The following is a 72,089-nucleotide window of genomic DNA, read 5'->3' as shown; positions in this document are numbered from 1 at the left end:
GCGAGGGTAGGGGGAATAGCGTGATGGTGATGGCATTAGTGCGAGTGGGTCAGGGTGACAGTACATGAGTATGTGTGAGGAGGACATGGTGACAGTGACTGAGCGAGTGTGAAGGGGTCAGGATGCCGGAGACTGAATTTGAGGGCGTCAGGGAGAATGAAGGAGAGATTCTGAGGGTTTCTGGGTAACACTGACGGAGTGAGTGTGAGGGTGTCATAGGTTATGGTGATGGAGTGAATGTGAGGAGGTAAGGAAGACAGTGACTGATGAGTGTGAGGAGGTCAGGGTGAGGGGGATGTAGTGAGTGTTAGAGTATCATGGTTACCCTAGCGGAGTGTGTGTGAGATGGGAAAAAGTGAGGACTGCGAATGCTGGAGCTCAGAGCTAAAATGTGTTGCTGGAAAAGCGCAGCAGGTCAGGCAGCATCCAAGGAGCACGAGAATCGACGTTTCGGGCATGAGCCCTTCTTCAGGATTCCATTTTCAGCTGTGTGTGAGATGGTCAGGGTGACAGTGACGGAGTGATTGTGAGGATGGCAAGGTTAGCACACTGACACCCCCTCATTAACTCCGTCACCTTCGTCCTCACCCCTCACACTTATTCCGTCACTATCTCACTGACACCTCACACTCACTACATCACTGTTACACAGACCTCCTCACACTCACTCCATCACCGTCTGCCTGACATCTCACACTTACTCCTTCACCGCCACCCTAACCCCCTCAAATTCACTCCACCAACATCACCCGGATCCCCACACAATCACTCGTACACCGTCATTCTGTCTCCGTCACCCTGGCCCCTTCACACTCACTCAGTAGTACAGTAAACATAACCCCATCAAACTCATTCTCCATTAACCTGACCACCTCACATTCATTCATCTCTGTCACCGTGCCCACTGCAAAATCTCTCCATCAGGGTCACCCTGAAGCCCTCACACTCACACAGTTACCGTCACTATTACGCCCTCACACTGACTTGGTCACTGTCACCCTGACCCCCTCACATTCACCATAAACCTGGCCCCGTCGCACTCACTCCATCACCATCACTCTGACCTCCTCACACTCATCCATCACTGTCTCCCTTAAGTCCTTATACTCACTCCATCACCATAACCTATGACACCCTCACACACACTCCAGCATCGTAACCCTGGCACTCTCACACTCACTCCGTCAGCACTACGCTGAAACCCTCACACTCACTCCAGCACCATCACCCTCACCCCGTCACACGCACTCCATCACTGTCAACCTGATAACCTCAAACTCACTCTGTCACTGTCACCCTGAACCCCTCACACTCACCCAGTTTCTATCGCTGTCACCCTCTTACGCTCACTTGGTCACCGGCAACCTAACCCTCCCACACTCACTGTGTCATCATCAACCTTACCCCATCACACTCATTCCATAACTATCAGCTAGAGCACTCAATGCAGTTTGTCACCACCACCCAGACCCCCACACACTCACTAAATCACCATCACCCCAATCCGTAATACAGATACCGTCACATTCATTCCACCACTGTCTCCCTGATATCCTCATAGTCAATCCGTCACTTCCACCTGGACCGCCACACGCATCCTCCATCATTGTCACCCTGGCGCCTTCACATTCACTCAGTTATTGACAACCGGACCCCCTCACACTCACTCAGTCACCGTCACTCTGTCCCCCTCACATTTCTCCATCACCATTTCCCTTACAGGGCCACAATGGTCACAACCACTGCATCAGTGTCAACCTGAACATACATACTCTGTCCTTATCATAGAACATAGAACAGTACCGCTCAGAACAGATCCTTCAGCCCACGATGTTGTGCCGACCACTGATCCTCTTGTATGTACCCTCAAATTTCTGTGACCATATGCATGTCCAGCAGTCTCTTAAATGTCCCCAATGACCTTGCTTCCACAACTGCTGCTGGCAACGCATCCCATGCTCTCACAACTCTCTGTGTAAAGAACCCGCCTCTGACACCCCCTCTATACTTTCCTTTAACCAGCTTAAAACTATGACACCCCGTGTATGAAATTTCTGCCTTAGGGAATAGTCTCTGGCTATCGAATCTACACATGCCTCTCATTATCTTGTATACCTCAATTAGGTCCCCTCTTCTCCTCCTTTTCTCCAATGAAAAAGGTCCGAGCTCAGTCAACCTCTATTCATAAGATAAGCTCTCCAGTCCAGGCAGCATCCTGGTAAAGCACCTCTGAACCCACTCCGAAGCATCCACATCTTTCTTATAATAGGGCTATCAGAACTGGACGCAGTATTCCAAGTGCAATCTAACCAAAATTTTATAGAGCTGCAAAAAGATCTCACGACTCTTAAACTCAATCCCCCTCTTAATGAAAGCCAAAACACCATATGCTTTCTTAACAACCCTGTCTACTTGGGTGGCCATTTTAAGGGATCTATGTACCTGCACCCCAAGATCCCTCTGTTCCTCCACACTGACAAGAATCTTATCCTTAATCCTGTACTCAGCTTTCAAATTCGACCTTCCAAAATGCATCACCTCGCATTTATCCAGGTTGAACTCCATCTGCCACCTCTCAGCCCATCTCTGAATCCTGTCAATGTCCCGCTGCAGTCTACAACAGCCCTGTATACTGTCAACGACACCTCCAACCTTTGTGTCATCTGCAAACTTGCTGACCCATTCTTCAATCCCCTCATCCAAGTCATTGATAAAAATTACAAACAATAGAGGCCCAAGGACAGAAGCACACACAGTCATGCTGAAGCACACACAATCACGGTCATCCTGAGCCCCTCACACTCTGTAAGTGCCCGTCACCATGAGCCACTCACACTCATTTTGTACCGCCAGCCTGAAATGCACACACCATCTGTCACTTGGTCACTGTCACCCTGACTACCTTACACTCGCTCTGTCACTGTCAGCCTGACCCCCTCACACTCACTCCGTCACCATCACTTTGACTCTTTCACAGCCACATACTCACTGTCACCCTAACCCGCTCATATTCACTCAGTCACAGTTTCCCTGACAGGGTCACAATCTCTCAGTCACCATCACCATGACTCCGTCACATTAACTGCATCGTTGTCACACTGACGCACAGATACTCACACAGTAACCGTCACTCTGTCCCACTCGCACGCACTCTATCACCGTTGTACTGACCCCCTCACACTTACTCTCTCACCGTCACCCAAAACCCCTCACACTGACTCTGCCATTGTCACACCGACTCCCTCACACTCACTCATTCACTGTCAACATAACCCCGTCACGGTCACTACATCACTTTCACTCTGATCCCCGCACACTCTCTCTGTCACCGTCAGTCTGACACCCTCACACTCATCCTGTCACTGTCACTCTAACTCCCTGATATCAGCTCTGTCATCGTCACCCTGACCCCATCAGAATCCTTCCCTCACCATCACCCTGATGCTCAATCTCACTCCATTGCCGTGACCATTACGTCCTTACACTCAAACCCCATTTGTCACCCTGACAACCTCCTATTCACACCGTCACGTCACAATGAACTGTCACACCGTCACCCTGTCTGTGTCACACATACTCCCTCCCTGTTCCCCTGACCATTCAACCTCAAACCCTCACTGTCACGCTGAACCCCAACACTCACAGTAAACCTGTCTACATCACACTGACTTCCTCGTCATCATTATTAAGCTATCCCACTTACCACGTCACTGTCACTCTGACACCTCATACTCAGTCTCCCAATATCACAATGACCGCTCACACATACCACATCATTGTCACTCCCACCCACTCACACTCTTTCCACCACTGTCACCCAGACCGAGCCACATTCACTTGGTCACGGTCATCCTGCTACCCACACTCACTCCATCACCATCACTCTGACTTCCTCAATACTCATTCCATCACCATAACCCTGACCCCCTCACACCCTCACTGTCACCCTGACCCCCTCACACTTATTCCGTCACTGTCGCCCTGAACCACTCACACTAACCTCATCACCATCACACTACCCCCACACACTCAGTCTCACCCTCAATTCCTGACGCTCACGTTGTAACCGTTCACACTGGCTCCATAAAACATAGTCAGTCACCGTCACTCTGATACCCTCACACTCACTCCACCTCTATCACGCTGAGCCCATCACACTCAGTCCGTCAGAGTAACCCTGATAGTCACAGTCACAAGCACCCTGACCCACTCACACTCACTCAGTCACTATCATTATGTGCCACCCACACTCACCCCGTCAACGTTTCCCTGATCCCCTTACACTCACTGGGTCACAATCAACCTGGCACCCTCACACTCCTTCACTCACTGTCACCCTGATCCGCACACACTAACTTCATCACCACCACACGACCTACCCTACACTCACTCCATCACTGCCACCTACATCTCCCTGGCACTCACTTTGTCACCGTCACAATGACCCCATCAAAATCACCGCCTGACGCACACCCTGATACCCTCGCACTCACTCCATCTCTATCACGCTGACCCCATCACACTTAGTGCATTACAATAACCCCGATTGTCACAGTCATAGGCATCCTGACACCCTCACACTCACTCAGTCACCGTCACCTGACATTCACTCCGTCACTGTCACCCTGACGCCCTCGCAATCACTCTGTCATCCTGATCCTTCACATACTCTCCATCACCATCACCCAAACCCAATCACACTCAGTCACCCCGCCATCCTGACCCCCTCACACTCAAAACCTCAATGCCATCCTGACCACCTCAACCTCACTCTGTCCGCTGACCATCTCAGACTCATTCCATCTCTGTCATCCTGGCCACTTCACTCACTCTGTCATCGTCACCCTGACCCCATCACATTCACTGTCTCCCAGACACCTTGAACCCCCTCACATTCAAACCCTCAAAATCATCCTGACCACCTCAGACTAACTCTGTCACTATGAACCTAACCCACTCGCATTCACTCTGTCAGCGACAACCTTACCCACTGCACGTAGTCAATCACCATCACACTGAACATCTCACACTCACTCTGTCACTATCACCCTGACCTTCACACACTTACTCCATCACTATCAATCTGAACCCCACACATTCACACATTCACTGTCTTTCTGAAACACTCACACTCCCTCTGTAACTGTCATGCTGTCCACCTCACACTCATTCCATTACTGTCACCCTACCCTCCTCACACTCATTCTGTCACCCCGATCCCCTCACACTCACTCTGGCATTTTCACCTTGACCTTCTCACATGCACTCCATAACCATCACACTGACCCTCTCACACTCATTCTGTCACCATGACCAACTCACACTCAATCCGTCACCCTGAAACCACTCATACTCACTCTTCTGTTGTCACCCTGACACTCTCACGCACGCTTTGTCACCATCACACTGATCCCCTCACACTCACTCCATCGCTCTCACCCTGACTCCCTAAATCCCACTCTGTCACTCTCGCCCTGCCCCCCTCAGTCTCACTCGATCACAGTAACGCTGGCACCCTCAAACTCTCTCCATCACTATCACCCTAACCCCTCACACACACTCCATCAACGGTACACTGATCCCCACACTCACTCTGTCACTGTCACACGCACACCCTAACTCTCAATCTGTCATCGTCACTTGATCCCATCACACTCATTCACTACCAACTTGAAACCCACACTCTCACTTGATCACTGACACTCTGACCTCCTCACACTCACTCCGTTACCATCACCCTGAACGCCTATCTCTCACTTGGTCTCCATTATCGAACCTGATCACAGTTACTCTGTCACTGTCATGCTCACTTGCTAACTCTCACTCGGTCCCCGTCACCCTGACCTCATCAGAATCCCACAATCACAATCACTTTAAGCCCATTCCACTCACTCCATCACCGTCAATCGGAATCGCCCACTATTACGGCATCACCTTGACTAGGTCACACACACACGCACTCTCCCTGACACCTTGAACCCTCAAAATCAATCCCTCAGTGTTACGCTGACTCCCTCAGACTGACTTCGTAAACGTCATTGTTATCCCGAAACAATCACTGTATCATTGTCACCCTGGCCCCTCACATACACACACACACACTCTCCCAGAATCAATCTGAACCGCTCTCACTCACTCCATCACCGTCACACTGACCCCTCACATTCATTCCATCACCTTTACTCTGAACCCATCACAATCACTCCGTCATCGTTATCCTGACCCGGTCGCACTCACTCCTTCATTGTTACCCTGACCCACTCACACTCACACTCTCACTGTCACCTGACACCCTCACACTCACTTCATCACTGACACACCAACCCCCTCACACTAACTCCATTACTGTCATACTCACAACCTGACAGTAAATCTGTCATCGTCACTCTGACACACACACATTCACTGCTTCACTATCAGCCTGACACCCGCATTATTACCCCCTACCACTCACTACATCACTGTCACCCTGATCCCTCAGACTCACTCTCCCGGTATCAACCTGAACCCCTCACACTCTCTCCATCACCGTCACCAGGAGCCCTCACAATCCCTCCATCACACGGACCATCATCATAGACACTCTTTCAATGTCACCCGGACCCCCTCACACTCACTCAGTCACCGTCACCATGACCGCCTCACATTCCCTCCCTCACTGTCACTCTGACCACCTCCCACGTACTCGATCACCATCACACTATCGCCCCACGCTCAGTCTGTCACTGTCACACTGAGTCCCTGACACTCACTCCGTCTTTGGCACGCTGAGCTTTTCACACTCACTCCCTCAGCGACACACTGAAACCCTCACACTCACTTAGTCAACGTCAGAGTGTCCCCCTCACGCTCACCCCGTCACTGTTTCCCTGAACCCCTCAAATTCATTCCGTCGCCATCACCCTGATAACTCACACTCACTCACTCGCAATCAACCTGACCCACTCACACTCCCTCCATCACCATCACACTATTACCCCTACACTCAGTCTGTCACTATCACCCTCACTCCCGATACTCACTTTGTCACAATTACACTGACCCCATCAGACTCACTCCCTCGCCGTCACCCTGACACCCTCATACTCACTCTGTCTCTGTCACATTGAGCCTATGACACACCGTATGAGAAAGTAACCCTGACTAGTCACAGTAACAGGCACCCTGACCTCCTCAAACTTAGTCACCATCATTGTGTCCCCCTCACACTCACTCCATCACTGTCACCCTGACCTCCTCACAATTTCTAATTAATCCTGACCCCCTCACACACACCTCATCACCGTCACCTCGACCCAATCACACTGAGTCCGCCCAGCCACCTTGACACCTTCCCACTCAAACCCTCCATGTCATCCTGACCACCTCAGATTTACTCTGTCCCCTTACCACCTCACGCACACTCCATCTCTGTCACACTGGCCACCTCACAATCACTGCATCACCCCGACCTCCTCACATGCACTCATTTCTGCCACCCTGACCCCCGAACACTAACTCAGTCACTGTCAACCTGACTCCCTCGCACTCACTCCTTTAGTGTCATTCTGACCCCTCACAAGTAGCCCATCAATATCTTCCTGACACCCTCACAGTCACTCAGTCGCCCTGACCCAGCCACACTCACTCCATCGCCATAACACTTACTCCAATAAAATCAGTCTGTCACTGGTCCAAGCATACCCTGACATGCACTCTGTCACTGTCAGCCTGAGCCAAGAACACTCAGTCCATTCCGTCACCGTTACCTCCTTACAGTCACTCTATCACTGTAACCTGACCACCTCACACTCAATCCGTTACTGTAACCCTGACTCCCTCACTCTCCCTCTGTAACTGTCACACATATCACCCGCACACTCACTCCGTTGCTGTCACTCTACCCTCCTCACATTCATTCTATCGTCCCTGTCCCCTCACACTCACTCTTACATTGTCACACTGACCCTCTAACACGCAATCTGTCACAATCGCCCTGACCCCGGCATTAACTGTGTTCCCTGACTCAATCACACTCACTCAGTAACCGTCATCCGGACTCCTTCACACTCACTCTGTCATCCTGACCCCCTCACACTCACAAACTCATGGGGACCGGACCCCTCGCACACACTCCATCACCGATACACCTTCCCCCTTACACTCACTCCTTTACTGTCACACTCACACCCTGACGCTCCATCTGTCATCGTCACTCTGACCCCTTCACACTCCCTCGTTCACCAACAGCCTGACACTCACACACTCACTCCATCAGCGTCATCCTGATCGCCTCACACTCGTTCCAACCCCTCCTTAGCTCTGTACAATTAGTCCATCACTGTAATGTATGATACCCTCACACTCACTCCATCACCATAACCTTGGCACCCTCATATTCACTCTGCAACTGTCATAATGACCCACTCACACTCACTCCATCACCGTCACCCTGAACGCATCACACACACACACACCCTCAATGTCACCTGACACTCTCACACTCACTCCATCGCAGATACTCAGACCCCATATTCTCACTCCGTCACTGTCACACCCTGACATGCAAACTGTCACTGTTACCATCAGCCTGACACCCGCACACTCAAACTGTCACTGAACCCCTGACCCCCTCACACTCAGGCCATTGCCCTCACCCTGATCTGATCACATTCACTCCATCACTGTTGCCTATACTCACTCAGTTGCCCTGTCCCGCTAACAATCACAGTCACAGTCATAAGCACTCTGACCCCTCACATTCACTGAGTCACAATCATCGTTTACTCCTCATATTCACCCCATCACCGTTTCCCTGATCTCCTCACATTCATTCCATCATCATCACCCTGATACCTCACACTCACTCGGACACAATCAACCTAACCCCCTCACATTCACTCACTCACTGTCACCCTGATCCCCTCACACACATTCCTTCGCTGTCACCCTGACCTCCTCGCAATCACTCCTTCATCCTGACGCCCTCACACTCACTCCATCACCATCACCCAGACCAATTACACTCAGTGCTCCCCGCTACCCTGTCCCTGTCACACTCAGACCCTCAATGTCATCCTGACCATCTCAAAATTACTCTGTCCCTGGGCCACCTCAGACTTCTCCATCTCTGTCACAATGATCCCCGCACATTCACTCCGTCACTGTCACCCTGACCTCATTACATTCACTTTGTCACCCAGACCCAAACACACTCAGTCCTCCCTTCCACCCTGACCCACTCACATTCAATCAATCACTGTCACCCTGACTCCATCACAGTCACTCCTTCAGCGACCCTCTTACCCCCTCACACGTAGTCAGTTACTGTCACCATGAAACCCTCACACTCTCTCTGTAACTATTCCGCTGTCCAGCCTCACAGCCACTACATTCTGTCACGTGATAGCCTCACATTCACTGTGCCACTGTCATCCTGACCCTCTCACACACACTCTGAAACCACCACCCTGACAACCTCACACTCACTCTGTCATTGTCACTCGACCCCCTCACATTCTCTCCGTCACCCTCATGAACTCACACTCACTCCGTCACCCTGAAACCCCTTACATTCACTCTGCTGTTATCACCCTGACCCTCCAACGCACATTTTGCCACGTCACACTGAAGCGCTTGCTCTCATTCCATCAGTGTCATAATGACGCCCTCAGTCTCACTTCATCACATTAACGCTGGCACCCTCAAACTGTGTCCATCACTGTCACCCTAACACCTCACACACATACTCCATCACCGACACACTGATCCCCTTCCACTCACTCTGTCACTGTTATACTAACCCGCTCACACTCAAACTTTCATCGTCATTCTGACCTCCTTATAGTCACTTCTTCACAACAAGGTTGACACCCGCACGCTCACTCCATCACCGACACCCTGACCCCGTTACACTCACTCAGTTACCATCACCTTGAACTGCCATCTCTCACTTGGTCACCATCATCTCACCTGATGAGCCTTACTCTGTTACTGTCACGCTAACCTGCTGACTCTCACTCTGTCCCCGTCACCGTGACCTCATCAGGCTCCCGCAATCACAGTCACCTTGAGCCCATCACACTCACTCCATCACCATCAATCTGAATCGCTCATTCTCACGCCATCACCCTGACTGTTTCACTCACTGTCACCCTGGATCATCAAAATCAATCCCTCAGTGTCACGCTGACTTCCTCACACTCACTCTCCCAGGATCACCCTGAAACCCTCATATTTCCTCTATCAGTATCACCCGCAGCCCTCACACTCACTCCATCACACTGACCATCCTCATAAACACCCCGTCACTGTCACCCAGATCCCCTCACACTCACAGTCATTGTCACTCTGAAACCCTCAAACTCACGCAGTCACAGGCAACCTGTGGATGAGCAGAGGGATCTTGGTGTCCATGTACACAGATCTCTGAAAGTTGCCACCCAGGTAAACAGTGCGGTGAGGAAGGCATATGGCGTACTGGCTTTTATTGGTAGAGGAATTGAGTTCCGGTGTCCTGAGGTCATGATGCAGTTGTATAAGACTCTGGTGCGGCCGCATCTGGAATATTGTGTGCAGTTTTGGTCGCCATACTATAGGAAGGATGTGGAGGCACTGGAACGGGTGCAGAGGAGGTTTACCAGGATGTTGCCTGGTATGGAAGGAAGATCGTATGAGGAAAGACTGAGACACTTGGGGCTGTTTTCATTCGAGAAAAGAAGGTTTAGGGGTGACTTGATTGAGGTGTACAAGATGATTAGGGGGTTAGATAGGGTTGACAGTGTGAACCTTTTCCCGCGTATGGAGTCGGGTATTACAAGGGGGCATAGCTTTAAATTAAGGCGGGGTAGATATAGGACTGAAGTTAGGGGTAGGTTCTTCACTCAGCGAGTTGTAAGTTCATGGAATGCCCTGCCAGCAGCAGTGGTGGACTCTCCCTCTTTATGGGCATTTAAACGGGCATTGGATAGGCATATGGAGGATAGTGGGTTAGTATAGGTTAGGTGGGCTTGGATCGGCGCAACATCGAAGGCCAAAGGGCCTGTACTGCGCTGTATTGTTCTATGTTCTATGTTCTATGTTCTATGTTCTAACCTGACCCCCTCATACTCACTCAGTCACTGTCGTTGTGTCTCCCTCACACTCATTCCCTCACTGTCACCCTGACCCTTTGCACTAATTCCATTTCCATCACACTATACCTCCACACACACTCAGTCACTGTCACCCTCAACTCCCTGACACTTACTTTGTCAATGTCACACTAACCCCATTAGACTCAGTCCGCCATTGTCAATATGACCATCTCACGCTCACACTGTCACCATCACCCTGAACCCTACACGCTCACTTTGTCACTGTCACACTGACCCCCTCACACTCACTCCAGCACTACCATCCTTACACCCTCAGTTTCACGCCATCACTTTCACGCTGAACCCCTCAGTCTCACTCCATCACAGTAAGACTAGCACCCTCAAACGCTCTCATCACTGTCACCCTGAACCCCTCACACTCACTCCATCATCATCACTGTCACCTTTCCTTCCTCACACTCACTTCATCACCGACACCCTGACACCCTACACTCAATTGCGTCACCGTTACACTGACACCTCACACTCACTGTGTCACAGGTAAACTTGACCCACTTACTCCCAATTAGTCACCTTCACCCTGAACCGCTCACTCTCCCTCTGTCACTGTTACCCTGATACCCCTCCACACTTCTCCATGACTGCAACACTGACCATTTACACTGACTCTGTCACTGTCACAGTGACCTCCTCACAGTCACTAGCTCACCATCACACTGACCCGCCTCACACGCACTCCATCACCCTCACCCTGACGTGATCACATATACTCGATCACTTCTACCCTGGCTTCCTCACACTTCGTCAATCACCTTGACGCCCTCACATCACTCCATCACCAGCACCCTGTCCCGCCGCTGATCACTTCATCATCCCTACCCTGCCCACCGTCGTACGCGCACAATCACCCTGACCCGCTCACACTCTTTCCCTCACCGTCACCCTGACCCCCTTAGAATCACACCATCGCCATAACCCTGAATTAATCACACTCACTCCATCACTGTCACGCTGACCTCGTCGCACTCATTCCATCACTATCAACCTGACCTTATCAGACTCCCTCCCTCACCATCCCCGTGACCCCATCACACTCACTCTGGAACGACCATCATGGCCCTCACACTCACTCTGTCGATGTCACCCTGGCCACTCACAGTCTTTCACTCCATCTCTCTAACTCTGGCCACCTCACACTTATTACACCAAAGTCACCCTGAACCCCTCACACTCATTCCATCGCTGTCAACATGGCCACCTGACGCTCACCCCATCATCGTCAGCCTAACACCCTCACATTCACTCTGGAACTATCACCCTGACCCCTTACACTCACTCTGGCAATGTCACCCTGGCCACCTCACGCTCACTCTGTTACTGTCACTCGGACCCACTCACAGGCACTTGGTCATTGTCACCCTGACCCCATCTTACACTCACTTTGGAACTATTAACCTGACCCCTCAGACTCACTCCATTGACGTCACCCTGGCCATATCACACTTACTCCATCTTTGTCATCCTTCCACATCCTTCCACATCCTTCAACCCGATTTCCTCATAACCACTCCGCCTTCGTCATCGGGATCTCCTCACTCACTCTATCACTGTCAGCCTAACCTGCCTCACTCACACACACTCGGTCACTTTCACCAAGACACTCTCAAACTCATTGCACCACTGTCACACTGACCACCTCAATCTCACTCCATCACCGTCACCATGACCCCCTCACACTCACTCCGCCACACTGACACCCTCACACTAACATCATCATAGTCACCTAGAACATGTCACAATAACTCCTTCTCTATCACCCTGGTCCCCACACACTGACACATTGACTCCCTCACATTCACTCCACCGATGTCACTCTGACTCACCAACATTTACTCTTTCACCATCATCCTGACACCCTGATATTCACTTTGTCACCCTGATATTCTCACACACGCTCCATAACCATCACCGGCACCCCTCACATTCTCTCTGTCACCCTGATCACCTCACACTCACTCTGTCATCCTGACCGCCTCCCACTTTCTCTGCTGTTGTCAGCCTGACCCTGTCACACTTACTCTGTTACCATCAACCTGACTCCCTTGTACACACTCTGGCTCTATTACCCTTACCCGCTTCACTCTTCACTCCATTGCCCACACCCTGATCTGATCACATTCACATCATCACTGCAACCCTGACCCCCTCACACTCACTCCGTTGCCATGATCCACTAACAATCACTCCACCCCCGTTATACTTACCGCCTTATAATCAGACTTTCACTGGTCCACGCACACACTGACACCCTCTCTGTCACTGTTTCCCTGACCCAATCACACTGAGTCCGTTCCATCACAAATTTCTCCTTACACTCACTCCATCAATGTAGCCTGATCCACTCACACTCACGCCATTACTGTCACAATGACCCCCTCGTTCTCACTCCATCACTGTCACCATGATTCCCTTACAATCACTCTGTAAACATCACACTGGGTCACTCACACTTTGTCCATCACGATCACCTTGAACCTTTCAGTCTCATTCCATCACAGTAAAGTTTGCACCCTCAATCTCTCTCCATCACCATCACTCTGACCACCTCACACTCACTCTATCACCATTGCCCTCACGCCATCACACTCACTCCATCACCATTACGCTGACGTCCTCAGTCTCACTACGTCACTGCCACCCTGAACCCATCAGTCTCACGTCATCACTTTAACACTGACACCCTTAAACTCTCTCCATCACCGACACTCTGACCCCGTCACACTCACTCCGTTACCATTATCCTGAACGCCTCTCTCTCACTCTGTCACCGTCATCTAAACTGATCACACTTCCTCAGTCACTTTCACCCTCACTCGCTGACTCTCACTCTGCCTCTATCACTCTGACCCCATCAGACTCAAACACATTCTGTAACTGGCAAGCTGATTCCCTCACACGCACTCCATCACCTTCATCCTGACCTCCTTACACTCAGTCTGTCACTCTCACCCTGTCCCCATCAGAATCCCTCCGTCACCCTGACCCCTAAGACTCACTGTATCCCCTCACCCTGACCCCTTGACACTCCATCCCTCACTTTCACCCCGACTACTTCACACTCACTCCAGCACTGCTACACTGTCCCATCCTAATCGCTCCAGCACTGTAACCCTGACCACCTGACCCTCACTTCGTCGCCATCACCCTGACACATCACATTCTCTCTGTCACACAAACCCAATCATATCCAGTCCGCCCCGCCATCCTGGCTCCCTCCCACTCAAACTCTCAAAGTCATCCTAAAGACCACAGACTCACTCTTTCACCCTGTCCACCTCACATTCGCTCCGTCACTGTTACCATGAACCCCTCAAACTCACTCAAATAGAAGAACCCTGACCACTCACACTCACTCCATCACCATCACCACGAACCCCACACATTTTGTCAATTTCTTCCTGAACCCTCACACTCACTCCATCACCGTCACCCTGACCCCTCACACTCACTCTGTCACCATCTTCCTGACCACCTCACACTCACTCCATCACTTTTCACCCTGACCTCGTCTCTCTCACTCATTGAATGTAACTCTGAACCTCTCAGACTCACTTCATCACTGCCACTTTGACCCCCTCACACTCACTCCGTCATAGTCTCGCTTACATTCGCGCTCACTTCATTGCACTGTCCAACTTACAACCGCCCTCACTCCCCTGCACGATCACACTCATTTCCTCACTCAATCCCCCACTATAATTATCACTACTGTGCCCCCTCGACAGCACCCCACATGATCTCCTACCGTCATGCTCCATCTCACGCTTGGTCTGTCAATGTTTCACTCACTCCCGTGCATATCCCCCATTGTCAAGCTCACTCACGTGTACACTTCCCCACCCTCACTCCCGCTCTCCCGCACACTTGCTTAGCACCAAAGTCATTCCTTTACACGCTGTCCTACATTCTCACTTACTCCCCTGCACATTGCTCCACATGAACACTCACTCTCGTGTACATGCACACAGAGTCTCAGTCACTCACCTGCACAATCCCTCCCTGCGTTCTCTCCAATCTTCTCTCTCACTCCAGCAAAAGGTCTCCAGCCATCATGCTCTCTTGCCTGCACATACCCCAACTATCACGTTCACTCCCCTGCATACTCCCCCATCGTCATGCGCACTTCTTTGCACACGCCTCCACCGTTATGCTCATATTTTTGCACATTCGTCCACCATCACTCTCTCTTCCCCACACATTCCCCAAGACAATGCTCAGTTCCCGATACAGTCCACCACCATCACCATCACTCCGCTGCACACTCCCACAACACCAAGCCAACTTCCCCACAACCTGCTTCACATCATACTAACTACACTGCACACTCACTATCAAACTCACCCCACCGCACTCTCCACACTGTCACGCTTACTACCCTGCAAACTGACCCACCGTCATGTTCATTCCCCAACACTCTCCCCCACCCTCACACTCTCACAACCCCAACGTAGCGGTCACGCCCACATGCCCCTACCATCGCACTCCTTACGCACACGCCCCCACCATCATGTTCACCGCCCACACCAACATGCTCATTCTCCCACAAGATCCCCTAGCTTCACACTCACTCTCCTGCAGTCTCATTCAATGTCATTCTTATTTGCCCTCACACTCCTGCACCGTCACACTTAGTCGATCGCACACTCTCCCACCTCACGCTCACTCTCCCACATACTTCCACGCAATAAAGTTCATTCTCCCACACACTGTCCCAGTGTCACAGTCCGTTATCACCACACTTACCCACCGTCACAGTCGCTCCCCTATACACTTTTACAGCATCACACAAACTCCACCACGCACTGTCCTACCATCACGCTCCCTCCCCTGGCATACACCCCACCGTCACACTCAAACCACTACACACTCACGCACCATCACACTGACTCCTGCACACACTCACTCACCCTCATACATTCTTGCCTACACACTCCATCACCATCATGCACACTCCCCCGCACACTCATCCACCATCACACCTCAGTTCTGTGCACTCCACTACCATCCAGCTCACTCCCGCACTTGATCTCCAGACGTCCCGCTCACTTCCCCACACACTCCCCCACAGTCCCTCTCACTCCCCCACATATACTGCAATGTCATGCTCACTCCCCGCACGCTTTCTATTGTTATTTTCATACTCCCCGCACCCTGCCCCAGTGTTGGGTTCACTCCACCGTGCACACCGAACCATCACGCTCTCTTCTCTGTGCACACTGCTCACTCCCCATCAGACTCTACCCAGTCACTCTCACCTCCCTGCACACACCCATCCCATCACACCTACTCCTCTGCATGCTCCCACACCGTCACACACAATCCCCTACACACGCACACCCACTGTCACAATCAATGTCCCAGACACTTTCCCACCGTCATGCTCAATCCCCCATTCGACTCACACCCCTGATCACTGCCCCACCGTTACGCTCACTCGCCGCCCACAAACACCCTGCACAACGTAAATCCCCAGGTACACTCCCCCACCATCACACTCACTGCCCTGCACACTGCTCTGCGTTTTGGTCATTCCCCCACAATCCACCACCATCACACTCACTTTCACGCACTCTCCCGAACCGTCACACTCACTCACCTGCACACTTCAGCATCATCACGCTCATTTCCCCACCCCCACACTTCTAAAACGTCACTCTCCCTCCCCTTGCATTCTCCCACCATCAGACCCCCGGCCTTGCACACTCTCCCACCGTCACTATCCCAAACATTCACGCACCTTCGTGCTCACTCCTCACGCACTTCCCACCCTGACGCTGACTCCCTGACACACTGCTCTATCGTCATTGCTTCTTTCCACACACTCCCTCACCATCACGCTCACTACCCCGCCCACACCAACACTGTCAGAGTCAATCCCTCTGAGTCAATCCTTCACACAATCCCCCACTATCGTACTCACACCCCCTTGCTTCCCGACTGTTATGGTCACTCCCCCGGGCACCCCCACCATTACTCTCACCCATATACACCCCCTCCATCAAACTCACTCTCCCATCATCGTGCCGACTCCCCACAAATGCCGCCAACATTTCATATATTCCCCAATGCATTATGCCACCGTCACACTCACTCGCCAAACACTGTCCCATCATCATGCTCACTCTCCATGCACACCCCCACTGTCACACTCATTCACTAGCATACACTCCCACAGTCACACTCACTCCCCCGAACACTCCTCCATTGTCATGCTTACTCATCTCACACGCTACCCCATCGTCACGTTCTCTGCCTCACATTCCCCCAATGTCGCACTCACTCAACAGGAGTCTCAAACAACGTCACACTCACTCCCTTGCATACCCCAATATCATCATGATCACTCCTGGCGGCATTTACCATGGTCACATTCACTCCCGCAATCTTTCCACCATCACATTCTCTCCCAAACATGACTGCACACTGTCATTCACCTCCCCGCACATTTGCCCCTTGTCACGCTCGCAATCACCCACAATCACCCTCACTGCCTTGCACACGTCCACACTTTTACACTCAATCCTACACACTGCCGCACTGTACACTCACTCTCACGCACTCCCCATCACCGTCACTGCCTCTTCCATGCACATTCCCAAAACCATCACGCTCATTCCTCCATCCTCTCCATCACTGTAATGCTCACCACCCGCACACTTCTCCAGCTTCACTCTCACTCCTCCGCATATACACCCGCCATCACACTCACTCACCCGCACACTCCCCGACCATCACGCTCACTCCCTCACATTTTGCCCCACCATTCTGCTCACTCCCTCGCCCTCTCTGCCATTGTCATGCATGCACCCATACACTTCCCCACTGTCAACTTACTCTGCTGCACTCTCACCCATGGACAGCCTCGCTCAGGTGTACAAATGCGAACGTCACTTTCACTCCACCTGCACTCCCACATCGTCATGCTTACTCCCCTGCAGGCTCCCATACTGTCAGACTCACACCATCACAAACTCCATTACCATTGCACTTACTCCCCATGTGTTTGCCCACCATCTCAATCACATCTCCCAAATCCCTCCACCATCATGCTCACTCCTCCATATACTCCCCCACTATCATGCTCGCTCCACCACACAATGCCTCACCGTCAAGCCTGCTCCCCACACATATGCCCACCATCACGCTCACTCACTCACACACTCTCCACCATCATGCTCACTCCCCTGAATGCTCCCCACAGTCACACAATCGGCCATGGTCACATTGACTCCCCTCCACACGTCCCCACCATCACACTCACTACCAAATATAAGCCCCCAGCAACACACACACGTCCTTACACACCGCCACACCGTAATGCTCAATACCCCGCAGATTGTCCTACCGTCACATCACTCCCCTGCACACTTCCCCACTGTCTCACTCACTCTTCCATGCACAGACCCGCCATCAGATCCATTCCTCTGCACTCTCTCCCACTGTCATACCATCTCCTCAACAAACTTGCTTCCATCACACTCATTCCCCAGAAACTCCATCACAGTCACACTCACTCCCCTGCTCAGTACTGTACCATCTTTGTCACTTCACTGCACACTCCCCCACCATCACATTCACTTCCCCTACCCTCTTCTCCACTGTCACCCTTTCTTCCCCGCATACGCCCAAACCATCATGTTCACACTCCTGCACGCTTCACCCAGTCAAGCTGACTCTCCAACAAGCTCTGTCACCGTCACGCTCACCCCCGCACTCACCGACCAACGTACTGCCTCCCCCACACTCTCCCCTCAACGTTACGCTCTCTTTCCTCCCACATGCCCACATTACCATGCACTCTCCCCCACGGAATTCCCCAACATTTTGCTCAATCCTCGTAAACTTCATGACTATAACGCCCACCATGCTACACACTCCCCACCAACACGCTTAATCCCCTGCACCCGCCCTCACTTTTGCACTCACTCCCCCTCACACTCTCTCACCATCACTTTTATTCCCCCTACACTCTCCTCCACTGTGACAAGCTCTACCCATCTCACGCCAACACGATAGCCCTCACTCATCTGCACTCTTCCCCACCATCATGCTACATCATCGTCACACTCACTCCCAACACACTCCCACACCATCACTATCCCTCCCCACATACTCATACCGCATCACGCGCTCTCCCCCGCAAACGCCCACACTATCATGTTCACTCCCCCTGCATATTTCCGCACCATTGCACTCAGTCTCCTGCACACTACCCCATGGTCCCTCACAATCTCCATGCACAGTCTCCTCCCGTCATCTTCACTCCTCGTAAACTCCAGCACTATTGTACGCTACTAGTGCACAGTCCACACCGTCACGAACATCCGCCTGAATTCTCCCTCACAATCACGCTCACTCACCCGCACACTCCCTACCCTGAACATTGGTCACATACCACTCCCTCGTTAATTCTCACGAAATGGCCTTTGATCACGTTCCCACTCAGAACAATGAGTATCTACAATGGGTTCCACACAGTCTCTGCCGTGTGAAGCAGCCTGTTGTCCAACTCCCAGCCTTCAGCCCCTTCCACAGCCGATGGTGTCTCCCCCACTATTACCTCCTTGAATTCTCTCGCATTTACTGTATCCCCGAGAAAGGACATTGGTCCCAAGCCCCAGGCTGATAAGTGAGCAACTGCCTGGCACGCCACATTCATCTTTTCTCCCCCAGAATCGGTCTGAATATCCACACCCATCTTCTGTTCCCCCTGCAACGGAATGTAAAGAGAGGATTCACGGAAGACAGAATTGGAGAGACGGAGATTAGGATGTAACGAGTGCAGAACGCAGAGAGCGCAGGAGAATGGGGAACGGAGGACAGTGAAATAGACTGTGTAAATGGAAGGCGGAGTGAGAGAAACAGAGGAACACTGTGAGCATCGGAGGGAAATATGGAGGGAGAAGGAAAAAGGCAGAGAGCTGACTTGTGCAGAAGGCCAGGTCAGACTAGGGAGGTACAGAGGTAAAAGCAAGGACAGAATGATTTAAACCCAACTGCTGGGTTCAGGCCCAATCCCTCCCCTTCCTGTAGAGATGGACTTGGGGCTGACTCTTTCTCCATCCAGCCCAGCTTCTTCAAATCAAAGGCAAACAACAATACCTTTCACTCTGCTGCTTGGCACTTTTTAATGAACTTTTTTTTACAATTTTAAGTGATGGAGGACAGTCAGTTGGATGTTGCGGTTTCCCATTGGTCATTACGTTGTGAGGAACATTCTAATGTGTCCATGTAAACCCACTGTGGGATAATGTTGGACAGACCAGAGCTACCCTCAGTCTGTTAACAGAGAGACAGACTCCTTCATCTCTGAAATTCTGAACTGATATGAGGAAATCCTGAATGGATTGATTAACGACTGAATTTGATTGATTGATGAATTTAGGTAAATGGATATTTCAGCACATTCTTCAGAAGCTGTCTGAACTTATTCTGTGTCACTGCATAAATCGCGGTGTTTGTGCAGCAACTGAGGAGCTGCAGCATGAAGCCCAATTCCCGCAGATAATGATGGAGATGTACAGGAGTATTCACAATTTCCTGAATCCGGACCCACATAGAATACATCATAAATATTGACCATAGCAGGATGAAATTGGTCGAGATCAAAAACAGTAAAATGATGGATTTAATTCTATTTTTCATTTCTGTATCCGACTGAGCGTCCCCATTGGTAGTAGCTCGGAATCTCCTGCGGGCTCTACTGGTCACTAAAATGTGTGTGGTTGTGAGACCATTGAGCAGCAGAATCAGGAGAAATGGTAGAGCCGGGGTTACAGTGTAGTGGATGGACTGGATTGTGACCCAGACATGGGAGGATTGAACACCATATTTTGCATCACAAAACCAGGGGCGGTTTATCAGCCGATACTGAGTTGTGAGCATAAAATACCAGAAAATGTTATTTAAACAACTCAGCACCATCACTGCTCCCAGCACCACAACCGCTGTTTTCTCACTGCAGTATTTGCTTTTCAGTTTCTGGCAGCAAATTGCCACACACCGATCAAAGGTGAAAGTGACGGTGAACCAGACAGAACAGTCAATGGATGCATTAACTAGGACGGCGTGGATATTACACACGGGAATGGACGTGAAAAAATAAAACAACTCTGCATAAACAATTGGAATCTTTCTCAGTATCAGGTCGAAGATAATGACCAGTAGATCTGCCGCTGCCATGGCCACCAGGTAACGTCTCACACATGGAGACAATCCACAATCTTTCTCATGTAGGACGTAGATTGTCAGTGCGTTAACTGTGAGGAAGGAAAACAAGCAGATTATCCATCAGCCTGTACGCAAGTTTACTAGTCTGGCTGAGGACCCAGTGAGATTATCAAATATGTAAAATTACTCAGAGAATTATTACTGAAATAATTGGAGCTGCAATAACGAATGGGAAATTCTGAATTACTGACAAAAATGTCACAAATCACAAGAAACCCTCCCTTCCCAAACACACAGAGACACGTCCGCAAGAACAGATGGTTCATGAGAAATTCCCACAAACTCGATAACTCGAGAGCAGGCAAAGGTCATTTCTTTCCAGTACCGAATACACAGGGTGAAAAATTTGCTAACCTGAGGATTCATTCCCAGTTCCTTGTAGACAAACGGAGTTTCGAAATTTCTGCTTTTCCGTCTAAGTTGTGGTCGATCCTGTATCGTGAAGAAATGTAAACACAGGGAAATGTACTCAACCCTTTCACTGCCTGAGGGACTTCAGAACACTGTCTCCTTCTCCTTGGAACGGGATCATTTCCCTCGGCATCTGACCGTTTGTGTAATTCACTGACGTCCGGCCGTTCACAAATAATATCAGGGATAGAATGTTCGGTGAAAGGCCGTTATAAAATATTGGGTACAGAATATTCCACGAAATCTTGCTCAGGTACTTCAGCACCATTCCCCATATTTTACTCCGCTAGATTGGTGACAGTATTGGAGATACCTGGTGCTCCCATGAGGAGATTGAACAGCTCATCAACTTCACAAATACATTCGAGCCAACCTCAAGTTCACCTGGGTCTTGTTGGACACCTAATCCCTTCCTAGACCTCTCCACCTCCATTTCTAGCGACCAATTAACAAAGGACATTTCCTACAAGCGCACTTACCTCCATAGAGACTACAGCTCCTTCTATCCTGCCTTTTGTAAAATCGCCATTCCTTATTCACAATTGCTCTCTATCCGTCCCAACTGCTCCCAGAAGGACCAATTCCACCTCAGAAAAAAACTGAGATAGCCTCCTTCTTCAAAGATTGCAATTTCCCTTCCCACATGTTTGTTGATGCCGTCCAGCGCATTTCTTGCACTTCCTGCATCTGCACCATCCAATCCCAGTGTTCCCAACGCAACAAGGACAGACAGCCTTCAGCTTCCACCCCACCAACGTTCGTATACATCGCATCATCCGTCGCCATTTACGCCAATTACAACCAGACGCCACAACTTGGAAGAAAGTTCCCTCCCTCCCCTGATCAGAGGCCATTCCCTCCGCGAATTCCTTGTCAGAATGACGCCTGCCACCAGCCCTCATCCCACTCCCGGCACGTTCCCCTGCCACGGCAAGACCTGCAAAATCTGCGCCTTCACCTCCCGACTGATATCCATCTCCGGCCACAAAGGATCCTTTTGCATCCGACAGAAACTTATCTGTGCCAACGACAATGTCATCTACAGTGTCCTTTGCACTCAATTTGGTCTTCTCTGCATCGGAGGTACTGGACACCATCTTGCAGATGATTTCAGACTACATCTCTGGGACACCCGCAGCAATCACCGCCACTGTCACATGTTGAACACTTCTACTCTGCCTTCCACTCCATCATGGACATGGCTTCTTTATCGAGAAACAATAACCAGCCGAAACCTTGAGGAAGACGCCTCATATTCCGCTGTGGGACACTGCAAATGAACAGGGTCAATGTCGATTTCATTAGTTTTCGCATTTCCTCTCGCGTTACATTATCACAATCCAAAGCCTCCAACTCGGCACCGCACACTTGACCTGTCCTTCATCTTTCCCTTTTTTCTGTTCGGCTCTCCTCTCTGACCTATCACCTTCTACCTCACCTTCACCTGTCTATCACATTCTTAGCTACCTTGCCCTCAGCCCCAACCTCTTTCCATTTGTCTCTCAGCCACCCAGCCCAGAAGCCTCATTCCTGTTGAAGGGCTGATGTTCGAAAAGTTGATTCCCCTGTTCCTCGAATGCTGCCTGACCTGTTGTGCTTTTCGAGCATTACATTCCCAGTTAGAAAACAGTCTGACACCATTCTATTCAAAGAATCAGGCCTGATGGGTAATGTTTCATGCAGCACTATCACCATTCCTGGGTATATCTTGTCCCACCGGCAGTACAGACCCAAATGTGATGGGAGTTCACTGGGTTAAAGTTAGGGAAGAGGTTACCCTGCAATTCCCCAACATTGATTCCAGGACCCCGGAAATCTCTTGCTAACAGGTCAAAGGTGGTCAAGGAAATCGCCTGAGGATGTATATATCCTACTCCCGTCCACCCCACCTCTCAGTGGTAAGTCAGTTCCCCTTGACTTTGAAAACAAATCAAAGGAAGCACTGCGGGTGAGAACGACACAGAACATACTCTGGGTCTGGGACTTCATGGCCAACACCAAGTGTGTCTCCAGAGGTCCATCACTGACTGAGCAGGGAGAGACATCAAATACACAAAAAACAGACTGGGGCAACTGATGGGGGAACCAAAATGAAGGAAACATTCTCACCAAACTCCTTTTTCCAGATGGATCTGTCTCTAACAGGATCTGTTGGAGCAGCCAGCACACAGTCCTGGTGGAGGGAATATCTCAGCTGCCTCATATTGAAGATCCTGCCCTCTGTGTTATGTGGCACTCCCGCCTGTGAAGTAGGACATACTTCGAAAGGACCAAGCAAATGGAAGCTGGTCCTCCATGAGACAACATGGTCTATCAGCAGCTGCAGCATCAATGGCCTTCCCTCCATCATAATGTCAGAAGTAAACTGAAGCAGGCTATTCTGCCCATCAAGAGTTTTAAACAGGAACACAATGAGGCCATTCAGCTATTCGAGCCTGTTGCTCAGTAATTGAAGCTGATCTTTTAATATCTCATTCCTGGTCCATTGGAAATTGCAGGGAACATTCATCCTTTCAAAACAGCCACACGGGAATATGGAAGAACTGGTTATTGAGCCGGGAGAAGGGATAAGTTAGGGATAAATGAGTCTTTATCAGTTTAGCACAAATTAACGACTGCAGTGACACAGTGACCAGTAGTGGGACCTCAACGATTTGCAACGTTTTGGAGAAATGCAACAGGTGTATTCTAACTTAGATAGTCAGAAAACTCAGTTATCAAGAGGAGGTAGAGAATCTCTAATTGGATAAGCAATGGACAGCGACTTGGCAGCTGGAATGTAACGTGGGTATATGTAATACTATGATATTTTTCAGCAAGAATAACAGTCTGTATATTAAATAAATGTAGGGAGATAACAGGACCTAGAGACATAGTGTGTACTGTTATGTTCAGTCTGACCTTTTCAGTCATGGGAAGTGTTGCTCCATCTCCCTGATGATCTGCTCCCTAATGTTCCCAGTGGCCCCACTGCTCTCGTTACACACGGAATATTTTGAAGTGGTTGGTTGGGGGCGGGGGCGTGGTGAGGGGTGCTGCGTTTTGAGCAGTGATCCATCTGGATGGCCTTTATTCAGAAGGCTATCATTTCTGGCAACGTGGAGACCTGAAGACGATAGTAATGGTTAACTGCTTCTGAATGAAGAGGCTGTGGTTCCTGCCAATACAGTAGATATTTACCAACATGATGTACTGTACATAGGCACACTGCAACATTAATGCAGTGAGAAACGGAGATCCATTCACAAAATGAGAATGAAAGGCATTATAAATCAGCTGAAATTGTTAGGTATAATACATTTTCAATCCATAACAGAGAAAATTAAATCAGAGGAGATATCTGTCAAGCACACGACACTGTGTCGATCAAGATCTGCATTGACCTTTAAACACAGATTAGAATGCTGGGAACGCACATCAGGCCAGGCAGTATGCGAAGAGCAAGATAATCGAAGTTTCGGGCATAAGCCCTGATCAGATTTCTGATGAAGGGATTATGCCAGAAACGTTGATTCTCCTTCTCCTTGGATACTGACTGGCCTGCTGTTCATTCCCAGCCGCACACTCTCGACTCTGATTTCCAGCATCTGAATCCTCACTTTCTCATAGGTCTCTGTACAACACTGGGGGCAAGGGAGACCGCAACACTGCAGTGATCTAAAAAGCTGGAAAAAATATCTGTCCAGCATGGGGAGCTAAGCAGACCACAGCAGTGCTTTGATCTATAGACCTGGAAAATTTATCTGTCCAGCACCAGAATCTATGCAGACCACAGCAGTGGATTTACCTGCACATGCGGACTCGATGTCTGTCCAACACAGAGAGCTGTGCAGACCAAACAGTTAAATTGCATCGAGGTCACCCTGAGTGAAGTAATTTAGGAGAGGTTGAGTTTAATTTTAGTTCGCTTTCTATAACTTTGAATGTTTTTTTGGATATACTCTTCGAAAGAATAGTGAGAATAGATTGTAAAGTCATGAAACAACCCCAATGGTAGCATACGGGCCACCGAAGGGTATGTCTATCTCTTTATGTTATTACCTCAAGGACAACATTGCAAGGAATCATAGAAAACTGCTCTGAGTCTTCAAAGACATTCTTTGAAGAAGGAAGCAACGTGGAATGTCATAAAGATGGTGACAGGGTCAGAATGTTCCAGGTTGAACACCTATGCTCCGCTCACACTTTGTGTCTTCCCTATTTATTCTATTTTCTGGAGAGTATTTTCTTGCCAAACTATTGTCTTTTTAACGTGACTCCTTTGGGAATAGAGGAAATGAGTCCCAGACCAGAGGATCGCGAGGAGAATCAAGGCTTCAAGATTTAAAGAACAGTGCTGCCTGGAGTGTCCAAGTGCGGTCTGGATATTGGGCCCGGGGCAGGCTGGAGACTATGTCTGGTGCAATTTGAAGACTGGGCCCCGGGGGTCTGGAGACTGGGCCAAGTGTGGCCTGGCGACTTGGCCCGGTGTCGCCTGTACAATAGGCCCGATGCAGTTTGGAGACTGGTCCTGGAATGTTCTGCAATCTGGCCCAGTGTGTCCCAGAGACTGGGTCTGCTTCGGCCTGGAGACTGGGCCTGCTGCGGTCTGGAGCCTTGGCCCGGTGTGTTATGGAGACTGGCCCTGGTATCGTCTGGAGTCTGGGCCCCGTGAGGCCTTGAGACTGGGCACGGTGCGGTCTGAAGACTGAGCCTGGTGTGGTCTGCCGACTGAAACTGGTATGGTCGACAGTCTCGAGACTAGATATTGTATAATGTCGCTAGTAGGACTTGGTCCAATGAAAGATCGTAGTGGGAAGTGGTAGTTGAAACTGAGGACATGGGGGAGCACTTATTTGATACTTATTTAATATACCTGATCAACGGATCCAGACACTCTAAACAGTCAACACAGGAATTCTTGGACATCATTAGAAATATACACATAGACAAGGAAGAAACTATGGTCTCATTCGATGTAACGGCACTGTTCACCTCTATCGACAAAACCCTAACCAGAGAAACAATAGCCAGCCTGCTGAACATACAAAACAGACAACAAGACTGGGAACAAAGACTGCATAATCCAACTACTTGACCTGTGCCTCGCAACACACTTCACATTCAACAACCAAATATATGAACAAATCAATGGCACATCCATTGGCTCACCCATCTCTGGACTTATGACAGAAAGGGAAATGCAAAGGTTAGAACAAACAATCTTAAACAAATTCAACACAAACTCTGAGTCAGATATGTTATGATACCTTTGTAATCATTAAAAACAAAGAAATAGAGAACACACACCGGATCATCAACGTCAGCCTCACAGGCATCCGATTCACTAGAGGGGAAGAAAAGGACAACCACCTCCCATTCCTAGACGTGATGATACAGAGAACACCTAACGGAGAATTCACCACAAAGGTATACAGGAAAGCCACACACACAGAGGCCAAGTCCTAAACTACGAAATCACCACCTGAACACACACAAAATAAATTCCATCAGGACACTGTTCAAAAGGGCCACAACACACTGCAGTACACCAGAACTGCAAAAAGAGGAAGAAGAACACCTATACAATGTATTCACCAAAAACGGATACCCCCGCAATTTCATCAACAGATGCCTAAGGAAAAGACAACGGAATGAGGATATGCCACAACCCAAAGAACGAGCCAAACTACCATACATCAAAGACATTTCCGAACTGACAGCCAGACTACTGCGACCACGAGGACTCAGAACAGCACACAAACCAATAGCCACTCTAAGACAACAATTCAACAGGACGAAGGACTCGATACCCAGCATGAGCAAAACCAATGAAGTGTACAAAATCCCACGCAAGGACTGCACAAAACACTACATGGGACAAACAGGAAGACAGCTAACGATCCGCATCCATGAACACCAACTAGCCACGAAACGACACGACCAGCTATCCTTAGTAGCCACACACTCAAATGACAAGCAACATGAGTTCGACTGGGACAACACTACTATTATAGGACAAGCCAAACAGAGAATAGCCATGGAATTCCAAAGAGGAATGGCACTCATCCACTGATTCAATCAATCAACACATCGACCTGGACCCAATATACCTGCCACTGCCATGGACAGCTGGAACTGACAACCGGAAGCGGCAGATTCAAATCGATATAAATGCCTGAGGAAACATCACAGAAGCGCTTCACAGGAGGTTCCCAAGCACTGATGATGTCACTTAGACAGGGGACGAAACGTCTGTAACACAAATTCCCAGCTCGGCGAACAGAACCACAACAATCCTCCTGAATAGACAATTATATCAAATCTGTTCGTTCTCCATTGTTTATACCTACAAGCGATATCTTCAAGAAAAATGTCTGAAAATTATAACTTCCCTTTCATATATGCATTCTCTTGAAGTTTACTATTACTTTCTAAATGACCAATACCACATTTGTTATAACAGATTTAAACAGATTCTCTCCTGTGCATGACAAGTTACTTGGTCTATACTTCCCCACTTATCCTCTTCTTCCCTTTTTGGATCGTGGAATACATTTCTAACCTTCCAAATTGCACAGGAGAAGTACTGTGTTGCTCAATGCAATCAATCTATTCATAAACAAATTACTCTGAAATTACATTGTGAAGTACATTTGGTCTGTCAGACTTATCACTAACCCGGTTATGTTTTCAAACACACCTCGTTACTGATATGCATGAGTTGAGTCTTTCGTTACACAAGTCTCATGGTCACTTTGTATTTCTCGGAGATGTTATGTATTCCTCCACGAAGACAGACACAATATTACGAGTTAGTTTCCCTGCAATTTCTCTTTTATCAGCAATAAATTATCCTATCCACATTTGTTCCACACTGCTTAACATTTCACGTGGCTTTAACTTTCCTTTCAAATATTGTCCGAAGCTTTGCATCAGTCTTTATGTTTCTATTTAGTTTGCATTCTTGATGTCTTTTTAATGTCCTTATCAATTTCTTGGTCCTCCTTTGTTCCAATGAATCCATGATGTCTGCTATTTTTCTGAACGACTTTCCCTTGATATAATACAATTTTTAACTTCGTCTGTTAATCATGGTTGAGTCACCTTACCCTTTTGCTTTATGCGCCTTGGAGGATATATGTATACTGTGCAACTTATAGTGTTTCCATAAATGAAGGGCGGCACGGTAGCTCAGTAGTTATCACTGCTGCCTCACAGCACCAGGGACCCGGGTACAATTCCCGCCTCGGGCAACTGTCTGTGTGGAGTTTGCACATTCTCCTCGTGTCTGCGTAGGTTTCCTCCAGGTGCTCCGGTTTCTTCCCACTGTCGAAATATGTGCAGGTTAGGTGATTGGTCATTCTAAATTGTCCATAGTGTTAAGTGTAGAGGAATGCGTCTGGGTGATTGTTGTGTACTTGTTGGGGCGAAGAGCCTGTTTCCACACTGTTGGGAATCTAATCAACGTCTTGCTTGTACCAGATGAATGCCTCCTTTATTCCTTGTTCAAAGCCTCAATGTGCCCTGACATATCCTGTGCCCTGCTCCTGTTAGCATTGCCCTTCACACTAAGGTGAAGATGTAATTCCTGAAATCTCACTGTATCGCTTTTTAATGACTCCCACTTTTCTGATGTTCTTTCACCTTCAACAGATTCCTCCAATCAACTCTTAAAGTTTTTGCCCAATTCCATTAGAACTGGCCTTGCCCCAATTTATTACGTAAACTTGTGGAGCAGACATTTCGTTTTTCAGGACTATTATCATACTAATAGAATTATGTTCCCAGGTCCCAAAATGCGTCAGCATTTACTATGGAGGAAGACATGGAAACTGGGGAACTTAAGGAAATAAATCAATGCAGTGATGTTTTGAAATGCTTCGTTACAGAAGAGGAAGTACCGGAATTTTGAAAATGCACAACGTTAGATAAACACCCAGGGCCTGTTCAAGCGTACGTTTTTCTACGAGGACCTTCGTGAGACCTAACAAGATGCCACATGGTAGCCTGGCTAATAAGGTTAGGTCACAGGGGATCAGGAAGAGCTTCGAAATGAAAGTAGGAGACAAATGGTGCAGGGAGAGATTTGTGGTGACCAGCGGTGTGACACAAGACCAGTGCTGGGGCCAATGTTGTTTGTTATTTTGAGAAATGTTTTGGATGAGAATATACACAGGATGGATGGTAAAAATTGTAGACGATACCAAATTGCTGGTTATTGCAAGGTTTATGAAGGTTTGTAGCTCAGGTTGAGGCTTAGGGTGTAGGTTTGTTCGCTGAGCTGTAGCTTTGATATCCAGACGTTTCATTACCTGGCTAGGTAACATCACCAGTGGCGACCTCCAAGTGAAGCGAAGCTGTTGTCTCTTGCTTTCTATTTGTATCTTTCTCCTGGATAGGGTTCCTAGGGTTTGTGGTGATGTCATTTCCTGTTCGTTTTCTGAGGGATTGATAGATGGCATCGAGATCTATGTGTTTGTTTATGGCGTTGTGGTTGGAGTGCCAGGCCTCTAGGAATTCTCTGGCATGTCTTTGCTTAGCCTTTCCCAGGATAGATGTGTTGCCCCCGTCGAAGTTTTGGTTTTGTCATCCGTGTGTAGGGCTACGAGGGAGAGAGGGTCGTGTCTTGTTGTGTCTTGTTCGTGTATCCTGGTGCCTCACTTTCTTCCTGTTTGTCCTACGTAGTGTTTGTGGCAGTCCTTGCATGGAATTTTGTAGATGACGTTGAGTTTGTCCATGGGTTGTACTGGGTCTTTTAAGTTTGTTAATTTTTGTTTGAGAGTGTTGGTGGGTTTGTGTGCTACTAGAATTCCGAGGATTGCTGGTTAAATGGCAGTGAAGAAGGTCATTTAAAGGGAAAATAAGATCATAATTAACTGCAGCAGTAGGCCGAAAATTGGCAGGCGGAGCTTCCTGCAGATAAATATGAGGTACTGACTTTATTAAGACAAATCAGAGCAGGACTTACACATGTGGACAGGTTGGTGTGAAGACAGTAGGTACGATTACCTTCATCAGTCAGAGCAGTGAATATAGTAATTTGGACATGATGCTGTTGCTGTTCAAGAGGACAGTAAGTTCACATTTGGAGTACTGTGCACAATTCGTGTTGCCCTGATATACGAAGAATGTTATAAACCGGAAAGGGTGCAAAATATTTCAATGATGAGAAAGAGACTGGAGGTCTTGAGGTATAATGGTAGCCTGCATAAAACAAAGAGAACAAAGAACAAAGAAAATTTACAGCCAGAACGCCCTTTGGCGCTCCAAGCCTGAGCCGATCCAAATCCAGTGTGTAAACCTGTCACCCAATTCCGAAGTATCTGTATCCCTCTGCTCCCCATGTACTCATCCATCTGTTCAGACGCTTCTGAAATGAATCTAACGTGCCTGCCTCTGCTGGCAACGCGTTCCGGACACCTGCCATCCTCTGTGTAAGGTATTTGCCGCGAGTCTCCCCCTTAAACTTTTCACCTCTCACCTTGAAAGCGTGACATCTCATTCCTGAATCCTTCACTCTGGAAAACGTTTATCTCGATCTACCCTGTCTATACCTTTTATGATTTTGTAGACCTCAATAAGGTCTCGCCTCAATCTCCTTTTTTCTAATGAAAACAATCCGAAGCTACTCAACCACTCTTCATAGGTAGCACCTTCCATACCAGACAACATCCTCATAAACCTTGCCTGCACCCTCTCCAAAGCCTTCACATCTTTTTGGTAATGTGGCGAAAAGAAAAGTACACAGTATTCCAAATGCGGCCGAACCAATGCCTCGTACAATTTTAACAGACTCAATAGCCCATCCGATGAAAGAAAGCATACTATATGCCTACTTGACCAATCCATCCACCTGTGAGCGACGTTCAGCGTACAATGGACTTGCACTCCCCTATCTCTCTACTCATTAACTTTTCACAATGCCATTCTGTTTACTGTATAATTCGTTCTAAAATTAGACTTTCCAAAATGCATCAACTCACAGTTTCCTGGATTAAACTCCATCTACCACTTCTCTGCCAACCCTCCAGTCTATCTATATTCTCCTGCATTCTTTGACAGTGTCCTACGTTTTCTGCTCCTCCACCAATTTTCGTGTCATCTGCAAACTTGCTGATTATACCAACAGTGCCCTTTTCCAGATCATTTATGTACATCAACAACAGCACTGGCGCAAGCACTGATCCCAGTGGAACACCACTCGTCACCTTTCTCCATTTCGAGAAACTCCCTTCAACGATGACTCTCGGTCTCCTGTTTTTCAATCAGTTCTTTAGCCACCTAGCTGGAACACTCTGCAAACCATGTGACTTCATATTCTCCGTTAGTTTACTGTCAGAACCTTATCAAACGCCTTGTCAAATCTATGTATATGACATCTACAGTCCTTCCTTCATCTATCAATACAGTTACTTACTCAACGAATTCGAGTAAGTTGGTAAGGCACGATCTCTCCCGCACAAAACCGTTTTGCCTATCACTGATAAGTCCGTTCTGTTCCAAATATAAATAGATTTTACCCCTCAGTTCCTTCTCCAGCAACTTTCCCACCACTGATGTCAGGCTCACTGGTCTGTGGTTAACCGAAATGTTAAGAGTACCCTCTTGTACTGGAGGGCAAAATGATCAATTTTCCAATCTTCCAGCACGTCACCTGTGTTTAAGGATGTTACAAAGATAGCTGACAGGGCCTAGGTATTTTCTCTCTTGCCTCCCTGAGCAACCTGGAATACATCCCACCCGGTCCTGTGGATTTGTCCACCTTAATAAGCTCGAGCCTACCAAACAAATCTTACATACTTATGTGAGCGTGATTCAGAGTAATCAAACTTCTATCTCTTCTCTCCTCAGTGAACGCTGATGCAAAGAAATCATTCAGAATTTCATACATCCTCTCAGGTTAAAAATGCAGCCTTTCTTCCTTATCCTTTAGTGGACCAATCCTTTCTCCAGTTACCCGGTTGCTTCTTTGCAATTCTCATTAATTGTGCTCACTAAAATTATTTCATGACCATTTTTAGAACATAGAATATAGAAATGTCGGCCCTTTGGTCCACGATGTGGTACCGAGCATTAATCTTAATGTAAAATCAAATAACTTAAGCTACACATCCCTGAGTTGTCTGCGATCTATTTGCATGCCAGCAGTCGCTTTAATGTCCCGAATGACTCCGCTTCCACCATCACCATTGACAACGCATTCCATGCATTCACAACTCTCTGCGAAAGGAACCTTCCTCTGACATCCCCTCTATACCTTTTTCCTAATATCTTAAAAACTACGAGCCCTCGTACCAGTCAATCCTGCTCTGGGAAAAAGTCTCAGGCTATTAACTCTATCTATTTCATTAATTAGCTTGCATACCTCGATCTGGTCACGTCTCTTCCTCATCTCCAGAGGTAAATGTCCGAGCTTGGTAAACTTCTCTTCACAAGGAAAGCCCTCCAGTCCAGGCAGCATCCTGGTAAACCTTTTTTTGCACCGTCTCCAAAGCCTCTATACCTTTCCTACAATACGGCGTCCAGAACGGGACACAATGTTCCATGTGTGGTCTCACCAGTGACTTGTAGAGCTGTAACAAAACCTCGTTGCGTTAAATTCGATCCCCTTTTTAAGGAAAGCCAAATCAATATATGCTCTTTAACACTCCTATCCACTTGGGTAGCAACTATGTCGGATCTATCTACTTGAACACAAAGATCTCTCTGTTCCTCCACACTGCCAAGAATCTTGTCTGGAATCCTATATTCAGATTTCGAGTTCGACCTTCCAAAATGTATCACCTCATATTGTCAAGATTGAACTCCATTTGGCATTTTCAGCCCAGCACTATATTTTACCTATGTCACACTGCAGCTGCAGTATCCCTCGATACTATAAACGAACCTTCAACATTTGTGTGTTCTGCAAATTTACTCACCAACCCCTCAAACTCCTCACCCAACACATTTCTAAAAAGTACAAAGAGCACAGGCCCAAGAACAGAGCTCTGTGTGACCCACTCAACACTGACCTCCAGGCAGAATTCTTTCCACCTACATGCACTCTCTGCCTTTGGTCATCCAAACAATTCTGAATCCAGATAGCCAAGTCTCCTGTATCCCATACTTCCTGACTTTATGAGTGAGGTTACCACAGGGAACCTTATCAAATGCCACATCTACTGCTCGACCTTCGTCGGCCTGCCTCGTCACCTCCCCAAAGGACTCAATAAAATTTGTGAGGCATGACCTGCCGCTCACAAGGCCATGCTGACTGCCTTTCGTCGGGCTATGCTTTTCCAAATAGTCATTAATCCTATGTTGAAAAACGTCGTGCTGGTAAATCACAACAGGACAGGCAGCATCCGAGGAGCAGGAAAATCGACGTTTTGGGCATAAGCCCTTCTTCAGGAATAAAGCAGGGCTCATGCCCGAAACGTAGACTCTCCTGCTCCGCGGATGCTGCCTGGCCTGCTGTGTTTTTCCAGCACCACTTTTTTTCAACTCTGGTACTCCAGCATCTGCAGTCCTCACTTTCTCCTAATTATAAATCCTATTTTTCAGAATTCTTTCCAAACCTTTGCTGACCATAGATGTAAGACTAACTAGTCTGAAATTGCCAGGTATTTCCTTCGTACCCTTCTTGAAAAGTGGAACAACCTCCTTTTTTGATTCCCAGAGTAGCTTGGGATAAATCTGGCCTTGCCCTGGGGACTCCCCAATCTTAATGTTTGCCAAAGCTTCCAGCACATCAGCTTCATCGACCTTGATCGAATCAAGCCTGTATACGAGTTTCTCAAATCTCCCATTCGAAACAAGGTCCCTTTCCTTTGTGATAACCGAAGCAAAAGACTCATTTAGGGCTTCCCGTGTCTGGTTATATTCTCCGCACAAGTCCCCTACGCTGTCTCTGATCGGCCCTACTTTAATCCTGATCATTCTCTTATTCCTCACGTATGAGTTAAATGCCTTTTTCCTGCCCGGTCCTGACTCTCCTCAGTCCACTTCTGAGCTCCTTTCTAGCAAGCCTGTGATTCTCTAAAGCTGTGGTAGATCCTTGCTTCCTCCACCTTACGTAAGCTGCCTTCTTCCTCTGGATGCGAAGTTCATCTGTTCTCGTTGTCCCCTTCTTACCTTTCTGAGGAACAAGTTTTTGCATCACTCGCAACAACTTCTCCTTAAACAGTCTTCACATGTCTGCTGCGCCCTTTCTGTGGAACAATAGCTCCCATGCTGTACTTCCCAACTCCTGTCTGATAGCGTCATCATTTCCTTTTCCCCAATAAAGTATCTTCCCTTCCTGTAACTGCTGCCTTTCCTCTCCAAGACTTTGATAAATGTGAGGCAATTATGATGATTATCACCAAAGTGTCCTCCACCGCGAGATCTTGCACCGGTCCTGGCTCATTTCCGAGCACCAAATCCAAAATAGCTTCTTCCTTCGTCGGCCTGTCTGCATACTGAGTAAGGAACCCCTCCTGAACAAACCTGACAAAAAGCGGCTCCATTCAAGCAATCTTCTCCAAGGAGATTCCAGTTGATTTTGGGAAAGTTGAAATCACCCAAAACAACAACTTGGCTACATCTGCATTTTTCCAAAACCTGCCCAACAATGAATTCTTCAATCTTATTAGTCCGCTTAATTCCTCGTTTAAGAATGGTCCTACTCTCCCGATATTCCACGACGGCCCGTTCTGTTCTTCGCTATCTGGACTTTATGTACGCTTCTCTTTTCCTCTTGGATACTCGTCCCATTTCTCCTGTCATCCACGGTTCACGAATCTTACCTTTCCTATCCTTTGCTTTCAACGGGGCATGCTTATCCTGCACTATCGTTACACTATATTTGAAAGCCTCGCACATATGAAATGTTGACTTCCCTTCAAATAGCTGCTCCCAATCCGCATTTCCCAGCTTCTGCCTAATTTTGATATAACTGCGTTGGCCCAGTTTTGTACTTTTCCCTCCAACAATGTAACTGCACCCTTCTTTTTTCTCGTTTCCACCCGTAATGCTTCACTACTAAAACCCACCATAATGCCCTCTTTTTGCAGAGCCGTGATATCATCCCTGAGCAGCAATGCAACTCCTCCCCACCCTTTATACTTCTCTCCCTGCCCTGTCTGGAGCGTTTATATCCTGGAACATTTAGTTGCTCATCAGGCCGTTCTTTCAACCAAGTCTCTGACTGTAATAACGACATAATCCCAGGCACCAACCCAAGTCCTACGTTCATCTGCCTTGCCCACTATACTCCTTGCATGAAAGTATATGCACTTGAGGCGACCAGTTCTTTGCATTCTTCTGCCTAATCTTCCCCTTATTTATGTTAACTTCATGATTCTTGTAGCCTTCAGTTTCCCCCTGTTGTCTACTTCTTTGCTATGCTGGTTTCCAGCCCCCTGCCACGTTAGTTTAAAACCTCCCCTTCAGCAGGAGCAAAACCTCCCCCAAGGACGTTAGTTCCAGTCTGGTTCATGTGTAGACCATCCAATCTTTAATTGTCCCACCTTCCGCAGAACCAATCCAAATGTCCAACAAACCTGAACCTTCTACACCATCCCCCAAGCCACGTGTTCATCCTGCCTATTCGTTCATTTTTATGCTGGCTAGCACGTGGTACCGGTACTAATCCCTAGATCGCTGTCTTTGATAGTCTGGGAATTATTTTCCCTTTTGTGTAGCAAGCTGAGTGGTGAACTTGCAGAATGTTATAATTATGTTGGGAATGGATAGGGTAAATAGCCAAGGTCTTTTACCCAGGGTAGAGGTGTCCAAAATCAAAGGTACAGGTTTAAGGAAAGAGTGTCGGGAGGTAAAAGAGATCGAAGAGTTATATGTTTCGCACAGACTGCGTTGTATATGTAATGAGCTGCCAGAGAAAGCAGTACAGGGACATACAATTACAACATTTAAAATACAATTCCATGGATACATGAGTAGGAAAGCTTTGGAAGGCTATATGCCAGATGCAGACAAACAGGATTAGTTCAGTTTAGGAAACCTGGTGAGCATGGACACGTTGGGCTGAAGGGTTTCTTTGTATATTGTGTGAATCTAAGACTCTATGACATTATAAATCTCTTTCATTGCCAATGCTTTGCTGCTCTCAGCTCATTTCTAGGACAAAAATCCTCTTCAAAGTTCGTGCTCCTCTTACTTTGAAAATAACATTCTTAACATTGATGTAATAACGCAAGCCACAGCAGCAGCAGCAGCAAAATAGTATTGAACCACAACCTGAAACGTTTTCCCTAGTATATTCTCTCAGTCTACCATCACCAACGAGCCGATCTATGATTCAGTGATGGGTGTGTTGCACATGCCAGGGTTAGAAACATGTGTACTGAAACCTGATGGCAACCTGTTAAAGTTACTGGACTGGACTGGTTGCATTCCATACAGCAGAACTAACATCTGAAAGAGAAGGTGAAATGATTTCAAGACCAACAGATCAGATGAAAACTCTTCACTCTGGCCCCATCTAAATGGTGATGAACGAATAAACAACTTAATGGCGGAGATGGCTCCACAAATATCCCAATTATTAAGAATGTAATAGCCCTGCACATCAGGGTAAAACCAAAGCATGCACTATTTGCGCTATCATCAGCTAGAAGTGTTCAGTCGATGATCCATCTCACCCTCGCCATTATACCCACAGAATCAAAGATTTCCGACTTCAACCACTTCGATTCACTGCACCTGACGTGAAGAAACAGCTGAACATAATAGATACAACAAAGACAATGGGCCATGACACCATTCCTGGAATAGGACTGAAAACTTCTGCTGCATGTTGTCCCTCGGGAAACTGTTTCATTCCAGCTCCAACTCTCACAGCTCCCTAACAACGTGGAAAATTATTTAGCTGTGTCCCATCTCCTAAGAGAAGAATAATTGCAAGTTGACCAATTACCACCGCTTCAGTCCCATCAAGACAGTAACATTGGTGGGAGTTCTTTTTGACAGAGCTGTCAAACAGCCAAGAAATAACCTGCTCAGTGTGGTTTCTGATAGGTCCCTATGTTGAGATGGTGCTGTTGTGGAAATGCCATTGGATTATGAATCCAGGGCAGGTTAATGCTCTGACAGCTGGTGAAAGTTAAAAACAATTAATAAAATATCGAGATCGAAAATCTATTGTCACTAACAATGACCCTGAATTCAACGTCGATTGGAATCACCACTTTATTCCCCAATGTACTTTCAGGAAGCAAATCTCGCATGCTTTCCTGGTCTGGCCTAAACGTGACGTCAGACACATAGACATATGATGAACTCTTCAATAGTCTCCGAAAGGGCCAAGCAGACCATCAATTATATCACATTTCTCTGAGGTCTTCAAGGATAATCTTGAGAGACCACCCATCACCACGCTTAGAATTGGAAAAAAGTATCCGGATACACAGTCCTGCAGACCTGCAGAGCCCTCCTTCCGAACACGTGACAGCTTGTGACAACATTTACAGAATTTTCCCACAGACTGCACAGAAACATCGGGAAAGGAGGCAGTCATTCAACACATTGAGCCTCCACCCATTCTAGTTCATTTGATAATATCCCATCAATGCACTTTGCCCACACAATGTGCATATTCATTTATATGATTATCTATGATAAAAATATATAAAGAGACATTTGATTAATCCCTTTGGTTCATTGAGTTTTCTACCATAATATAAAAATGAAGGCTGTTGCTCTATCTCGACATCATACGCCTGTTCTCTCCATCTAGTGTATAGAAATCCTCATTTATATTCAGTGCCTTGACTTCCACAGTCTTATGTGCGAGAGAGTCCCCCAGGTTCAACAGTCTCTGAGCGCAGATATCTATTGTCATCTCAATGCAGAGTGACCTGTCTACCTAATACTGTGGGCACTTGTTTTAGACGTCCCAGCCAGGGGAATTATCATCCCTGCTTCCAATCGGTTTCACCCTGTTAAAGAATTATATATGCCACTGAGATCTCCACTCATTATCCTTAACCCCAAGGAATACAGGCTCATTCGCCCGATACTCTTCTCCCACACAATCCTTTCATCCCAGAGATCAGTCTGGGTCTATTTCGCAGCTCTCCCTCAATGTCTGGTTTGTCGTTTGTCAGTTAAGTAGTCCAAAACCTCACACAATCCTCCACAATGTTCGAGATGAGGTATCACCAAGTCCCTGCACAGTTGCAGTGAGATACCATCACTGCTGGACTCAAATCCCCTGGAAATGAAGTGCAACGCCACATTTCTCTTCTTAACTGTTTTCCATTCCTGTAATATTGCTTTCGGTGACTGTAGTGAAAGGAGATCCAGACACTTTTCAGTGTTACAGCTACCCATGTGGGTCTATTTACACTGGTCAGCGTGTCAATGCCATTCCCAGTATTGACGTCTGGCTTCAGAACTCACTGTCCTGCATTGACCTCGGAGGGGTTTGCAGCGGAGAAAAGAAAATGACCATAATTCACCTTATTCTAACAACGTTCTTTCACCAATGCCTTTTCTAATGATATTTTGCCATTCTATGTTTCCCACCAAAGATCACAACATCAGATCTACACACATTGCTCTTCAGCTGCCACGTATTTGCCTAGTCACTCCACTTGTCTCAATCACCTTGGAGCTTTATTACATCCTCCTCACCCACTACAATCCAACATCGGCTAGAACCAACAGCAGACTTGTAAATATTGCATTTGATCCACTCAATCAAATGTTTGAGATGTACTGGGAATAGGTGAGGCCGAAGTGCCACTGTCTGTGGTATCCCATGTTGCTTTTGCTACAAAACAAGGCTATCTTTAAAGCGATACATTGCTTCCTGTGAGCTCGCCCATTCTAAAACCATGTTCATGTATTAACCCCAATACCACTCGGTTTGATTAAGCACTCTAGGCGTGGGACTTTATGAAAAAGTATTCCTAAAAACTCAAATGCACTGCATTAATTGTTTCTCCATACTGCATCGGACAGTCATGTTAACTTTATCGATAATTATTACTTGCAACACAAGAAGTTTCTCCCAAATCATTTATTTACAAACATCATTGTGTTGTCGAGAATGTATTGCTGGGAATGCACAGCACGTCAGGCAGCAAACGAGGAGCAGCAAAATCAACGTTTCATCAGCCCTTCATCAGGAATGAGGCTTGTTGGAAAAAGCTGAGAGATAAATCGGACGGGGTTGGGGTTGTGGGGGAGTTAGCTGAGAAGGCGATGTGTGTTTTAAGGTGATGGAGAAGGTGATAGTTCTGAGGGAGGAGGGATGGACAGTCTGGTGGGCAGTGTCGAGTTGGAGACTTGGGACTGGGATAATGTAGGGGGAGAGGAAGTGAGGATGCTGTTAACATCCACATTTATCCCTTGTGTTTCTAGGGTCCCAAGGCGAAATATGAGGCATTCTTCATTCAGGCGTCGAGTAGCTACGGTTGGCTGGACCTGCCTGTCGTTGATGGAGAGGGAGCGGGCGCTGAAGTGTTTAGCCAGAGGGCGGTGGGGTTGGTGGGTGCGGGTGATCCAGAGATGCTCCGTGAAACGATCCACAAGAAGGGAAGACAGAGCGCCTTGTCTCCCCTTCCAGATTCCGCATGTCTCCCTGAATATCTGAGGCAGCTCACAGTACAACCTCCAACATAACATCCCCAGCACCTGCACTAACTTTTCAATAACAGGAGACAGGTAGAAGTCCGTAAGCTTCAAGATAGATGTCTGACCGTTCAATATAATACTTGAGGGACTTCCTCATGTTACTGACCGCACAATCAGCTGGGAGGGATAAACAGGCGGTCCGGGGACAGGCACAGACCAAGTTACAAAGACATACGTCAAAGCTGATGAAAAGCACCTATATCCAACATGGAGCACCACATGGGACACAATGGGAAGTGAATAACGGCCCGAAACACACCATTTCATTTTTTCTGATCTACAAAATGCCAACACTCGACACACTGAGAAGTCAAAAGCCAAGTTCAGGGAAAGACACAGAAAGACAAGTAATTAATTAATTAATTGCTAACATGTTGTGAACTTATGGATAAGGAGAAAGGAGAGTAGAACTGACAGCAGAAGTGAGACAATGGTTGGCCCAATCGCAAGGACGAGAAAATTCAATAAAGACATTGTCAGATCAGTAGAAATGATTTGTCACATCAAGTTCTGAATCTGCCTCATCGAACCGCCCCAGACACCATAAACGGGGCAAGGTTCCAGCCAGAATGGAGAGATGTGCAGACCGTTCGAGTGGAGTACTCCATAAATTGGGCTATCTGTGTTGCAAACCATTGCAGTATATCACTCATATCCATCGAGTGAAAGTAAATGAACTCCCTAAAATGTATATTTCTGTATCTCATTTGCACAAGTATAAGGTAATACATTATGTGTATTTGTGTGGGTGTGTTGCTTGCAGTCGATATGAAAACCGTTCTTTTGAGATAGAATACGCATGGAGGAAATCAGTTCAAATGTGAACAACTGGCAAAGGTTTGGGTAGTCAACATAGAGAGACTAAGCACCGTGTTATAAACAGAGACTGTATCTTTTAAAAGGTGTTTTCTGATTTACATATGAAAGAAATAATCTGGATCTTTTTCAATGTATAATTTCAATTACATCCCACGATAAAACGGGCTATAAATTCTATTGTTCTATAAATTGGTGATTTTTAACTTTGTACACCCCGGTCCAACACCAGCGTCTTCAAATCATGACTGTACAAATAGGTTCCGTTAACCTCTTACTTACAAAATTTTTATATCAGAATAAAAGGGAACATTTACTCTGTCTGGATGGAATGCCCTCATCCTATCCCTCTGTACTAGGCTCAATAGGATGAATGGCCTTCTCCTCAGCGTTTATAGCAGACCGGAGGCATTAAATGTCGCAGCAACCCTTGAATGATAAACAGCTAGTTAACAGTATTTGCTGGAGCTCTCATCCTTCTCAGTTACAGAAAAACAAACAGCACTATCTACTCTAGGTGTCCTTTCATTAACACCTCGCGCAGCTGCAGCAACACTTCTCTATGTTTTGACTCATTCCTTTTGCAAAATGTGCCAAATTTCAGCTTTCCAACTCTGTAAGTAGGAAAAGGCTCGTATGGGCTGACGAACGTCCTCATATCCCTCTGTAACAGGCACATTGTGTCATATTGGTTTCCCCCCATTCCTGAGCAGCAGTCTCGGTGCTCTGAACGATGTCCCAATGTTCTGAAAGGCCTTAATAAATGAGCATTTTAAACTTGGAGCAGCATTGCACAAAGTCAGTGAACAATAAATATTTGTACATTGCTTTATGGCCTCTAGACATGGCTCCATCAGTCATTTTATACAGCTGGTCTGTTGTTTTATCTCTGTCTTGTTTTATAAACAGGTTGGGACATGTGCAACCCTGCATTGATCTGGCACTATTCACAAATAGCGTCAGGCTCACCACTTTTCTTTATCACCCTTCTGAGATTCTTTTAGTCATGACACCACGTTAGCCAAACTCGAGTCTTCCAACACCTGACCTGTGGCTATCAACGATTCATATTTCTCATCATGGGGCCCAGCATTCAGTTCCCTATCTTTCCACGACTTCGAGGGTACATCTTATCAGGTCCTGGAGATTTTTCCAACTTTATACGTTTTAAGAACTCCTCTGTAATACAGACAATTTCCAAGATGTCATTGATTATTTCGAAATTCCCGAGCTTCCATAACCTCCTGCACAGTCAATATGATGCAAAATGCTTTTGTGATACCTCTTTCATCTCAAGCAGTTCTGCACATCGGCAACGTTGTTGATCTCCCTCGTTGCTCTTTTCTCTTTAATGCATTTCTAAAAAGCCTTAAAATTCTTCTTAACTTTACTTGCCATAGCGACCACTTTTACCCTGTTTGCCCTCCTGATTTCCTTCTGAGGTGCAGCCCTACTGACTTTAGACTCCTCTGGCGATTCACTTTATACATGGAATTAAGTGTCTAATGACGATGATTAATCCATTTTCAATTGTTTGGAAAACCAATCTGATAGACGATTGTCCTTTAAGGAAGCAAACTGCAATACTTACCTATTGCAAGGTTTGTTAATTTATGTAGCTCAGGTTGAGATTTAGGGTGTCGGTTTGCTCGCTGAGCTGTAGCTTTCATATCCAGACGTTTCGTTACCTGGCGAGGTAACATCATCAGTGGTGACCTCCAAGTGAAGCGAAGCCGTTGTGTCGTGCTTTCTATTTACATCTTTCCCTGGATGGGGTTCCTGGCGTTTGTGGTGATATCATTTCCTGTTCATTTTCTGAGGGGTTGATAGATGGCATCTCGAACTTTGTGTTTGTTTATGGCGTTGTGTTTGGAGTGCCAGGCCTCAAGGAATTCTCTTGCATGCCTTTGCTTAGCCTGTCACGGAGTAGATGTGTTGTCCCAGTTGAAATGGTGGCTTTTTTCATCCGTGTGTAGGGCGACGAGGGAGAGAAGGTCGTGTCATTTTGTGGCTAGCTGGTGTTCATATATTCTGATGGCTAACTTTCTTCCTGTTTGTCCTATGTAGTGTTTGTGGCAATCCTTGCATGGAATTTTGTAGATGACGTTGGTTTTGTCCATGGGATGTATTGGGTATTTTAAGTTTGTTAGTTTTTGTTTGAGAGTGTTGGTGGGTTTGTGTGCTACTAGGATTCTGAGGGGTCTTAGTAGACTGGCTGTCCTGGGACAGGCTAAGCAAAGACATGCCAGAGAATTCCTAGAGGCCTGGAACTCCAACCACAACGCCATAAACAAACACATAGATCTAGATCCCATCCATCAACCCCTCAGAAAACGAACATGAAACGACACAACCACAAACCCCAGTGTGGGATATAAATGAATTAATGTTATTTCTGCAACTATAAATTCTGATACAGAACAGAATGAGAAAATATATATTCAGCAAAAAGAAAATGGTATGTTAGCATGAGACCCATAGGGGACAAAGAGATTGGGTTTGTAAGTGCCCCCCTCATCAGTGGGGAGGTCAGAACATTTAAAAAGGAAATGAAGGTCCTGGTTGAGGATCCGATGGGATTGTCTGAACAAATTGATCAATTTTTGGGGCCCAGTCTGTATACCTGGGCTGAATTAATGTCTATTTTGAATATACTATTTACTGGGGAGGAACGGGGACTTATACGAGGAGCTGCCATTAAAATATGGGACAGGGAACACCCGTTTGGAGATGGGGATGCTGGACAGGGAGAGGTGAAGTTTCCCCTCAGAGACCTCCAGTGGGAAAACCAAAACCCGGAGCATAGAGAGGAAATGAGGGAATTGAAAGACCTGATTCTAAAAGGAATAAGAGAGGCAGTTCCGAAGTCACAGAATTTGATTAAAGCCTTTGAAATTAGACAGGAGAAAGATGAGACTCCCTCAGCTTTCTTGCAAAGATTAAGGGACTCAACGCGGAAATATTCTGGAATGAACCCTGAGGACCCAGTGACACAGGGTCTGTTGAAAGTACATTTTGTGACAAGAGCATGGCCAGATATACAGAGAAAGATACAGAAGATAGAAGGATGGAGCGAAAAACCATTAGATGAATTGTTGAGAGAGACACAGAAAGTGTTTGTAAAAAGGGAGGATGAGAGACAAAAACAGAAGGTGAAAATGATGGTAGCTGCAGTAGATGAGGTAATTAAGGGGGGAATGGAACCAATAGTGAGCAAACGGAGCGGCGGGTGGCAACATGTAGGACAGAGAGGAAAGGGGCATTTTAAGCGGGGGTGTCCTGATCTACAAAGGAAGAAAGGGCAATTCCGCTTATGAATTATGATGAAGAATAGGGGTGTCAGGGGTTCCTGCCCTCGGGGGCCCGCCAGGAACCCTTGATAAACTTGAAGGTGGGACCCTGTAGGGAGGAGGTAGTCTTCCTAGTAGATACGGGGGCAGCACGGTCATTGCTGAATTTTAAAACAAAGAAGGTAGAAATGTCGACACGGTCAATTATTGTTTCTTTGTTTCAGGGGTAAAAGGGGAAGGATTTACTGTTCCCGTATTTGAACCTATGATGATAGAAGATCCTAAGGATAGGGTCACAGGGGAACTGCTGTATATCCTTGATATCGGAAGTAACTTACTGGGGAGAGACTTAATTATCCTTTTAGGACTGGAGATTGGAATTGAGGAAAAAGAATTAGTTGTACAACTGGCGATGTTGACAGAGGATGCAGAGAGAAAGATAGACCCTATTGTATGGGCTAGAGAAGGGAATCGTGGAAAACTACAGATCCCTCCCCTTACAATAAATTTAAAACGAAAAGGAGACGTTATCTGTGAACGACAATATCCTGTTTCCATAGAAGGTAAACGAGGACTGCAGCAGTAATTGAGGGACTGATTAGAGATGGACTATTGGAACCATGTATGTCTCCTTATAATACCCCAATTCTACCAGTGTGGAAATCTGATGGAATTTATCGATTGGTGCAGGATTTGAGAACATTAAATCGAATAGTACAGATCAGGCACCCAGTGGTGCCAAACTCCTACACGTTATTAAGTAAGATTCCTCATGATTACAGATGGTTTAGTGTGATAGATTTAAAGGATGCCTTTTGGGCTTGTCCCTTGGCGGAGGAAAGATTTGCGACTATCCCCCTATGAAATCTTATTTGGATTACCTTATCTGGGAACGCAGGGAGAATTGCCAATTCCCGAAACTAAAGATTTGTTTTTAAAGAAGTATAAACTGGGCTTGTCCTCCTCTTTATCTTTCCTCAGAAAACAGGTTCTATTGGCACAGACTCCGCCCCTTGAATTTGCTGTTCATCCCATCCGGCCAGGAGATTGGATCTTAATAAAATCATGGACAGAGATTAAGCTGCAGCCAGACTGGGAAGGACCGTATCAGGCTCTTTTGACTACCGAAACGGCAATAAGGACGGCGGAGAAAGGCTGGACTCATTACACTCGGACCAAAGGGCCAGTGGACCCTCCGGGGGGGAGGGGAAATGAGGAAACTGGTGAAATCCGAGTTCATCCCTTGTGGTTGGAGGGTTCCTAGGCGGAAGATGAGGCACTCTTCCTCCAACCGTCGTGTTGTTGTGGTCTGGCGATGGAGGAGTCCAAAGACCTGCATATACTTGGTGGAGTGGGAGGGGGAATTGAAATGTTGAGCCACAGGGCGGTTGGGTTGGTTGGTTCGGGTGTCCCAGAGGTGTTCCCTAAAACGCTCCGCAAGTAGCCGGCCTGCCTCCCCAATATAGAGGAGGCCACATCGGATGCAGAGGATGCAATAGATAATGTGTGTGGAGGTGCAGGTGAATCTGTGGCGGATATGGAAGTTAAGTTTCCTTTGGGGCCTTGGAGGGAGGTGAGGGGGGAGGTGTGGGCGCAAGTCTTGCACCTCCTGTGGTTGCAGGGGAAGGTGCCGGGAGTGGAGGTTGGGTTGGTGGGGGGGTGTGGATCTGACGAGGGAGTCACGGAGGGAGTGGTCTTTACGGAATGCTGATAGGGGAGGGGAGGGAAATATATCCTTGGTGGTGGGGTCCGTTTGGAGGTGGCGGAAATGACGGCGGATGATGCGCTGTACATGGAGATTGGTGGGGTGGTAGGTGAGGACCAGTGGGGTTCTGTCCTGGTGGCGGTTGGAGGGGCGGGGTTCAAGGGCGGAGGAGCGGGAAGTGGAAGAGATGCGGTGGAGGACATAGTCGACCACGTCGGGGGGGAAACTGCGGTCCTTGAAGAAGGAGGCCATCTGGGTTGTGCGTTTTTGGAACTGGTCCTCCTGGGAGCAGATGCGGCGGAGTCGAAGGAATTGAGAGAATGGGATGGCGTTTTTACAGGGGGCAGGATGGGAGGAGGTGTAGGCCAGGTAGCTGTGGGAGTCGGTCGGTTTGTAGGAGCCTGATAGTCTGACCTATCACCCTCACCTTGACCTCTTTCCACCTATCACATTTCCGACGCCCCTCCCCCAAGTCCCTCCTCCCTACCTTTTATCTTAGCCTGCTGGACAAACTTTCGTCATTCCTGAAGAAGGGCTTATGCCAGAAACGTCGATTCTCCTGTTCCCTGGATGCCGGCTGACCTGCTGCGCTTTTCCAGCAACACATTTTCGGCCCTGTATACGAGGGCTCAACCAAAGACTGATTGAAACAGCCTTGGTGAAACGAGTGCCCCTGAGGGGAATCAGACAGAGGAACTTTATCAACTAAATAATAAGGAGATGAGTGAGACTAAGATAGATGAAATCTCTGAAATTATGCTTGCGAATTTTAGCAACAATGTTTAAAAAAAAAGGAGACAAAAATGCAGAAAATAATAGATAGTAATGAAAAGAAAAAGGGGAAATTGTGGGATATAAATGAATTAATGTTATTTCTGCAACTATAAATTCTGATACAGAACAGGAATGAGAAAATATATATTCAGCAAAATGAAAATGGTATGTTAGCATGAGACGTGATTTCAGAACAATGGTGGATGTGTGGGCAAACAGGAAAACATCTGTTTTCCCCGCTTGCACAGAGACACAGGAACAAACCCTAATTGAAGAGGTCAAAGTGGCCTTGGATAGAAATAGATGCTGATAGAAGAAAAGATATGCCTTATCAATAACCTACGGTAGACTGACGTCAAACACCCTTATGGGAGTCAGATATAAGAGTTTGTCACGGACAAGACAGGATAAACACCTTTTCCGTCTTAAGGAAATGAGTGACGTAAGCGAAGCAGGGAACAAACAATGGAATAAGGAAAACATATGGGAAAAGAAATTGTATAAATTGCAAGAGTTTATTGGGTTATCCTGTGCATTTCTCATTGCCGTACCTGGCAATTGGACAGGGCACCCACTTGCAAGTGTACAAATAAACGGCTGATTCCGATATTTGGTCTCGGACTGAAAATATTAAAGTGAGTGAGCTTTTGTTTCTCACACCAGGAACCCCATCCAGGAGAAAGATATAAATAGAAAGCGGGAGACAACAGCTTCGCTTCACTTGGAGTTCGCCACTGATGATGTTACCTAGCCAGGTAACGAAACGTCTGGATATCAAACCTACAGCTAAGCGAACAAACCGACACCCTGATACTTACCTGGTCTAGTCTACATGTGACTCCAGACACACAGCAATGTGTTTAACTCTGAACTGACCTATGGGAAATTAGAGATGGCCAATAAGTTCTACCAACCCAACGACACCTTCGTCCCATGACTGAATATTGAAAAAAACTCGATTCCTGCTGTCTATATCTGACATATGATTCCCACTTATCCAAGAACAGAACCTCAACTTCTCGAGTCATCCAGCATTTCGCACAACTCCCACCTTTACCCTTTACCCTAACAGGAGCATACTGACTCTGAACTCTTGATATCTCGTTGTTGTCGGCGTCCCCCTTTCCAGATGGCCACTATGAGGTCCAATCGTATTTTAAAAGTTCGTGCCTAATATCATCAAATTTGACCTTCCTCCAATTTCGAACCTGACATTTTAGTTCCAGTTTGTCCGTTTCCACCTCTATTTTAAAACTAATAGATTTATGATGACTTGCCACAAATACTGCCCCTCTCCCCCCCCAACAAATGTTAGTCACGTTTAGCTCCTTCTCTGTGATAGCGAGTAATGGACAAGCAGCTAAGCTTTGAAACGGGGGGTCGGCTAAGCAAAGTCTAAGACTCTTTGGGCTGAATCTGACAATACTTTGTCTCAGTCACAACAACTCCCAGGAAGGAAGCACGGTGGCACTCTCTTACGCATACTACTGTTAACAGCTCGGAAACTGAAATGTACCTGTTGTATTTGCTGCTCTCCCTATCTGTCCTTCAATAATCTGTGCTCATACACATCCAGGAGCCACTGCTCTTCGACCCCGTCAAGAAAGATACAGATTGTTTTATGCTGTCTTTCAAAGTCATTCCTACCAAAGCGCACCACCTCCCACTGCTCTACTTTGATCCTCATCTGTCACATATCTGCAAGCATGGAAATTGTACTACATCGTGCTCCACGCAAGTCAACTGACATACTGGCAAACTCAAACATCTGAGTAAGAGTAATGCTGAGAAACCACGACACAGCCAGTGACATAGTGAGAAAATAACCGAAGATCTAAAGATATACTTACAGATTCCCAACGTCTGTATAAATGTCAAGGCATTATTGTGTATGCCTGTGTTTCTGTATTACTGTTTCTGTATCTGTATGAATGTGTATTTAAGTGTAGGTACATTTATATGTGTATTTGGTTCTGCGCGAGTCTGTGTGTGGATACAAGTTTGGCAGTCTCTGTGATGCTAAAAGAGATATAACGTCGCCAACAGCGACAGGGGCACAGGATGACCGGCCTCAATGATTCAGTCTGGAATGCAGAGAGGGAGAATTGCAGATCACAGCACCATCCAACATGACAGCGCGTTGGGTCCATCAGAATAGAAGTGTGCACCTCCAACTGAACCATTTTATCAGGGGATGAGATAAGTTATTGCACATTCAGCAACTTGTAATGTTTCCTAATGGTTAAAAACTATACGAGAAAGAATCGAAAAGTCTGAAAAAGACTCAATAGAGGTCGGAATATCGCAGGAACAACATTGCTTATTACAGCAAAACTGCTCTGTGCTTCCAAATATACTATTTGAGAAACAAAACAACTGTGCATCGTTCGAGATTGACATCATTTGGTGTCTTCTCGAAGAAAAAACTGCCACTCATGCAATCGTGTGGGGTCACCAGCAGAGTGCAGTGTCGTATGAATATTAAAAAAAAGGACAACAGGTGGGAGACTTTGATTCATTAATGGAATGACTTGGAAAACAAGATTGCAGAGATGCAGACTGAAGTACACACAAGCAGAGACAATGACACTAATACACAGGACACATGCACAAAGAGATATACACAAATATGGGCACATACACGCAAACACGTGAATCCCCTCCCCCAATCAGGCACCCACAAACACACAGGGGTGTGTGTTTTATATATATATATATATATATACGTATAAAATATATAGAAAGAAATATGTATATATATATATATATATATAAACATAAACGAATTCTCTACCTACTAAACGAATTCTCTACCTATTGAACTGATATATATATATATATATATATATATATATATATATATATATATATATCAGTTCAATAGGTAGAGAATTCGTTTAGTTCAGTTGTTTTAAGAGCAGAGTGACGCCAACAGTATGGGATCAGTTCCCATTAGAGGTTTGCGTTCCACATGAAGGACCCTCCTTCGCCACCGTTTCCCTCACCTGTGGTCTGGTGGCCCTCAGGTTAAATCACCACCAGTCGTTTCTCGCTAATAAAAGAGCAGAACCTATGATCTGGTAAGACTAAGCCTACACAACAATTAATAGGCAATCAATGGTCAGTCGGGCAAGGCAAGTGAATGGCTTGGAGAAAGATTTCAGCAATGATGAGTCGAATAGCCTAATTCTGCTCCAGTTTCTCATTTGCATATGAACTTATGCTGTACAGGATTCTCTTTCTGCGAATTAAGTGGATGCTAACTTTGGAAAGTATTTGAGTGAAGCGCATTAATGGTAGTGTAGTCAGGTTTGAGGGGCTGAATGGTCTATATCTGTTCCTAATTGTTGTGTTTCAAAGGGCAGTGATTGGTTTGAAGGGAACAATCTTTGAGAATAAGGCATTCCCATTTCAGACTGGGATAGAGATACAGCTTTCTCTTTCGGATTGTGCAATCTGTGGTGTTCTCATTTTCAATATGCTGTGAGGACTGGGTGACTGAAAACATTCAAGGTTCGGTTCCAGAGGGTTTGATGAACAAGAAGACAGACTCAAAAGGAATGTTCAGCCACACTCACATCACACTCACTCACATCAACAATGAGCATTCTGAATTTTGCAGCAGGCTCGATGGACGAAAGGGATAACTTATTGTGGCTGTTGAAGCGGTACGTGAAGATACCAATCATCCATTCTGCCCATGACGGATTTACACACGAATAGCTTGAAATAATTCAGCCCTGTAAGTATATTACACAGCATCGGGGTGTGGTGAGGGGTAGGGGTGGGGGGGAACCAAAGTATCTCGTCAGCTGCCCTGCAACAGGTGAGCCCTGGTTAACTATATGGGAAGAAATATTCACGATAAATGTTTATTTTCATGTTGCGAAGCAATAACGTAGTGGAGTGCCTCAGGAATCAGTGTGAGACTATCGACTATTTATAATCTATACCAATAACGTGGATGAGGTGATTGATTGGATTGGAGCTCAATTAGTTCATTCACGAAGATAGTCATTTAATTGGACATGGAGACTCTGCAATGGGCAAAAAAAGACAGGGGAGGTTAATGAGAAAATCTTCGGCAGTAATGCTATAACGACGATTCGTGCTGTGACGGAAGTACAAAACAATATTAAAATGCTTAAATTGAGAAAATAATCGTAATATTCTGTGGTACTCAGGGATTTATATGTTCCAGTACAAGAATCACTTAAACTTAGGAGATTTAGCAAGTGATTAAGAAAGTGTATGCAATGATGCAGTTTCATACAAAGGCTATCAGGTATAATCATGGGGATGTTTTATTGCATTTGTACATGGCAATGCTTAGATTATAATCTGATGCATTGTGTGAAGTTCTGAACCCCTTTACTGTTAGAAAAATATGCAATTGATTTAGAAGCTTTTCAAAGATGTACTTTACTCGTTACTAAAGTGAAGGCCTGATGGATGCATAGAGTCATACAGCGAGTAAATAGACCGTTCGGCCCAGCTCATCTGCACCCACCAGATATTTCATTCTGATGTAATTCCATTTGCCGCATTAGGCACATAACCGTCTAAACCCTTCTTATTCATATATCCATCCAGATGCCTCATAAAGTTTGTAATTGTATCCAACTCTCACACTTCCTCTGGCAGCTCGTTCCACACGTACACTACCCTCTGTATGAAAATCTTGCCCCTATCACCTTAATTTATGCCCTTGAGTTTATAGCCTCTAATTTTTTTTTAGCTGTTTCCCGTATCTAGATCCCTCTTGGCCTATACAAGTCCAGGGCAGTTCAGGTATGAAAGTGGGAGATATTCGTATTGAACCATCTAACCTGAGGAGAGTACATTAGAAGCATATCCGATGGTTGAGAAAATGAAATTAAGGATTCAATTTTAAGGAAACAATACATTAATTTTATGGCAGGTACTATGAAGACATGAATTTATTGTAAATAAATTCATGCAGGCACATACAAACATGTATTTTCATTTTAAACTATGAATCACTCCTAAATTGAGAAGCGATCAGTGCTGGAGTCATACAGTCAGGGGAACTTTCAACGAGACTGTACATGTTCAGATTGATTTTCGCGTAACAGCAACATTTGAGAGCTGGAAACCCATCAGATATCTATTTCACTTATGTAGGACCCCTGTTGAGGATTCAATGGAATATCTCTACTGCCTGCAGCAAAGGAAATTCAGCTAAATCAAACTGTTCCAGGAAGACACCCCAATGCTAGCAGCTTGTGTGAACAGAATAACTTCAGATGTAGAATAACAACTGAGACAATCGCAATTTTCTTTATGTCATGAAATTAATTGTTATTTGGACGAAGCTCTTCTGAATTAATATTTTGCAGGATTTTACACATTTCTGTGTCTCAGAGAAAACAAATATTGATGGACATATTGTTAATTTCCAAACTGTTTCTCATTTATCTTTCCATCGTAGCTCGAGACACTTTGGTTTAGAACTTATTTTTTAAAAATGTAATAATCTGCATAACTTGCTGGTAACACTGAACCTGAATGAGAAAGTGAGGACTGCAAATGCTGGAGATCAGAGCTGAACAATGTGTTGCTGGAAAAGTGCAGCAGGTCAGGCAGCATCCAAGGAGCAGGAGAATCATCCTTTCGGGCATCAGCCCTTCTTCAGGAATGAGGAAGGTGTGCGAAGCAGGCTAAGATAAAAGGTAGGGAGGCGGGACTTGCGGGAGGGACGTTGGAAATGCGATAAGTGGAAGGAGGTTAAGGTGAGGGTGAAAGGCCAGAGAGGGGATGGAGGCAGAGTGGTCGGGAAGAAGATTGCAGGTCATGGAGGCGGTGCTGAGTCCGAGGTTTGGGACTGAGATAAGGTGGGGTGAGGGGAAATGAGGAAGCTGGAGAAATCTGCATTCATCCCTTGTTGTTGGAGGGTTCCTCGGCGGGAGATGAGGCGCTCTTCCTCCAGGCGTCATGTTGCCATGGTTTGGCGATGGAGGAGGCCAAGGACCTGTATGTCCTTGGCGGAGTGGGAGGGGGAGTTAAAGTGTTCTGTCACGGGGCGGTTGGGTTGATTGGTGCGGGTGTCCCAGAGGTGTTCTGTGAAATGTTCCGCAAGTAGGCGGCCTGTCTGCCCAATGTAGAGGAGGTCACATCGGGTGCAGCGGATGCAGTAAATGATGTGTGTGGATGTGCAGGTGAATTTGTGACGGATATTGAAGGATCCCTTCGGGCCTTGGAGGGAAGTGAGGGAGAGAGTTGTGGGCACAAGTTTTGCATTTCTTGCAGTTGCAGGGGAAGGTGCCGGGAGTGGAGGTCGGGTTGATGAGGGGTGTGGCCCTGACGAGGGAGTCGCGGTGGGAGTGGTCTTTCTGAATCGCAGATAGGGGAGGGGAGGAAAATATATCCTTAGTGGTGGGGTCTGTTTGGAGTGGGTGGAAATGACGAAGAATGATACGATGTACCTGGAGGTTGGTGGGGTGGTAAGTGTGGATCAGAGGGGTTCTGTCCTGGTGGCGATTGGAGGGGCGGGGCTCAAGGGCGGAGGAGCGGGAAGTGAATGGAATGCGGTGGAGAGCATGGTCAACCACATCTGAGGGGAAATTGCGGTCTTTGAAGAAAGAGACCATCTGGGTTGTTCAGTCATGGAATTGGTCCTCATGGGAGCAGATGCGGTGGAGACGAAGGAATTGGGAATGTGGGATGGCATTTAAACAGGGGGCAGGGTGGGAGCAGGTGTAATTTAGGTAGCTGTGGGAGTCGGTCGGTTTATAGTAAATGTCTGTGTTGAGTCGGTCGCCCGAGATAGAAATGGATTGGTCTAGAAAGGGGAGGTAGGAGTCTGAGACAGTCCTGGTAAATTTGAGGTCGGGGTGGAAGGTGTTATTAAAGTGGATGAACTTTTCAACCTCCTCATGGGAGCGCGAGATAACGCCGATACAGTCATCGATGTAGCTGAGAAAAGGTGGGGTGTTGGTGCCAGTGCAGCTGTGGAAGATGGACTGTTCCACACATCCGACGAAGAGGCAGGTATAGCTGGGGCCCATGCGGGTGCCCATGGCTACTCCTTTGGTTTGGAGGAAGTGGGAGGATTGGCAAGAGAAGTTGTTCAGAGTGAGGAGCAGTTCAGTCAGTCGAAGGAGGCTGCCAGTGGAAGGTTACTGGTTGGTTCGGCGGGAAAGAAAGAAGTGGAGGGCGTTGAGGCCTTCGTGATGGGGGATGGATGTGTATAGGGACTGGATGTCCATGGTGAAGATAAGGCTTTGGGGGCCGGGCAAGTGAAAATCATGGAGGAGGTGGAGGGCATGGGTGGTGAACTGAACGTAGGTGGGGAGTTCTTGGACTAAGTTCTTGAACCTGACCCAGTCTGAGACCGATATCAACTACCACAAGACACATTTGGTCACGATCATGAACCACAGATGGGAAAGTAAAGCCACAATCTGATCAGCCACAGTCTTTGTGCCAGGTGGAGTATGAAACTACTCCTGCTTCTCAGTTCTACGTCACCTCATGTTAGTCAGTTCCTCAAAATTGCTAGACAGGAGCAGTTGAAGACCACTTTCTCTTTGTAACTGGTGCACAGAAAAAAAAAGTGGAGAAAATTCAGCCCCGGCTCACAGTAAAGCATGGTTTGATATGGATTGGAAAACGTTCTTGGGGTTGAGTAGGTGTTAGTGAAACGTTCCCCTCGTTTCGTTTCTTCTTGCAGAAGTTCCCCTGTCTCCATTTATTAGCCATGTTGTACACCCAGATTCACTGTGAATACATGCCTGATGCCGCACCCAGACATTCCTCGCAAAATCGTACAGTCTCTCTGACTGCAAAATTCCTTCACAGGACTTCTGGGAAAATATAAAAAAACAGTGAAACCACTAATAACAGAATGAAAGAACATAAGAAGCAGGTGTAGGTCACTCAGCTCTTAAAGCCTAACTTTCCCTTCAATCAGAGGGAATCTGCTCTCGGCCCCAACTCCTGAACTACCTGACATGTCAAACATCTACCAATACCTGTCTTCCAAAATTCAAAGTGATCGATCCCCCCTAACTCTCTGAAGAGGAAGGGTCCTGACAGTGACTACCCTCTGTAAGAACGAAGCACTCCCCACACGTACACCGTGACCTATTGACATGAATAAAATATATGCACACAAGGTAAGAGTGTCAGGTTCTCATATCAAGCAAGACTTAACTGAGGTTGATATCAAGAAACTCGAAGAACATTGAACTTAATGGCAACTAGGAGTAAACTCCCCACTTTTTGGAGTGATTCAGAGCACTCAGGAAATGTTTGTGGGTTAGTGGACATCTACCATTTCTGTCATGGGACATTACTACAGGCCATCCTCAGGGTAGATTACTCGGCACAAACATCTTCAGCTGCTTCATCAATATGTTACGCCCATCATAAGATCAGAAGTGCGGGTAGCTACTGAAGATTACACAATGTTCACAACAATGTGCTCCCCTTATCTCCTGAAATGGTGTATGTTCATGTGCGGCAAGACTCGGACAACATTTAGGCTTGTGCTGTTAAAGTGTGGATCCAATACATGTAACAGTACTGCGAGACAGTCCAGAACATGTGAGGAGCTTATTGAGCACCTCAAGATTGATTTATAGGAATATGATGAAGCTAATAACCCCCCCCCCCCCCCCAAGCATTAGATAAGAGGGATAGCCCATTCTCTCCCGCCTGTTGTTTAAACAGGAAGAGAAAGAAACTAGTCAAAGTTTTGAGCTGTTAAACAGGACCCAGCAGTCGCCAAATAATGTCCTTGAGCTTCTTCAATTGGATCAGGAGGCTTCAGTCCCTCAGGCCCCTCAAAAAAGGATGATGATATCAACGTCCCAACATGACAAACCAATAAGCAAAGACTGGACGGACAGACTGCTCCAGGTTGTTCTGCCTGGCTCCGGTGTTAATGGTACACACGTGCTATTTTATATTCGTTTGCCGACGGTGAGGAAGGACAGTGCTTGTTTTGTGCCGTGTCTCAAGAAGGCAACTTCCATCTCCAATAAGATAGGCTAGTGTTATGTTTGGAGGTCAGAAGCCGGTGGAACTTGCTACCTCTTTCAGGAATAAGACATTATGCTTGCTGACAGATTTATGAACAACATGAACAAAGCTGTCTGGATACAGAATTGGCTGGCCAACAGAAGACAGCGAATGGTAGTAGAAGGAAAATATTCTCCCTGGAAGTCAGTGGTGAGTGGTGTTCCACAGGGCTCTGTCCTTGGGCCTCTACTGTTTGTAATTTTTATTAATGACTTGGGTGAGGGGATTGAAGGATGGGTCAGCATGTTTGCAGATGACACAAAGGTTGGAGGTGTCGTTGACAGTATACAGGGCCGTTGTAGGCTGCAGCGGGACATTGACAGGATGCAGAGATGGGCTGAGAGGTGGCAGATGGAGTTCAACCTCGATAAATGCGAGGCATTGCATTTTGGAAGGTCGAATTTGAAAGCTGAGTACAGGATTAAGGATAAGATTCTTGTCAGTGTGGAGGAACAGAGGGATCTTGCGGTGCAGGTACATAGATCCCTTAAAATGGCCACCCAAGTAGACAGGTTTGTTAAGAAAGCATATGGTCTTTTGGCATTCATTAAGAGGGGGATTGAGTTTAAGAGTCGTGAGATCTTTTTGCAGCTCCATAAAACTTTGGTTAGACCGCACTTGCAATACTGCGTCCAGTTCTGGTCGCCCTATTATAAGAAAGATGTGGATGCTTTGGAGCGGGTTCAGAGGAGGTTTACTAGGATGCTGCCTGGACTGAAGAGCTTATCTTATGAGGAGAGGTTGACTGAGCTCGGACTTTTTTCCCTGGAGAAAAGGAGGAGAAGAGGGGCCCTAATTGAGGTAAAGAAGATAATGAGAGGCATGTATAGAGTCGATAGCCAGAGACTATTTCCCAGGGCAGAAATGACAAAAACGAGGGGTCATAGTTTTAAGCTGGTTAAAGGAAATTATAGAGGGGATGTCAGAGGCTGGTTCTTTACACAGAGAGTTGTGAGAGCATGGAATGCGTTGCCAGCAGCAGTTGTGGAGGCAGGGTCATTGGGGACATTTAAGAGATGCATATGGTCACAAAAATTTGAGGGTGCATACATGAGGATCAGTGGTCGGCACAACATCGTGGGTTGAAAGGCCTGTTCTGTGCTGTTCTATGTTCTATGTTTTATGATGTTCAGTGAAGGGTCACAAACCAACTGCACATTTAGATAGTGAGTGTGTATTCAGAGCCTGGAGCTCTGTCTCGCCTAATATGGGGGGCCCACAGAGATACGTAAACTATCCGGCAAGGTAACATCGCGAAAATACAATTTCTTATGCCATCAATGTCTTTCACTCGACATAATGAGTGTTAGTCCATAATCTTCAACATTTAATACAATCACCTCTTATTCTGTCAGCGTGCTACAAATTGAACACTTATTTCCTTCACACTCTCCTCATAGTATCGTCAACCCAGGGATTAGTCTGGTGAAAATCCATTGCACTGTCTCTGTGACGTGGAGATCTTGGCTTATAAAGGAGCGAACCTCTGTCTAGAATACCCCAAATACTGTTTCAAGAACTCTCTCCAGCTTTACTCCTACCTCGATTCATTTTGTAATGAAGGGTAACATACAATTCACTGTAGTGATTTATAGATAGCCTGCATGAATTCTGTTAGTGACTTATGACCAAGGACATCAAGGTCCGTTTCGAGAAAAGTGCTTCCCTACTTCTCACATTCTAAGAAATACAAAATGAAAAGTACTGTATACGATGCTCACATCATTTGATGTTCAAATCATTTATTTGCGTTGTGAATCGTGGTGTTTCAACGACTCATACATGAGATACCAATGAGTAGTAGTCTTCAGAACAGAACAGGGCCCTGCTCTCAGTATTCTCTCCATCATTCAATTCTCAATTCATTTAGTATACTCTCCCTTACGCTACACTGTTACTTTCGTCACTCACCTGTGTGCAACTATGTCAAAGTATCTTCTCAGATTAAAATACACTACTCCCACCTCTTCTCATTCGTCGATGTCACAACTAACATTCTCCATAAACTCCAGTATTTTTATCTAAAATAATTTCCCTGTCATGAATCTCGGCTGACTCTGCTAAATCATATCATTATTCACCGAGGGTCTGGTTATTGTTAATTACAAAAAAATGTAAATATTTTCCTCATACCCGACGTCAAGTTATCGATCTGTTGGTTTTCTGTTAATCTATCTTGCGTTCAGACAGGTTAATTTTCAGTCTGTAGGATGCATTTCCATCATCTAAAGAGTTTTGATGAACTTTTTCCTCCCTCCTCAATTAAGGAATTGACAGTGCAGAAGGAGGCCATTGACCCATCGTGTCTCTACCAGATACCAAAAGTGTTATCCAGCGAGCTCAATTCTCCAACACTATCTATGCAGCCCTCTAAATTCATCACACATCTTGTCCAGCAGCTTACCAACCTTCACTACCATGAACTTTTCCAATACATAAACTTTCATAACTCTAGATTTTTGAAGTTCCTCACTTTCGCCAGTCACCCTGTTCTCTAACATTTCCAAAAGACGAGAACAAACAGCCCGAACAACTATCAAACCAAAAATCTAGGTCCGCTAGGTAGATGACACCTTTGTCATCACAAAACGAAACAAGATAGAAGAGACATGTAACATCATCAACAACACCCTCACAGGCATAAGGTTCACCAAGGAGGAAGAAACCGGCAACAAGTTCGCATTCCTGGATGTCACAGTCGAGAGAATCGATGACGGAGAACTACAAACCTGTGTGTACAGAAAACAGATAAACACTGACCAAATACTTAACTACAGCAGCAACCACCCCAACACACGCAAACGAAGCTGTGTCAGAACATTATTCCAACGAGCCACCACACACTGCAGCACAGACAAACTTCGGAAAACAGAGGAGAACTACCTATACAACGTATTCAAGAAGAACAGATACGACAAAATACCGTCCGCAGATTCCTCAGGAACAAACCACGACAAGCAGGCCTAACAGAGCAAGAAACCCTAATCACCTTACCATACATCAAATAAGTCTCAGAAATGGCAACCAGACTACTAAGACCTCTCGGAATCCTGATAGCACACAAACCCACCAACACCCTCAAACAAAAACTAACAAACTTGAAAGACCCAGTCCAACCCATGGACAAAACCAACGTCATCTTCAAAATTCCGTGCAAGGACTGCCACAAACACTACGTAGGACAAACAGGAAGAAAGTTAGCCTTTAGGATCCACGAACACCAGCTAGCCACAAAAAGACACGACCCTCTCTCCCTGGTTGCCCTACACGTGGATAAAAAAGACACCATTTCAACTTTGACAACACATCTATCCTGGGACAGGCTAAGCAAAGATATGCCAGAGAATTCCTAGAGGCCTGGCACTCCAACCACAAGGCCATAAACAAACACATAGATCTAGATACCATCTGTCAACCCCTCAGAAAACGAACAGGAAGTGACATCACCACTAACCCCAGGAACCCCATCCAAGACAAACATATAAATAGAAAGCAGGAGACAACAGCTTCGCTTCCCTTGGAGGTCCCCACTGATGATATTTCCTGGCCAGGTAATGAAACGTCTGGATACCAAACCTACAGCTCAGCGAGAAAACCTACAGCCCATTTCCAAAAGATTTCCTGTTGCTTCCTCTGTGGAGACAGAACCAACATTTTTATCTCGAACAGAGATGGCCTCTGTCACGTAGCGAATATGTGAGAGGAAGACAATGTGGCATATTGGATATATCACCCCCACATGTCCGGAATGTTCTAGAATCAAAACATTTGTTTGGTATTGTCAGTACAGTCTTCTCTCTGGTATGAAACTACAGGTTGTGCTGATTGAGGTTACAAAGCTCTGTGACCTCCTCATTGTTGAAATGAACTGGATTCACACTTCGGACCTGGATAAGACACTACATTGGGAAGTAGCAAAAATGATAGTGGAGTGTCTTGGCCCTCTCTGTGCGGTCTCTGCAGACGCAGACAATTTGTAAATGCAGTGTCTACACCTTGTCCATTGTGGGGATACAAGACCCTCAGATCTCCCTGAACAATCAGTGCAGCTGACAACACAAATCCAAGGTTACCATCCAGCGAACTTCCTCTGACTTTCCAATAACAGGAACAAGTCAAATCTTTACGTACATAGTACACCCACTCAGTGTTAAAGTGCCATCCTCTCATCAGTTTGCATTCCTGGCTAAGCACTGGCAGCCTGCAGTGGTTCAAGAAGGCAGCTCACCAATAGCTTATCAAGGGCAACTGCGAAAGGGAAACATATACTGACTCAGAAATAACACTGATGAACCATTAGTGAATAAAAGAAGACGACCACACTCACGGAATAGAAACAGAGGAAACACGACTCACTTTAAACATGGACATATACTGACCTGAGCATCATACTACGGAATATAGGAAAATGTGGAAAATGAGGAAAATGAGTGATAATAATCTCATATAATAATTCCATCCCAAATGATGATCAACAATTCCTGTGTTGATTCATTTTCCTTTCTCTCTGTTTCTTCATAATTAGATCACTCCACCAATACACATTACACTAATTCCCAGCGACTTTCAGACCTGAACAGTGATCAGAGTACTCAAAACCCTGTTTATATGTCAACTGAGGCTGCCAAACCTGTCCCTCAGCACTCTGTTTCTTTCTGTTTCAGATCTCCAGTGTCTTTCTTTGTTTGATTAACCCTTTATTTCGTTATTTTACGAGATTTCAGCATCGCTGACAAGGGCAGCATTTGATAACCATCACTAATTTCCATTGACTGTGACCATTTCGCAAGGCAGTATAGAACCAAACACATTGCTATGGGTATGAATCACTCTTAATCCAAACTCGGTTACATGTTATATTTCGTTACCAAAGGATATCAGTAAAACGGATCGGTTATTGGACAAAATGCTGCTCATTTTATGGTTACAGTTCGTGAAATTTGTTTTTTTAAAATTTCCGTTCATATTATTTGAATTTATGTTCTGCTACCAGCTGTGGTAGGATTTGAAACAATGTATTTCGTGTAATGACGTGTGACTCTGAATTATCCATCCAGCGACTTTCCTACTCTGACACATTGTCCCCATTATGAAGTAAATTTGGAGACAAGAACAAGTTTGTGATTGAAATATGTGTAACTGGATCCGTGACCAGAAGGGAAATGGAACTGTAAAGTATGATATTCAACTTGGTTTAGATAATGGTTTATTCAGTAACCGCACTGACGCAGAGTTGGAGATTCGGGGTATTATGAAACGAGTAGTGGACAGGTTTGGTGATGGAAGATAATTCAAGATATAATTCAGTTCAAGATAAAAACGGTGCTTACAGTCTTGTTCTTAGATATTTGTGAGGAAAGGTTCTGAAATATGCAGATAATGAATGGAGTTTATAATGAAACTAAATGCAATAGTTTATATATTTACCAGATATACAAAACAGAAAAAAAAGAATTTCAACATGGTTTCTGTAATTAATATATGAGCAGAATTAGAGGGACTTACCAGGAATACCAATAATAGCGAGGACTGGATAATAACCTGCTTGAATAATCATGAGTACACATAGTATCTGTCTTGGTAAATCTGATTTAGTCCGTTGCAACCAGTAAAGACCTTCGGATACACGCCTGTGCGTAATTGTAACATTCCAGTCCATTGTTCTCAGATTCTGATCTATTGTTGGAACATTCCAGTCGAATCTTCTCAGATTCTGATTTCTCCTTGCCCTGTCTCTGGAGCTGCTGAACTCTGTTCGTGACGGAGTTAATGCATCTCTTGCTAAAATAGTATAACACATTGAAAGAAGCCTCTTGCTAATAGGAGAGAGAAACCCTCCAGTGACACAGTTAGGATCCATGGAGACTGACATCAATCAGTCTCTGAACAAACAGTTCCAGTTAACCCCTTCACTACAGAACTTCCAGCTCACATTAACATTTGGACTGGATTGGATGTCATCATCACTAACTATTGATTTAATCTCCAAACACGATTGCTCTAGCGAAGTTAGTGGTGAGGAGAAATGATGGATGATTTCTTTTCGCAGGCTATATGATTCAGAATGTTGTACATTTACAATGCTGTAACCGCTTGCCTCCCCAAAACTCACACAATCAAGTTGTTGTTACTGTGCTGCTCTCTCCTCCGCTGCAACAAATGCCAACCAAAAGATGGCCAAATAACTGAGTTGTCCTAGCATTACAGAAGGAGCTTGGAATTGTCTGGACGTTCCTCTCACTACCCGCAGAAGGCTAAGTTGTAATGTCAACACACATTGCTGCTCAGGATACTCTTTAAAAAATTGACAAGCATCTTATTGCTCTATTACTCGTTGTAAAACAATAATTGACTTTTCATGACTTCAGACCTAAGTCAAACTTGGCATGTACAAAGACCTTGGTCATTAAAAACCATGGATTCATGAGTCAGGGACAGAGTGGATATACCATCAACTAGAAGACAGAAATTCGAACAGTTGCTGTGGAGATATTGCCCAGTCATCATCTCTCTTTCTGCCAGATAGAATGTAACGCAATGTGAACCAAATAGGATAAGTTTAATAGGAGATAAGAGTACGTTATGTATAAACTTAAATCACTGGATATCCAGATCGATAAGGTTGAGCATATATGCATAGGATATTCGGAATTAAAAACACAGACAACAATGCGCAGGGCCATGTGAGAAGACAGAACAACAACAGTCAAGAAATAAACTCATTCCGAGCTTGTGCAGAGATGATGGTCTCAGTAACTGCCAACTTTGTTGTACTTTTCACATGGAATCCTAAATTGTAACAGTGAGATATTCGTCCCATTGAACCTACACTGGCTTCTGAAGAGCACTGCACCCAGAGCCACCTGCTACCCTATCCATGTATCTCCTATGGCTATCCTTCCTCCTCCACTATCCCCGTAACTCCCATTCCAACTCAAGTAGCTACGGATGAGCAATTTAACATGGTCAATTCCCTTAAAATTTGCATGTTTGGACTGTGGGAGGAATCGGGAGTAGCTTAAGGAAGCACTTACAAACAAGGGAAGAATGTGAAAGCTCAATACAGGCACTGGATTAAGGGTGCAATTTTACCAAGGCCCGTAATGCTATAAGACAGCAGCGCTAACCCTTGAGCCACCGTGCCACCGTGCCACGCTCACAACTGCGTTCCTGTGACAAGGAATACTGGGGAACATGGAAATCTGAAAGGCAAACAGAAAATGATGGCGAAATTCATCAGATGATTCAGGATTGAAGAGTGAAACAGAATTGGCATATTGTGTCTGTTGTGACTCTGTTCTGAAAAAACTCATATTGGTCTCAAAACGTAAATTCTGTTTCTCGCTGCTCAGATTCTGACAGATGTGCTAATATTTTCCTGCGCTTTCAACTGTCTTTTTTTCTTTTGGACTGGATATTTATCTGACCTGAAAGGAGATGGTGAAGCTGCCATTTGAGTTGACTCTCAAGTATTTGGTTGCAGTATTTGAATGTAAAATTTAAAAAATTGTCTTTGAAAAAAATTCTCAATATCGATAACGTCATGGACTGCCATGACTCGCCATGAAAATGTAGAAGTCAGTGGTCATGATGTCGCATAATCAACCCTCTGAAAGTAATCGATTGAAGTAAAAACACCGAGCATTACCTCAATGTCATGTCGTGTCCTGATGTCACTGGGGTCTAGCAAGCTCTCAAACTTTATGAAACATGATGCATCTTGGCATATTTATACAGGACATATTCATTCATGAGTTTTGAACGCACTAGCATGGGAAGATTGTATTTGACAAACCGAAACATTCTGCAAAAGGTGACAGAGAGCCATCTGAATGAATCTCTTCTTTCTAAGTGATGCACATACACACACAACTGTTTTAGGGACTTTTCAAGATGTTTTTAACAACTGATAGTGAATTATCAACAAATTAGTCCCGACACAGAATGACATGTAACTTGGAAGATAACTTGCAGAGGTTGTTTTTATTCACTCTTCCCATAACTAGTGCAGAATATTCTCTAATTCGGATTTTTTTCATAATTTGGTCAGGATCTGTGATGCCTCCTTCCATCAAGTCCTGTTTCGATGGGAGTGACCTCTTATCTCACCTCAAATTACACTGGAAGATCCATTGAAAGAATAAAGAGCAAAAGATGAGAAGACTGTTTCATTTAATAATGTCCACAAAATTTTCAAAAGTAAATTGGGCACGGACTTTTAATTCTGTCTGAAGATTTCTGTCCTATTGGTAATAAGACTCTTTGGTTAAGCTTTGTGAAAGAGGGGCGGAAAGAAGCTCCAGTTTGTATCAGTATTGACCAAAACCATTCAGTTCACGGTGCAGCAGATAGTTGGAAACATATTATTGTCTGTAGCTGTTGGAAATTGATCATTCCAAACTCATCATTCATTGATGACCTGCAGTAGCACAGAAATCAGCAACTTTCAGCATCTAGTTGAGAGCAAAAAGCGAAAGTGATGGTCAGGGAAAGTGGGAGTAATAGGGGAAGGGGAGTGACATACAGTGCAGGAAGTGTTAAGGGAGATGGTCAGTGGAAGCGTCTGTAGCAGCAAACTGTGCAATGCAAGGGAAGAGGTGTTAAAGGAAAGAATAGGAAGGCGAGGAGGAGGTGTGGCTGAAAAAGCATCAGTGGCAAAAAAAGCCTATATTTGGAAAAGTGAGATTGATGGACAATCAAATATCACTGTTCAGGAAATCTGGGGTCTGGTTTCCTTTGAAAATTAAGAAAAGATTTCTCCTACTTTTAAAACTAACACTAGAGTCTTGTTCATATTGTGCATTACTCTGCATTTCTGTTTGTCTATCAAGTGCACACAACATTTTCTTTTCTCCCCAATGCATTATTTCAACATGACGTCACTTTTTAAAACAATATTCAGAACGGTGGTTGTTTCTTCTATTAGTTTGCTTCCAACTCAACCTAGGGATGAGAAAGAGAAAATTGACCTTCTACAGAGTGTTTAACTGTAGAATTTAATGCAACCTTTATTCTCATCGCTCTAGCTCTTTCAAGCAAAATTAACGAAAGAGTCTGTGTCCATCCTGCAGATGAAAAAAAGTCTTTAGATCTGACTATTGCATTGAATGACATAAAAATAAGCTGCAGTGGTGCATAAAACGGAAATGTTACAATGTACAGTGCCAAAAGCTTATCTAAAATTAATGATGTACTAGGCGTATGCATAATACATTCGATTAGATTACTTACAGTGTGGAAACAGGCCCTTCGTCTCAACAAGTGCATAACGACTCTCCGAAGAGCAACCCACCCAGACCCATCGCCCTACATTTTATCCCTTCTCCTAACACTACGGGCAGTTTAGCATGGTTAATTCATCTAACCTGTACATTTTTGGACTGTGGGAGGAAACCGGAGCACCCGACAAGAACCCATGCAGACACGGGGAGAATGTGCAAACTCCACACAGACAGTAGCCTGAGCTGGTGAATTGAATCCTGGTCTCTGGTGCTGTGAGACAGCAGTGCTTACCACTGCGCCACCGCGGAGCAGAATATAAAGGCAGAATTCAGCTCCATGTCCAAAATACTATTTGTGGCTCCCTCATAAAAGACCCAAACAGCATCACGCTACAAATTCACGAATGGAGAGAAAAACACAGGAGAATGGAATTCTGAATTCTTCCTCTGCAACAACTTGTGTAGAACAGGAAGAAAATCAGGTTTTGTTTCTGATATTCATAAATGCTGTTGGTTAGAATGGGTGCGATGGAGGGGGTGTTGCAGGATGATAAAGAATGCTGTGGATGACAAGATGCTTAGCCGGGTCGTTCACATTGAGGAGGACCGTGTTAGGTTCCAGGAGGGTACAAAAAGATTGTTCAGATAGCCAGATCAATTACCCAAAACACACTTAACGCTGAAATATGTGAATGCTGGACTTTGGAAGAAAAAACAAAACAAGAGAGGACTCAACCATGAAGATAAGCTAGATTTGCTTTTCGAGCATAGAAGGTTGAACAATGAACCTGACAGAGATCGTGAGAGGGACGGACAGACTGAACAGACAGTAGCTGTTCCCCTTAGTAAGTGAGTGAAAAACCAAGGGACACACGATTCAAGTGAAAGACAAGATATCGTGAAAGTATTTGTGGAACCTGCTTTCAACAAAGAGGATGGCATGTGTCCAGAATGCATTGCCTGGGAGAGTTGTTCAAGAGGGCAACGTTACAAAACTTATTAAGTTCTGGTATCATGAGGGACATAAGGAGAGATGATGTATTGGGTCGCTAAATGATATTAAGGTGGACAAATCCCTAGGACTGGATGGGATCAATCCCAGGTTGCTGATGGAGGTGAGAGAGGAAATAGCAGGGGCTCTGACAGAGATGTTTGTCACCTCCTTAAACACAGGTGAAGTGCCGGATGTCTGGAACATTATTAATGCTGTTCCCCGTTCAAGAAGGGTTCTCAGGATATTTCAGTTAACTACAGACCTGTGTGCCTGATTTCAGTGGTGGGAAAGTTGGTGGAGAAGGTACGGATGGATAAGATCCATTTCTATTTGGTAGATAATGGTCTTAACAGTGATAGGCAACATGGTTTTGTGCGGGGGCATTCGTGCCTTACCAACTTATTAGGATTCTTTGAGGAAGTTACCAAGTTCATAGATGAAGGATGTGATGTCTATGTCACATACTTGGACTTTGGTAAAGAGTTTGATAAGATTCCCTATGGTAAACTAATGAAGAAAGTGAATTCACATGGTGCGCAGAGTCTTCAACCTAGGTAAATAAAGACCTGATTGAGCAACATGAGACAGAGAATAGTAGTTGAAAAGAGTTTCTCGAAATGGAGAAAGTTGACCAATGTTGTTCCGCATGGATCAGTGCTGGGGCCACTGTTGTTTGTGATATAAATAAATAATCTGGAAGAGGACATTGATGGTCTGATTGGTAGTTTTGCAGACGACATGAAGATTGATGGTGTAGCAGAAAACACAGCGGACTGAAGAATACAAGAAAATATAGATAAATATCGATAAAATATAGATAGGTCAGGAGATTTGAGCGGAGAACTGGCTGATGGAGTTCAAATCCGGGCAAATGTGAGGTGATGCATTTTGGGAGGTCTAGTTCTAGAGTGAACTGTACTGGAAATGGAAGAGCTTTGGGAAAAGTCTATGAACAGAGAGATCGGGGAGTTCAGGTCCATTGTCGCCTGAAAGTGGCTGCACAAGCAGATAGAGTGATCAAGAAGTCATATGGTATGCGTGTCTTCTTCGGACGTGGTATTGAGTAAACGAGCTGGCACGTTATGTTAAAATTGTACAATACATTGGTTCGACCGCATTTAGAATACTGTGTACAGTTCACACCACATTACCAAAAGGATGTGGACGACTTGGAGAGGGTGCAGAAAAGGTTTACGAGGATGTTGCCTGGTATGGAAGGTGTTGCTATGAAGAAAGGTTGAGTAGGTTAGGTTATTTTCATTAGAAAAAAGGAGATTGAGGGGGGACCTGATTGAGGTTTACAAAATCATGAAGAGCAAAGACAGGATGGATAGAGACAAGCTTTTTACCTAGGGTGAAGGATTTAATAACTAGAGGTCACGCTTTCAAGCTGAAAGGTAGAAAGTTTAAGGGGGTTTCAGATGGTAAGTACTTCACACACAGAGTGGTGGGCGTTTGGAACGCATAGATGGCAGAGACAGGAACGGTTGATCCATTTAAGATGCGCCTGGAAAATGCATGAGTAGGTGGGGAGCAGAGGGATACAGATGCTTAGGAATTGATCGACAGGTTTATACAGTACGTTTGCATCGGCTCAGGCTTGGAGGACCGAAGGGGCTGTCCCTGGGCTGTAAATTTTCTTTAGAAAATAGAACATAGAACATAGAACAATAGAGAACAGAACAGGCCCTTCGGCCCACGATGTTGTGCCGAACATTTGTCCTAGCTTAAGCACCCATCCATGTACCTATCCAATTGCCGCTTAAAGGTCACCAATGATTCTGACTCTGCCACTCTCACAGGCAGCGCATTCCATGCCCGCATCACTCTCTGGATAAAGAACCTACCCCTGACATCCCCCCTATACCTTCCACCCTTCAACTTAAATTTATGTCCCCTTGTAAGACTCTGTTGTACCCGGGGGAAAGGTTTCTGACTGTCTACTCTATCTATTCCTCTGATCATCTTATAAACCTCTATCAAGTCACCCCTCATTCTTCGCCGTTCCAATGAGAAAAGGCCTGGCACTCTCAACCTATTTTCGTACGACCTATTCTCCATTCCAGGCAACATCCTGGTAAATCTTCTCCCTCAGAGATATGACTGAGGGAGAGCCGGACTGGTAACTCAGTATTCTATTGTACAGGAACAATAGCCAGGACAGAAGAGGGGGTAAAAGTGGAGGTGGTTTTGTTTATTAATCATGGAGTCTGTTACTGATTTAAGAAGGGATGATATCTTGGAAGAATCTTCAAGCGAGGCTTTGTGGGTGGAGCTTAGGATTAAAACGATGACAGACAACTGCTGGGGATATATTATTAACAGATGAATGAAAATACAGGAGCAGATATAAACGCAAATCATTGAGGTGTGTAAAGAAGTAATAGGATCATTATACTGAGATACTTAATATACCAACTTATGTTGGGGCCGTGATAATGTTTCTTCAGAGTAGCCAGATGGTTTGAAATTTATTCCAGAGAGTTTCTTATATTAAAATGTAAAAGCCGCAACAAGGGATGGTGGAATACTGGGACCTCATTGTGGGGAAAGAAGCCAGTCAGTTATTCTAGGCAGGATTTGGAGACCATTATAGGACCAGTAACCATGTCTCATACATTTCAAATTTATCCAGGAAAAGACAAAGCAAAAGGCCTGAGAAATAAAATGTTTTTGGATTGCGGAGGCATGTTTTTTTTTAATGACAGGAACTTACGAAAGTGTGGTTAGATCTGTTTAACATTGCAACAGAACAGCGTGAGGTGGGATCACATGATTAAAAAGGAAATGATGTCAGTGCCGGCCCAACATGTTACATCGAAGCTGAAAGTTTGGAAAAGCAGCACAGAGACGCTCGTTTGACGACAAATATTCAGAACAGAATAAAAAACATAAATAAAAGCTTAAAACAGGTATAATGTGAGCAGATCAGTGCAGGTACAAGGAGAGTACAGAAAGTGTGGGGCTGAACTTAAGAAACCGAGTAGAAAAGCTAAAAGGTGATGTGATAAAACATTAAAGGGTAAAATTAGCAACAATCCAACGATATTGCATCGGTTTGTGAAGGGGAAGAGGATAACACGTGAAAGAATTGGTTGTATTAAGGACCAAGGAGGAAGCATGTGCAGGGAGCCAGAAAATATGTTAAACACGCAATTCATGTTGGTCTTCACTTTGGAAAAGCAGTGACTGGATTCAGGGAGAATGACAGTGCGATCCTCGAACAGATTGAGGCAAAAGCTAAGGAAGAATTGGAAGCTTATGCACGATAAAGAGTGGGCAAATGCCCAGATCTGGATGAGCTGTATCTTTGGCTGATGTGGGAGATGAGTGAGGAGATTACATGTTCTTGAATTTCTTTCCTTTTTGTTTTGCCTCTGGCCACTGAGGAGGTTTGATAGGACAGGATAGCATCTAAGCTGAAAATGTGTTGCTGGAAAAGCGCAGCAGGTCAGGCAGCATCCAGGGAACAGGAGAATCGACATTTCGGGCATAAGCCCTTCTTCAGGAATTGTGTTCCTGAAGAAGGGCTTATGCCCGAAACGTCGATTCTCCTGTTCCCTGGATGCTGCCTGACCTGCTGCGCTTTTCCAGCAACACATTTTCAGCTCTGATCTCCAGAATCTGCAGACCTCACTTTCTCCTCAGGATAACATCTAATGCTGGTTCAATTTTCAGAGTGTGAGAAATAAGCCATCAGAATAAAGACTATCAATTTTGTCATCAGTGGTAGAGAAACAATTGATAAAATTCTGAAGGCTGTTCAGGTTGAATCCAAAAGAAAAGAAAGATTACCTGGGTTCAGATTAGACAATCATGGCTGACGAAGGTACTCAGGAAAAGTACCACAGAAAACTGTTTCCTTATCGTATATCTCAAAGCTTCCACTGACTTTTTGATGAGGAAGCATTGATGTCATTGGACTCTGAGAGTTAATTAAATTCTGTGCATGGTTTTTAGACAGTAACCTGGCCTTGATAAGATATGTGATTGTATCTTATCTGTGTTGTCGACTTGCCAGTGTTCGGAGAATAAGAGCGTTTCAGTCTCAGGTCGTAAGTTTGACACCCTCATTGCATAATGTTCCATTGAAAATTTGTATTTTGAGCTGAACATAGGTTTCTCATTCCACTGGCAGTGACATCATATTCGAAGTGAGTTTATCTCCTGTCCTGATTATCTTTGCCTCAGTTGCTGGTTCAAAGTGAAAAAAAAGGAGTGCATGAGAGGCACGTTTGTGGATGTGGTTAAAGTTGACTGACCGGGGGCATTTTAAATTTGACCACTTCTACTCCTGTCCTGACACCAATAAGTGACTCAATCACAGAATTAGAAGAGCCAAATGATACATGAATCAAAAGCAACCCATCCATATCAAAGAACACTCAAATGAGACGGATTGGATTTGAATCTGAAATGCCTCTTGGATGTGAGAATGGAGTGCACATGTGTGCAGTCACAGGTGCTCAGGCCAGAGAACCGACAAAATTAGGGCCTTCAAGGAATGGTGGCGATCTACCCACCATTGCCAGAGAGGAGATCATTACCTCTCCCATGTCCCTGTCCCACTAACTTTGAGTCTCTGGAGGAAGAGAACGTTAATGAGAATTAGGACTGTGTGAAAAATCAAAGTGTTCCCATGAAGAACCCAAACGTATTCGCAGACAGCAGTCATAGATTTTACTGTGGATAAGTGGATAAAAGTGAGAATGATAGTGACGGAGCTCACCAGAAATTAATATGAGTTTACTCCGACATCTCCATCAGGAACGTCCACGATTCTGACCGAAACTGAAAGTAGGAGTCCCAGGATAACGCTGAGAATTTTCCTTACATTTGAATCAATTCACTGATAAGGCAGGCTGGTCTTTGTAAACATCAAATAATCCAAGCATTGGTTTCAGGGGAAACATACAAATTTTGGAAACAAGTGAATTTACAACTGAGTAACTGACTCGTTCTTTCCACAGTCTGTTCCCTGGAACACCAACTCAGTGTCTATGTACTTGTGCTCTTTTTTTTCCAGTAGGGTGGCACGGTGGTTTGCACTGCCGCCTCACAACTCCAAGGATCTAGGTTCAACCTCTGCCTTGTGTGACAGTCTGTGTGGTATTTTGACATTCCCCAGATGTGTGTGCGTGTTTAATCCCACAGTTCAATGTGTAATGGTGAAGTGCATTGCCCACAGTTTTCAGATTTATATTGGCTAGCCATGGAAAATGCACTGTTGGAGGGTAGATGGGTGACTCTAGTATGGATGCTGTGCACTAAGTTGGTGTGGACATACTCAGCCAAATGGCCTATTTCCCCACATAGGGAATCTATAATGCTAATGTTTGTAAACTTTTCAGATGAACACATTGAGAGGTAGCATTCAGTTGTTGATCAATCGCGTGGGTCTTTCAGATCTCAGTGCAGTGCCTTGTTTAATTTTCGCATCAGCAAATATTCTCTTTCTCATCGATTGGGGGAAAAAAATGTGCAACTTCAGCTCTGTCCATATAGAACAGGTATTTGCCAGGCAAAACAATTTGTATTTAACATTTTACCTTTCTGTGAATCTCAAAGTTACAAATCTGTGTCCCACATTCTTCCCCCTGGTTCGACAAAATCTAAATTCTGCTTTGGATAGTTCATTTCAGAATTTTTTTAAAAATAAATGTGTATCTGGAAGCCGTGTTGTGTTTGATCATTCAATTTAGTCACTGATTCTCTCAAATAATTAATCACAGCATAGTTGAACAACCACACTGAATATGTAATATTAGTGCCATGTTCTTGACTGACTGTGTGGAGATTCAATGAGTAATTTTGAATTAAAGTATTGTTAAGGCACAGAGGAGGCCATTCATTTCTTTTGGT

Source organism: Chiloscyllium plagiosum, unplaced genomic scaffold (assembly GCF_037043375.1).
Source record: "Chiloscyllium plagiosum isolate Xiang-an unplaced genomic scaffold, Cpla_swu_hap1 HiC_scaffold_42, whole genome shotgun sequence".
Lineage (NCBI taxonomy): Eukaryota > Metazoa > Chordata > Chondrichthyes > Orectolobiformes > Hemiscylliidae > Chiloscyllium > Chiloscyllium plagiosum.
Note: the sequence above shows the minus strand (reverse complement) of the source record.